Consider the following 69,767-nt stretch of genomic DNA (forward strand, 5'->3'; position numbering starts at 1 on the left):
GGGCCACATGTTTTCAATGGTTGGAATACATTGACAAAGCAAGATTATCTCTCCATGCATCCCACGCCGGAGAAGATTCGACACTGTCAATGAAATCATCATCCATATCTACTGAATTTTCAAGTTCAGATTCATCATCTCCTTCTAGAGGGTCTTCAGACATTTTTGATCGTACAAAGTTATGTAGCAGAATGCACGCCATTATGATATGATTTTGGACTTTCAATGGGTAGAATGAGGGACTTCGAAGGATGGCCCAACGTCTCTTTAACAAACCAAAAGTCCTTTCAATTACATTACGTGCTTTGCAATGTTTGGAGTTGAAATACTCCTTGTAATTTTGCGGTCCCCTAGAACCATTAATCCAATCATGTATATGGTATCGTGTCCTCCTATATGGTGTTATGAATCCCTCAACATTTCCATAACCATTGTCGCACAAGTAATAACACCCTGCCATGTTAACATGTTTATGTCAATAATGAGATAGATAAAGTAATGTGTGAATAATTACCAAGGTATAGTGTATCTTTGTCTAGTCCTTACCTCTTGGAATCTTTAACCCATTTGGACGACCAATTGCATCTCGTAACACTCTAGCATCTGCTGCGGATCCTTCCCAACCAGCCAATGCATAAATGAACTTCATATTCCGATCACATACCCCCAATACGTTCACTGCTGTCGTCCCTTTTCTTGTTCGGTATTTAGGTTTTTCCTTGTTAGGTACATGAACATTAATATATGTACCATCCAATGCACTAAGACAACCCTGTGTACTTCATTTTATTAGAAATTCTATACTGAAGAATTTATATCTGTGGCATTATCTTGATAATGAAAAATTTATCGCAAGGAAATAGGTAGATAATATTACCTTAAACCACTTCCAAGTACCGTTTGAAGATTCCTCCTCCACAGGAATAGGTTTGACAAGAAGTATGGAGTGAAGCTTCAATACCGATCTTAGTACATCATGAAAATGTGTGCTGATAGTGTGGCCGCTACGTATGTAGTCATGGCCAATAATTCTGCTTTTTTTATGATGTGCTAAAACCGACAAAAACATTGCAACTTTCTCCTCAATTCGGACATATCTAGATTCTACAAGACCACCAACATGCGTTACCAAGTAACATAGGCGTGTAAACGAATTTCGGTCCATCCTCAAATTAACAATACATTGCACATCTTCTACTTCAATAATCCTATGTAAATAATTGATTTGAGCATGTATTCTTCCTGTAACACTGTAGCGATGTCCACGATTTCGTTGTGCTCCATACTTGGAATAAACATGTCTTACTATTATTAAAAACATGACTGAGATGATTGTCACTTTGTGCATCAATGTCATATTTTGGAGGCCTCTACCTTCTGTCCCCATGGAATAATATTTTCGGCCCAATGAAAAACTAGAATAATAACGAAACAAATGCATGCAAAAAAATGGTTCAATATTAATATTCAAACAACATTAGCAGAAGCTAAAGAATAATTCATTTAGCCTCTGTTTTTTGAATAAAATTACAATAACTAGTGCAAATAATTGACTATTTATGATCACTCTGAATTTCAAAGTCAATACCACAAGGATCAAAGATTTTAAACTTGTTAAATAAAAATCTCCAACCAAATTTAAAAGCTAGCAAGTACAAATTTCAAGGAGCAGTAAAGTTCATAAGCTGAACAAAAATTATATATAAAAAAATAACAGGAAATAGAGTAAAAAAACGAAGGGAGAGAATTCTAGGTGCACTAACACTAACTGCGTGAAGCAAAAACAACAAAACGCTAAAAAATAGGCTTCGAAATCAAATCGATTAAAGATATTTAAACTGCATTGACCACAATTAATACATCATTGATGTTCTGAAATTTTTAAAAAAATATCGAAACTCAGGTGCGATACACCAGATCTTTCAGAAATATCACAAAAATGATTAATGTAACTACGAAGCTTTTTACCTCGTAATTCTCGCAATATGTTCTTCTTCGTTTCACTTCCTCGAACAAACTGCAAATTGATATAAGAAATTGAATAAATCTCTGTAACATTAACATATTTGAAGAAAATCCATAGTTCTTATAACGATTCACTTCAATCTAGGAAAATTTGTTTTAAAAATTGTCAGATCTAAAAAAAAATGAAGAGATATATCTATCTTTCAGATGGAGAAATCAAAAACTACACTTCACCTCGCACTTCGATTACTTCAGAATTGAAGAGAATTTCATTCTTCCATCTCCGCGGCAAATATCAGGGCAACAATGTAATTTTTTATTGGATTGCAGGGGTTTTAAAATTATCACGCTGAGAAGGAGGGATGTTTTGTACATAGATTATAAGAATTATAACGGGCTTATAGTATGGGCCTGATTTTGTTGTAAATGAACCAAGCATGGGATATTGTTGGTTTATTAATTCATATTGGTTAATTCAAATGTATATATCAGAAAAAATATTACTAAAAATTTCTAGATTGGAAATTAGTTGGTGGATTTTGTATTTATTATTATTATTATTATTATTATTATTATTATTATTATTATTATTATTATTATTATTATTATCATGAAATCTTGCAGAAGTCTTCTTTTATGTCTGCCCAAAACGAAAAAAAGAAAGAAATCGTGATCACTGAGCTGAATTGAGCTGATAATTATTGAATCAGAAGCCTCGAAGCGGCCACTCCCAGATTGCCAACATGTATCCCGCAGCAAAGCCGCTGCTTTGGACACGTCGTTTCGTGTGCTCCATCATCGTAGTGATGATGGCGGTTTTTCTAAACGGTGCCGCTTATTCTTTGGCGAAATCACCATCTTCACCGCCCACGCCTGGTTCTGCTGTCCGTGTGGTATTTCCTACTTGTTTATATATTGGTCGATCAATGTATTATGCTTCGTGTAGCTCTTGATTTGTGTAATTTTCAGGATACCCATTTGGATTTTAGAATTTGGTTATAATGTGTTGTAGTCTTTTTAGACGAGCTAGGTGATTTGAGCTTGTGTTCTAGGAGAAGTACTCGTGATGTTGTTTGAAGAAGAGAAAAGGCTTGATCTTGGGCAGTATTTTGAAATTTGACTGTCGGTGCTCATCTGAATCTGTTTTTATATCTACCATCTTTTTGTGATATGCGTGAAGGGAATTTAAGAGAAGGAAAGTATAATAAGCTGTGAGTCGAGAGTTGAAAGAGGCATTGGTTTTCATCATGTATAATGAATCAATTATGTGTGTGTGTGTATATATTCAAGTATAGTACACTAGTACATTAAATGCTAAAACCCAATACCAGTTAACTAAGCAATTAAAAAGTTTCTAATAATATGAACGAACTGCGCTACGGCAGAAAGGAAAAACATAATCCAAAGAAATCAGTAAAAACCTGAAACTTTAACAAGAATAGGTATAATAATTAAGGAACAGGAGCAGTTGTTGTCAACTCCTTCCAACTGTTGACTTTGATTGCCAAGATTTCCTGAAATAGACGGGGAAATAGCATTTTGCAGAGACTCGAATTGTGGAGACTTGGATTGGGTTTACATGGTGATAGTTCAGTTCCTTATTGATTAACTTCTCATCAGTTCTTGAATTGAAATTGTCATTGTCGTGTCATGACCTTTGATAACATAAGTGATGGGCTTGAACTCCTCATCTAGACCATATAAGATTATTTCTCAATGAGATCTTTGTGATCCGCAGTTTTCCCAAAGCTGCAAGTTCTTCGGCTCGAGTTTTAAAAAACTGTGTACAGTCGGAAATTGTTGGGTGCCTTTTGTTGCTTGTTTTCTTAGTTGCTTTATCTGCTTGATTTACCACGTTTATGGATAGCGCAAGTGTTAGTCAGAAGATGCTAAGAAAGCCACATCATCGGTGTTAACTTCATGAGCAATGGGAAAACTGAAGCCAAAGTGAAAAACCAATAAACTACTTCCTGTGCGTAATTACTGGAAAGCATAATGTGAGTTCAACTCTATTGGAGTGCCATGGATTTGATATCTGAGAACATGCATTGGTTTTATAAGCATTTGTCAGTTTTTTTAACTGCTTTACTGCTGATAGAAAGGAGATCCATCATTGCTCCTGGTGTTTTTTTGAAACTGAAATCCCGGTTATTATGGATGTAACACAGGTTAATATGTATAAAATTTATTGGAAATTGATGTTTGAGAGAATCTGGTGTCATTCCGAAATTGTCTCAAGGTGATTGATGAATGTCTGAATTATAGAATGGATTGTTTTTCACCATTTCCATTCCTTGTTCACCGTCATTGCATTTTTCTTGTATATGATCAGGACAGAGGGAAAATGAATTCCAAGAACTGTAGTGCTTGCTTGGGAAAGCTTGACCGCAACTCACTAGCTGCTGGGTTCAGATTATTGGATGCAGACTTTTTCAGTGATGCTAAGGTACCTTGGCGAATTAAAGACTCGCCACTATTTATTTTGAGGAGCTATTAACTGAGATAGTCGCCATTGATATATGTACTCCCTGCAGATGCTAGAGATCGAAAAGGGTGCCAGAGACTTTAATATTCCAATTATTAGATCGAATCGAAAATTAGTTGCTTCAGCTAATGGGGGATTGGAAAATCCATCTTATTTGGTTTTCAGTTCAGGATGGCATCACAATCAGGCACTACTTACCTCTGAACGATTCGATTATCCTTCTCTATCTGGTGTGAAGCGACCAAAGAATGATGATGATATTGCTTTTATGAGTGTAAGTTTAATCAGTTGAGGGTATCAGCATAAAAAGATTGTAGTTTTTTCCTCTTCTGGCTATTTCAAATGTGATATTTGTTGGGTCAGATTCTTGAATTGGGGCAACTCATCAAGTCTAAACAGATCACATCCGAAGAACTAGCTGCAATCTTTTTGGGTAGATTGAAGAGGTATTGCCGATTCTAGAGCAGTGTGTGCCTGGGCTATGATATTTAGTTCGATTATCTGTTTGAGTTAACCATCTGTATTGCCGCAGGTATGGTCCTGTGCTTGAGGCTGTAGTGACTATTACTGAAGAATTAGCACTCAAGCAAGCAAAACAAGCTGATAAATTGCTTGCACAAGGCATATATTTAGGTTAACCCTTGTTTAGTTTTTTTTTTTAAAGTTTTTGTTTCTTTTTCTCTAGTTCGTTCACACCAAATTCAAAATGCAATTGCATGTCTTTAAACTTTTGTTAAACCCTTGTTGCACCCCTGAATTGTAAACAGGGGAAAAAAGGGAGCATAAAGAAGAAAATTAAGCTTTCACGTTTCTCTCTTCCCAAAAGACAATAAATTAATTTTATATTGTGGATTGATAGGCAATTATTGATGATTCGTTCATGTTTTGGACTAAAATCTCAACCTTCATGATATCAATGTTTATGACTGTGTTTCTTAATGGTTGAAGGTGCCTTAATATGTGTAATATTCAAATATATTTTTCTAGAGTTGTTGTGGCAAACTGTGGCTGTGACTTGTATATAGGTCCACTCCATGGGATTCCATACGGGTTGAAGGATATAATTGCAGTACCCCATTACAAGACGACATGGGGTTCTAAATCTTTTAAAAATCAAGTTCTTGACATTGAAGCTTGGGTTTATAAAAGGTATGTGAGTATAGCCGACGATATATAAGGTAAGGCAGTCATTCTGACGTATGTGGGTGATGAGTGCAGGCTAAAATCTGCTGGCGCTGTTCTTCTTGCAAAGCTTGTGACTGGATCACTAGCATATGATGATATCTGGTTTGGGGGTAGAACAAGAAACCCTTGGAATATAGAGGAGTATACCACTGGTTCATCTGCTGGACCTGCTGCCTGCACCTCAGCTGGTATGTCTTGGCTGGAAATCTGTGTTTTGTGTGCTTTTTTGGCCATGGTAGAATTATTCATGCATGCTTGTGTGTGTGTGTGTCGACACAAATAAATGTACATGTAAAGTTATCCATTTGAGAGCGTGAAAGAAAGAAACACTACTGTTTTGCGCAGGTTTGGTTCCCTTTGCCATTGGTTCAGAAACTGCTGGATCCATTTCTTACCCTGCTGCTCGTTGTGGTGTGACAGCATTGCGCCCAACTTTCGGAACTGTTGGTCGAACTGGTGTTATGAGCATATCCGAAAGTTTGGTAGCAGCGTCCTCATTTATTCTTTTCCATTTTCTATGTTTAGTTTTACTGGTAATGCATATTAAAACTCATCATTTTGCAGGATAAACTTGGACCATTCTGTAGAGATGCTGCAGATTGTGTAATTGTCCTGGATACTATTCGTGGCAAGGATCCGGATGATCTTTCATCCAGAGACATCCCTCTTGCCGATCCATTTTTGGTTGATATAACCAAGCTAACTGTTGGATACCTCGATGACGCAGAGATGGATGTGAGTGTACCTAAGAGGGTCGTGTATCTTGCTTTCATACATTTTTGTCCACTAACACCTTGAACTAATAAGAAAACTATAGGTTGTTCAAAAGCTCCAGTCTAAAGGTGTGAAAATGGTTCCGTTCAAACTGAATTACACTGTTGACTCTGCTCAAGGGATCTTAAATTTCACTATGGATGTTGATATGCTGTCCCACTTCGACGAGTGGCAACGCTCTGGCGAGGATGATGACTATGAAGCTCAAGATCAATGGCCTCTTGAACTTCGCAGGGCCAGAGTCGTGCCTGCGGTAGATTATGTCCAAGTATGCCAACTAAACACTTGAAACTATTTGTCTTTCATTCTTACCCAAGTCCTGGATTTTGAAAAACAATGAGTTTCTGTCCTCAGGCTCAAAGAGCAAGAGGAAAGCTAATCCGTGAAGTCAGAGACAGTTTCAAAGTCGATGCATTTATTGGAAACGCGACCGACTGGGAGCGTGTTTGTGTGGGAAACCTCGTAGGCATGCCGGTGATCGTTGTGCCTACAGGATTCAAGGAAATACCCAACGCCCCTTCGAATAAAACCAGAAGGCGAACTACGATAACCACGGGTATTTTTGCTCCGCCAGAGCATGATCACATTGTAAGCTTTCTCCATGTCTCAATTTTATTTAGACGAGTATATCTTTTGTGATCTTTGCACAAGTTATTACCAAAGATATTTGAAACCCAGAGGTGTTTCAAAATATTGAACAATTTTACTGTCAAAATTTGTTCAATTTATATATATATATATATATATATTGAACAATTTTGATTGATTCAATATACCCTAATTTATGCATATACATTCAGGCATTAGCACTGGCCATGGCTTATCAGTCTATAACGGACCATCATAGGCAACGGCCGCCAATCGACGACCTAGGACCGGACGATTCGATCCCAAATCCGCCTACTGTCCCTGTTCCCCCAAGACATCTAGGCCTTAAGGATTCACCATAGACAACGGCCGCCAATCGACAGCCTTCGACCCAGACGATCCGACCGCCTATTGTCCTGGCTCCCCCAAGACATCTAGGCCTTCAAGGATTGTTGTTCATATTTTGTAAAGATGGTGAATACTAATTTGCACTTTATTTTGTGCCTTTCACTATTATATCAATTTGTTATTAATGGGAATTTTCTAATTACATAATGTAACAGAAATGTTTATTACCGCATAAATATTGAGAAACTTCGGAGAATATATTTATTCCTCAGTTTTTTGAAGTAATGTCTACATATTTTTAGCAATTGATGGTTACACTAATGATTTGATTTTACTTTATAATACTACAAGACTGGAAGCAAAGGGAAAGTGTGTTTTCCGATTTAGGCTAAAATCTAATATCCTTTTTCCACATTCACTTGTCTGCTTTTTGCTAAAATCACTACGTTTCCATTAACTCACATTTCCACCTGCCACCCGAAAGAACCAAATAGTGGAAACATTTTATTCCACTTTGAATAATACATTTTTTTAATTATTATATTTAAATAAAAACATTACAAATTACCCCTAGGAGTGACTAATTTTTTACATATCCGTAGAACTTTTTCTGTAATTCCAAAAATATCCTTAAATCACTCAATTCCATATTCACATGTTTCTTTTCGTAATTTTTTTCTCCGTATCATTTCAATTTCAAAAATTAATAACATCAACAAATCACAAATGTCATATACTGCTTCGAAAAAGAAAAATTAATTCCCTCATTGTGGTTGTTTTAAATCTCAGGGCACCGTTCTGTTCACCATATTACTAATATATGTATAACTCATTTCATCTCATCTCACGTTTTACTCATCATATTATTTATCCATATATTAACTACTTATTTTATATCAATCAATTCATTAATTATTTATAATACATCAATCAAATTATTGAATTTAAATTAATATATTACCCCTTATAAATAATATAATTTTTATTTTATTTATTGTTAAAAGGACAAAATAGTCATTTAATATTTTTATATAAAATTTAATCAATCAAATCAAATAAACTATAATCTATCAATCAAATCCAATATTATTTTAACTATCATTTCTTATTTATTTTTTATTACATTATATTACTTATCTATCTCTTACTTATATCATCACTCAAACCAAACAGTGCCTAAAAAAACTTGCACATGTGTCACAATACACAAGTAAATATTTATGTTATATATACGTTGAATATCATCTCGAGTTATTGTTCGTTCATTTGATCAAAGCACGATTTTTTAAACATTCTTAAAAAACTTGCATGACCTGTTTCACGATCTATACGTAAATAATTATAATTATTAGTACAGAATGTACACGCTTTGTATGTGTAAAATAAATAATTTTTTATATAATTTTTTTAAAATAAAAAAAATAGATTGAGAGATGTTTGTTGAGATAATGGATAAGATTAGGGGTGATAAAAATTCCCGAAATCCCGACCCTTCCCGAATCTCATTTCATTCACGTCCCGAAAAAATCCCAACCAGAAATTATCCCGACCCGAACTTTCGGGATTTTTTCCATCCCGATTAATATCGGGAGCGGGATCGGAAATAAAATCTTATCCCGACGGGATTTCCGACCCGTCCCGAAATAATATAATAATATATTTTATTAATATAATAAGCTAAATATTATTAGGTTTCAACTCATATAACACTTAATTGTGGATTTAATTCGCATAATTTTTATTATTGGGATGATCAAATTGTAAAATCACGAAATGCCATTTTATTTTTGTGTATTTTTTAAAAAAATTAAATTAATAATTTAATTAATTCATATTTATAATTATATAATTAGAACAAATATGTAGAACAAGACTCAAAAGATTAATTTGACAATTTATTTAACAAATTTTATTTTGTAATTGTATCTGAATATTTTATTAATAATTATCCGATATATTTTTTTTCTTAACAAAACTTTGAAACATTATCCGGAATATTTTAATATTATATGTTTTAAGTTGAATATTTATTTTTATTTATAAATATAAGTTTCTAAATAGTATATTTAATAAAATTATCACATTTTTTTAAATTTTTTGAACGAAATCTTGAACATGAAAAAAAATTCTGGATTTTCTCTCCCTATCCGACGGGATCCCGAACATTCGGGATCCCGAATAGTTGGGTCCCGAAATGTTTCGGGTACGGGATCGGGAGGAAAGAAAGTTTTCCGATCCTTTTCGGGACAAAAATTGGATAGGGGGTTTGCGGGACGGATCCCGACCCTATTCCTTCCCTGGATAAGATGAAATAATTATGAAATAAAAAATTTTAATATCCTCAAAGTTAATTATTATAATAAACTCAAATTTTATATAATATAATATAGATAATAGTATAGATATATATGTGTAAATATTATATTGAGTTATCCACTTAAAAAAATTTTATATTTCAATCTTATATTATGGTAGAAATACCATACCCGCACAAAGCAAACACGCTGCTGACATGGCGAAACAACACCAATGCAACGTGTCGGACCCTCATTGGCCAGTGTACTGACCTGGCGATTCAAAGTCATCCCCACCGCACCCCGCCACCTATAATGAAATCTTCTCTCTCTCTCATACAAAGTACAGTCGAGGTTTCAAAAAAAATTTATATATAAAAAAAATTTTAATTAATTATTAATGACATAATTGAATTTATCAAAATTCATTGGAAATTTTCGAAAAAAATAAAAGATTTTAATAATAAGATTACGGGACAGCAGAACAAAATCCAATATACACCGATATGTGGCAATAAAGTAAATTTATACTAAAAAGAGGTTATTTTCAGTTCTGTGTAGTTCTCCTCGATTTCAGCTATAAATTTCCTTCACATTGATTTCTCTGTATTTTCCGATCCGCCGTCCACAATCGGAGCCTTTCTCTCACGGACAAGACATCTCAATTTTCGTTACTCTCCTGATAACTTATCGAGAAAAGAGATCTTTTTTTTCGGGATTTGATTGGATTCTGATGCATTCGCTGTAGCCGAACAGCATTTGAATCGGTTCGATCTTTCTGTCTATCTGCCAATCTCCTTGAGCTTCGGCCGCATCGAATTTTCAGGTTTTTTGGGTAAAATTTTCAGATCTCTGTTTATTTGACATGTTCGATGATATGCATGTAATTGGATCAAGTGAATTGAGCGAGATGAGTGTTTTTTTTTGTTTGGTGTGTGGTTTGTTGATCGTTGATGTTTGAGTGTCAGATCTCTCGCTTTCGATGTGAATTTGTATGGATATACGGCTGCATGTGCTTTTTAGATTCGTGTTTGTGATTTTGCTTTGTTTGTGTTTTTTTTGGTTGAATTGAGTATTTGTGTGTTTTTTGGTTGAATTCAGTATTTGTGTGTTTGAAAACGATGGCCTTTGAGTCTTTGTAAACTGATAACTTTATGATTACTTTTGGTCTTTTCGGAAACTAGATCAGGTTTGAGTGATTGAGTCAGCCTGAGAATGTGGTGATTTTTATGTGTGTGTGTGAAGAACGGCTGACTTTTTCTGTGTTTTTTCTTATGCAGATGGATATCTTGTTCTAAAAAAGAAACCCATTAATTTATACTATTTTTTATGATTAAATTTGATCAAAATTCTTCTTTTAGCCGTTGCTATAACGGCCAAAGATACGATTTTTATCCGTTATCATTGGTTTTAATGGCCAAAAATACGATTTTTACGAAACTATTACATTCGGTACTTGCGATAACGGCCAAAGATACGAGTTTTACCCGTTATCATCGGTTTTAATGGCCAAAGATACTATATTTACGAAACTATTACATTTGGTTTGTTTAATTAATAAATGAAGGTTTGATCTATTTCACACCTTTTTTTCCTTTTCAGCGGAACCGTTATTTTGTGGATCTTAGATTGTTTGCTTGGAGTTGGCAGCGACTAATTTAGACAGTATTAGCAATTAAAGACCCTATTGTTCAAATTTTGTGTGCTTAAATTTCTGAGATGCGGAAAAGATACATTTTTTAATTGTGCTGATAGCACGGTGAATGTGTCTTTCTTATTCACGCCTCTTTCCAGATGCATTTGATTTTGGTTTTTTGTATGCTATATGATGATTTCGGTGCTCACCTTTGGTTAATGGTTTTGTTATTACAGACTTTGTTGCTGAAATGACGTCGTCAGCTGTATGGTTGAGGGGAAGAGTTAAAGCTGTTCCGTCTGGAGACACCTTGGTAATAATGGGAAACTCCAAGGCTGAGATTCCCCCAGAGAAGAGCATCACTTTGTCATCGCTAATGGCTCCAAAGTTGGTACGTTCAGATTATAGGAAACGTTCATATTTATTCTTGGTTGGAGTTTGGACAAAGTCATTTTTCCTGCTATCCTGGCCAACAGATTTTTATGCTTGTGATAAAGGTTTTATATCCTCACCATTTAACCTTTCAGGGGATGTGGAAAGAAAGTCTGTCGGTTCGTTTGACATCCATGCATGAACATTTGCTTATAAATAATAAATTTGTGTGCCTTGTAGCCTCAACTTAGTGGATCCTTAAATTAGCGATGAATTGCATTCGCTATTTTATGAACGGTGCAACTTTGTTATATTAGAGAGCCTCTAAATTTAGACAATAAGAGCGCCTCATGGTTGTATTGACTCTCTATTGCAATTATTAGTAAGAGGTTTCATATTTGTAGCTATGTTCGGATTTTGGTTTTGTGACTTGTTTCCTTGGTTTTGTACATTTGAATGAGCGTTTGTTTCACACTTTTATCGGACCATCAGTTCTATTTTCTATTTATAGGGCGCACCACACAGAGGTAGTATCGATGAGCCTTTTGCATGGGACAGCAGAGAATTCCTAAGGAAGCTTTGTATTGGAAAGGTACGATATTCTTTAATTTTTGTTTGTTTTTAAGAAGTACTAATCATTTGGACTAATGTTTTAAGTCTCTTGGAAAGAGATGACCCACATTTATTTGGCCTTTATACCTGACAGGAAGTCACTTTCAAAGTGGATTACACTGTTGCATCCATAAACCGGGAGTTCGGCTCTGTTTTCCTTGGAGACAACATCAATGTGGCTTTAGCCGTTGTCGCTGCAGGCTGGGCGAAGGTTTTTCTTTTTCTTCTTCCTCAAGTTTCTAGATTCTCTTTGGTTTTATGCCTTGTGTTATGCTATTTCTTTCCTTTCAGGTTAAAGATGTAGGTCAACAGAAAGGAGAAGCCAGTCCTTATTTAGCAGAGTTGCTTCGGCTTGAAGAACAAGCCAAACAGCAAGGTGTGGGTCGCTGGAGCAGGGTATGTCTTAATTATCTGTTTGAAGAATAGTTCATGGAATGCTAACATTGAATCACCTTTTCTATGTGGATGAATTTTGATGCCTGCTTCTCCTGGTTTCTGGTTTCTGATTATGTTATAAAATATGTTGGCATCATTGCCGCATTCAGGTACCAGGTGCTTCTGAGGCTTCTGTTAGGAACTTGCCTCCATCAGCCATGAGCGATCCTGGCAGTTTTGATGCTGTGGCTCTCTTGGCTGCAAATAGAGGTAGTCCTTTGGAGGCTATTGTGGACCACGTTCGTGATGGAACCACGCTTCGTGTACATTTGCTTCCAGATTTTCAGTATGTCCAAGTGTTTGTTGCTGGGATTCAGGTATTGAACCTGACTGGACAATCATTTGCGGTCAAGGTTTTAGTACATCGTTTTCCATTCTTAGTTTCCCGATGTTAATTCTCCCAACTGCGATTTTTCTATTAGTCACCATCTGCGGGTAGGAGGGCTGCATCGGAAACTGCCGTTGTAGCTGACACAGCCTCGACCGAACAAAATGGAGATTCAGCGGCGGAATCTCGTGCCCCATTAACATCGGCAAAGAGATTTGCTGCCTCTTCAGCATCCATGGTTGAAGTTCCTCCAGATCCCTTTGGTAGAGAAGCAAAACATTTCACTGAGTCTCGTGTGTTGCACAGAGATGTGAGTATCGTTGAAATTTTTCAGTTTAATCTCTTAAAAATTGTAACTAAGATGTATTTGTCCTATTGTTGTAACAGGTCCGGGTTGTATTAGAGGGTGTTGACAAATTTAGCAATTTAACTGGTTCGGTATTTTATCCTGATGGGGAATCAGCAAAGGACTTGGCATTGGAGCTTGTTGAAAATGTAAGATTAAAAACTTGTTACTCTTTTTTCCAAAAAACGGCGCTTTGGATTAGATTATGGACCTAATTGAGCTCCAACTCTCTTGACATTTAATGTAGTGCACGAAGGAGAATTTGATGCCTGATACAGGCTTCTGAACCAGTGGATCAATATAATATTCGAGCTTACTCTTTCATTTATTTTTAATTTATAATTTACTATTTGAAAGATATTCCGAAGTGATCCCTACTTGAGACAGTAACTGGAAACAAAACTATAAAAAAAGTTGATTATGATACATGGATTGCAATTGTTCTTGTGACAACAATTTGGTGTCGGATTGTTTTTCTCATCATAAAGGTGGTGAATCAGAATGGAGTGTGTCACCTAACACAGTTTTGCACATGCATCAATGCTTGTCAAAGCATGAGTTTTTATTTACTTCCTGAACACTCATTATTGTTATTTTTTGTATTTTATTGATGAATTAGTTTGATGCTGTAAAAGCCAACTTCCTATTGATGAATTAGTATGGAGATGATTCAGTGGGCAGCATGACTGTTATAAACCAAAAACAATAACAAAATTCATTTAAATTTCTTGTTTAAATTTTGTTTTCTGCAGGTTTTGGCAAATATAAATTATTTCTATTTAAATTTCCACTTGCATTATGAGCATTCACTGATATTGATTCCTCTCCAGTTAATATCTTGATCTATTTTGCTCTGAAGATTTATTCCTTAGAGAATTTCCTGTTATGGTTTTACAGGGTTTAGCTAAATATGTGGAATGGAGCGCAAGCTTGTTGGAAGATGATGCTAGAAGGAAGTTGAAGAATGCTGAGCTTCAAGCAAAGAAGGCCCGGTTAAGGATGTGGACTAACTATGTTCCCCCTGCATCGAACTCGAAGGCCATTCATGACCAAAACTTTACAGGAAAAGTAAGTCACTCCTGGTGTTGACAGTACACCTCCTTTTTCCTGCCCTTTTCACAGAAACTTAGATTTGAACATATGTAGGTCATTGAAGTTGTGAGTGGGGATTGTATCATTGTTGCTGATGACTCAATGCCATTTGGAGATCCATCTGCAGAGCGACGAGTCAATCTCTCAAGCATAAGGGGTCCTAAAATGGGTAATCCTCGTAAAGATCAAAAACCTGATCCCTATGCTCGTGATGCAAAGGAATTTCTGAGAACACGCTTAATTGGCCGTCAAGTATGGTTCTTGACTTTTAATACACTATTTCCAGTACCGCATTTGTATTATACTATCAGCTCCTGTACCGCATTTGTATTATAATATCAGCTCTCTTCAGGTGCATGTTGCGATGGAGTATTCTAGGAAGGTTAGTTTGGCTGATGGGCCTGCTGCTTCATCCGGATCAACTGAAACGAGAGTGATGGATTTTGGATCTGTCTTCCTTCCAACCAAAGATGGGATTGAGCCTGCATCTGGAACAGGCAGTCAACAGACTGGGGCAAATATTGCTGAGCTATTAGTAGCTCGTGGTTTTGCCACTGTTGTCAGACATCGTGATTTTGAGGAGAGATCAAATCATTATGATGGCCTTCTTTCTGCCGAATCTCGTGCAATTTCTGGGAAGAAGGGCATGCATTCCGCCAAAGAGCCTCCAGTGAGGCATGTAACTGATCTGCTAACGGTTAGTATTTTGTGATATTTAATTGCTTATACTACTTTTTGTTAAATAAATTTTGTTGTGTTTATTTTCATTAAATTAAATTAAATTACTGAAACAAGTGCTTTTTTGTCCTTGTATTTGAAATTGTCTCAGGCTTCTGCCAAGAAAGCGAAAGACTTCTTGCCCTCTTTGCAACGCAGTGGGAGGATGACTGCTGTTGTTGAATATGTGCTCAGTGGCCATCGATTTAAAATTGATATTCCCAAAGCAACCTGCAGCCTTGCTTTCTCATTATCTGGGGTTAGATGTCCTGGTCGTGGAGAGCCTTATTCTGAAGAAGCTATTTCGTTTATGAGAAGGAGAATAATGCAGAGGGATGTTGAGGTATTGTTGTCCTTGTCCTTGTCCTTGTCCTTGTCCTTGTCCTTGTCCTTGTCCTTGTCCTTGTCTTATTAGATTCCAGGATTCTGCTTTCATACCTTACTGTGTTTTATAATCTCTTGCTCTAGATTGAAGTAGAAACTGTTGATAAAACCGGAACTTTCTTGGGAACCCTATGGGAGTCCAGAACCAATATGTCAATACCTCTTCTGGAAGCTGGCCTGGCAAAGCTTCAATCTTTTGGCATTGATAGGATCCAGGATGCTCACCTTCTGGCTCAAGCAGAGCAGTCAGCAAAACAAAAGAAGTTGAAGGTGAGCACTCTAGTGTTTAACTTACAATCCTTGTTCCGGACCTTTTATTCCTAATATTTTCAATTGCAGATATGGGAGAATCATGTAGAGGGAGAAGAAGTTCCTAATGGTTCAGCTATTGAAAGAAGGCAGAAAGAAGAGATCAAGGTATGTGGGCCTTAAAAATGCTCACACTTTGATGTTGTCTTTTGTTTTTAATGGAAATATGTTAAACCGCGTGATCTTTCATAGGTGGTGGTTACCGAAGTCCTGGGAGGTGGTAAATTCTATGTTCAGTCTGTTTCTGATCAGAAGGTGGCTGCTATACAGAAGCAGCTTGCTTCTCTAAACCTTCATGATGCTCCTTTAATTGGGGCCTTCAATCCTAAAAGGGGGGATATTGTTTTGTCTCAATTTAGTGCCGATAATTCTTGGAACCGAGCAATGGTAAGATGCTATGCATGTAGATGCTCTTTAGATTTGTTGAAGATAATTAATGAATCTGATGATAATTCGATATTATTCATCCCGTTTCTTGTTTTAAGTTTCATAGTACTACTTGAATCAAAGCTTTTGAAATTGAAATGTATTGAAGTGGATACTGATTCTACATTGACTTGGAAATATGTTAATGGTATAATAAGATGAATATATATTCCTTGAAATTATTTTTGCTTGCTAGTTTTGCTTGCTGTTTGGATGTCATTTGTGATTATTATTGCTTACTGGAAAAGTCCTGAGAAATTTTTTCAAGTGCTAAACATGTCATTGGTGTAAAATAGAAAGAAAACTTGGCAGCTTATAATAACCACATGTTGACATGAAAACTTATATTTTTTTAGTTGGGTTTGGTCCATGATACATACTTTATTTAAGTAGATTGAAGCTATACATATACCCTTTGTTCACCATGGAAATTATTAACTTTTCACTGTTTCTTTTCTGTTTTTCTAACATCTTAATTTAAATTTTGAAGATTGTGAACACTCCTCGAGGTGCTGTTGAATCTGCAAATGACCAGTTTGAGGTGTTCTACATTGACTATGGAAATCAAGAAACCGTCCCTTTCAGTCATTTGCGTCCTGTCGATCCGTCGGTATCCTCTGCCCCAGGCCTTGCTCAGCTTTGCGGCCTGGCATTTGTCAAAGTTCCTAACTTGGAGGATGATTATGGCCAAGAAGCGGCGGTTCGTTTGAGCAAACACTTACTAAGTGCTTCAAAAGAATTTAGGGCCCTGATAGAAGAAAGGGACACATCCGGCGGAAAAGTGAAAGGACAAGGAACTGGGACTATATTTATGGTTACATTGATTGACCCAGAAGCTGATATCAGCATAAATGCGATCATGCTGCAGGTACAACTGACTCATCTTTCTTGAAGCATTTTCTTAAGTTCTTCCTATTTTTATGCTCTAATATTGTGTGAATGATCAATCATATATCAATCAACAATTAGTTCCGATTTCCTTCCTCAATGACAAGGAATTGGTTTAAACTCAATTTAATGGAAAACCATGAAGACTAGTTGTCAACTTTCAAGTTCGCGCTGCAGATTTTCTTTGTTTTCATGTGCTTATCATATGATTTAGAACAGGAAGAGTTTCATTAGTAGGGTTGTACTCCGATCATGACCAAATTCGTAAACTTGTCAGGAGGGACTTGCTAGGTTGGAGAAAAGGCGTAGATGGGAACCCAAGGACAGACAAGAGGTGTTGGATGCATTGGAAAAATACCAGAAAGAAGCTCGTGAGAAGAGACTCGCGATGTGGGAGTACGGAGATATTGCATCCGACGATGAGGATATGGCACCACCTGCCCGCAAAGCTACTGGAAAGCGGTGAACGCTTGCTTTTCTCAGCCTGTACCGATATTTACGTGGCTCCGGTATGAGTCCTAAAAATCTTGACGCAGGCGTCTATGATAAGTTATGTAGAGGAGAAGTTTAAAATTCTATAAATCCGCCAGTATGACATATTGGTCGGTAGTCGAGAAGAATTTTGCTTGATTTTTGTTTTTCTTGATTCGTATTTTTTAAGATTAGACTCGTAATAAGGTTTGACCTCCCCAACTTGTCTTGGATTTTTGTTTTGCGTCACATCTAAAAAGATTTTTTGTTGCTTTATTTCCTCTCTTGCTTATCTATCTATTGATCCTGCACTTGTCATCTGACATCAATAGTGTTCATCATCTATTATGATACATTATAGTATTTTTATAAAACAAAATACACAATGGTCTCTTGGCTATAATCTCCTTTTCTTTCTCTCTCTCTCTTTTTCTTCGTTTTTCTAGTTTATAATGTTGAGTTTCAAGATCTCCAACATTTTATCCGAAGAAACATTGGAGAATAAAACTGACTTTTTCAGATTTTGATACTGATGAACTTGGTGAAATCTCGAGGCCATGCCCTCTCATTTTCCATACGAGTTTTTTTCCCATCTACATCTCCCATCTATGTATATCTTATCTATACTATTAAGTAAAATTAAATTTTAATCAAGTATTAATCAAAACCTTTGGTATGTTAGTGAAGTTTTTTATAATACGATTTTTTAACCTCTCAATTTCATCGTATAAATTTTTTTTCATCTTTATTGTATCTCTTATCATTTTGATTTTAAAAATGATGATTTTGATTTAATTTTTAAAAAAAACAAAAACAAAAACATTTTTTTTTCCATTTATGTTTCTTTACAGGTTATAACTTATAACTAGTGTTTAATTAATCTTCTATTAGGGCACGATTGATACGTTGAAAAGGAACAAGGTATGAATGAAATCGATTTTGGAATGGAATGAGATTGGGAATGAAATGCTTGTTTTATTCCATTGCAACATTCAAAAAAACGAGTAATGCAACATGTACAAAAAAATTTGTATATCATTTGTATATACAAAAATTTCATTTATTAAAATCCCATGATATATCAAATTCAACGAAAACGAGGATGTCACAGTCTCCCGAGTGTTGCAAACAGCACTCATGCCCGGTCGTCGGATTCAGATCGAGTAGCTTAGCTCGACTTAAATGCAAGTAAACACTCTACCAAGATACATCACGCAGTGGCCATCAGTAGCAGAGGTGTACTCTACAGTCCCCAGGCGTATGCTTGTGTTATTTTTATTTTAATGAAGGTAAGGGGTTTCATTTCATTTACATCGTAAAAGGCCATTTCAGACGGATTTTGCCAAGATCTGTTACAAAAAATTGGACTCGAATCCACCCCAAAACCCGTGGTCTAATCCAAGTTTTATCCGCTATCCATCGTACATGTTTCAATTACCTTAGCCCGCCGGAACTGCTTTTTAAAGAAGCAGCTCCAGACTCCCTCCGCATAATGTGAGGTCCGATTCATCGTCATCCTTAATTAAGAAAAACAGATGCTGTAAAGTAAAATTCAAGCATGCCCCAGTTAGAAGAAACATTAAAGCAAAATTATGGTCTTCAAAATTTCCTCGACGTCAAATCCAATCCAAGTATGAAAAAACCACATCTTAATAAATGTACTCTTATACACTGTCATACAAAACCTAACAAAGGAAAAAACAAGTGATCTAGCAATGGATGGCAGTGCATGTTCTCTCTTCGAGTTCCCTAATTTAGGGGGGACAACTGAAATCGTCAATGCCATCTGACTTCCTAATTGTCACGCCTTGTGTTCCTTCGCCGAGGAGCTGCGGCTGCAGAGGCATCGTCATCGTTCTGCTCATCCTTCTCCTCTGAGGTCCCTTGGTCATTTGAAGTTTCAGCAGCATCAGTTTTCTCAGCTTCTGTACTTGCTTTAGCCTAAATTCAACGATCAATCCATACACGAGAGGAACATTATCAGTAATTGGTAAATAATAAAAACAGATGAGAAGCTAAATATATTATTAGTTGCATCGACCCACCGGCTTCTTTCCACCAAAGATGAGTTTCAACAGAACTGTGAAGATGATGACAATAACGGAGACGAGGATTCCAATCGTGAGGTTTGGTTGTTTCTCAGCCTTCTCAAGCAGGTCCTGCATGGTTAAGAGCCGGACTTAGAAATCTGATATCTGCAAGAGGGTTAGAGGGGGAACTAAAACCCGGAAAATTGGATAACTTACCAATACTTTGACTTTGTGCTCACCCAAGAAGGGAAGGTCTGCAGCTTTGTAAAGGTAATCAAATACAATTTTCTGAAACAATTTACCAGTAGAATGCTCAGTTTAACACCAGTTATAGGAGAAAGAAAATAGTTAAAAGGTAGGAAAAGTCGGTGAAAATTCATGTTTACCTGCACTCCCTTAAGCCCATCTGAACTAGGTTCCTCAGCCTTTTGTTTCTCTTTCTCTACATCAAATTTGGGTTTCCATGCTTTTTCTCGGTACACTTGTGCAACTTTTTCATCAGAGGCTATGAGAATATTGTCGAACAATATACCATCTTGCATTGTCCAGATCTCAATCCCAATTGCTGCAATTGGATCGAAGTTTGGTTTCTCCACTTCAAAGTACTCCGGGTTTCCAATTAGCTGAGCCTTCCAAATACCCTTGTAGTTAGGGTTCTCAATTAGTGGAGGCTGCCATTTTCCTTTGTACGCAGGATTCGTCTTCATCGGCTTCTTCCACTCCCCACATCCAGGAGCCTCTGAACACTTGGGGTTGTCAATTTTTGGTGCCTCCCATTCACCATCCTCTTCATCATCCCAATCTTCTGGTTTTGTAGCTTCAGGATCATCAACCTCCTCGGGTTCATCATCCAACCAACCTTCAGGCTTCTCAGCTTCTTCATCTTCAATTTCCATTGGAGCATCCTCATCCCAGTCCTCGGGCTTAGTGGCTTCTGGATCTGGGATTTTCGCCCTCTCATCCCAATCCTCGGGTTTCCTGTCATCGGGATCTGGGATAGTCTTTGGTGGGATAAGTGCTGGTTCAAAGTCTTCTTCAGAAAGGAAGTTAGCTTTCTTCTTTTCTTCGCCATCAATCAAGATTCTCAGCTCATTATCTGGTTTCAAGATGGCAGTGTAAACATGGGTCAATTTGTCTGATGGAACTGATGGCGGATACTTGAGATGATGTTCAACGTATTTTCCAGTCTTGGGGTTTTCATGCTTCAAAATGAAGTGAACCTTGTTAGTGGCTCCACATTTGTCAGGACCAAACATTATTGTGTACGGTGATTCATTGTCAAAATTCTTGGGAATCCATGCAGCATCCTGAGGGCGCAGGTATTTGATATAAGCACCTCCACATTCGAGGCCTTCCTGGAGGCGGACCTCAAACTGAAGTACAACTGTTTCATCCTTGAGTTCAACAGATTCTTCAAGAACTTTAACTATGGCATGTTTCTTTGCCTTCTCGCTCACAAGAAGCCCATAATCATCGTGTCCCTCGCTCTTAGAATGTTTCCACACACCTGAGAACATATCAAACACGTGCAAAAAGGAACATGATAAAAATCCCTATGTTTACCTCTAAAATAAATTTGAGCAAATGACATTATTAATAACTGGAAATCCATCCATTTTCAAAAAAATAACCGTTTAGACAATCAAAACACAAAGCTTGGTAGGCCAAAAATAAGGGTATAAAGAAAAACCCTGAAGATGACTTCAACACCACAATTTAAACTCAAAAACAAAATGTGCCACCCGTAGAAGTGAACAGTGATTAGGCTTAACAATTAGCCAGATAAGTTCGCCTAGAGTAGGCAGAACAACAAAAAGCATAATTTGTATTGAAAACAGGATATTTGAACAGAGGTATCAAATTACCAAAACCCAGTGAATGTGATTTTAGAGTTCCAACTGTTCAAGTTTCATATTTTACTGTGATTCTATTTTAATAATATAAATATAAATTTAAAAACAACTCTTTTTATTCAGGTCATTAATTTTTTAAGTTTCTGTGTCCATCCATTGTCAGCTGTGGAAACACAAACATATGTTCAACCAACATTGCAAAACTAGCTTTCATTTCCCCAGCCCTCTACGAAAATTCTGAATAGTTTACAACTTTAAACAGCTAATATAAACAGCCCTTAACAATCTTTTTCCTAAAGCTAGCACTTTCGCAAGGAGACAACAAATCAACCCCTATCGTTAATTTTACCAACTGCAGACTAATAAACCAACGACAATCCATGTCTAAATCAGACAAGGCAAACTACCAAACATACACAAAGACAGGCAAATTTCCATAGCGCAAAAGCGACTGAATATATAATATGCGCGTCAATCTCCGTACGCAAACACAAATTTGAACCAAATAAAGCAAAACAAAACCAATCATCGAACTAATCTAACAATAGCAGATCCGATGAACTCTTACCATTGTATTCCTCCTTCTCAGAAACCACCCATCTCCCCTCGAATTTCTGATCGAAGGACTCGTAGAATTTCTGCAAAACCCATCGAACTCATGAGTTGAAACAGATCCAACAAAACAGAAACCTATACAAAACAACAGCAGAAACAAAAACATAACAAGCATTTAAAATTTACGCCAAAACCCACCACATCATCAGAAGCGCGGAGCTGGGAGACGAAGCACCCGATCGACAACAGCAACAAACATTGCATTATACAAATCTTCCGCTTCCGATCCTCCATTGCACGAGCAAAGATCTGACACCGATCAGAAGGATTGGAAATCTGCTAAACAAAGATAAAATTTTCCTCGGTGGATCTAGTGGCGAAGCGAGCTGAAAAATCTTCGAAAGAGTGAAAAATGGTAACGAAATGGAGTGAATTTATGTGTGATTATATAGATCTGGTCACCAAATGGAGTCGCGTAATTTCGACCAATGATATTTTCTTGCCACGCGAAGTGGACCAATAAAAACCGGCCACGTCTCACGTTTTACGTGGAATAAAATTTGGTTGCTCCAGTCGCCGGATCTCGGGTACACCCGTTGATATTTATTATTATTGATTAATATGAATAATATGATATATTATAGTAATTTTTTTTAATTATAATGTTATCTTTCCTTACCTGTTGGTTAAAGCATGCATAATCAAGTGAATTGTAATAGGTAATATTGGTTAAAGCAGTAAATTGTAATAGGAAACACATATTCTTCTTATAGGATGTTAAGATGATCGATCTCATGATCACTAATTAAAAATATTCATTTGATAGGACATTACGTGATAATTTTTATTGTGATTATTTGTAGATGTTATGATTACTTCTATATTACATAAAATTACGATGATGAAATGAAACAATCTTATACGTCAAGTAAATCATAATAAGTTATATTATATTTATTGTTGATTTTCTTGTTTAAAAACGCATGCAAGGTAAATTTGAAAGAAAAAAACATTATATCCTATTCGTCCGATAATATGTTGATATTTTAAGTAAAAATTCGTTAGTTAAATATTCACTACTCATTGCATCAACTGAGACATCTTTTGATTGAGAAATATTATACATTTATACTATAATATAAAATATTAAACTATTTATATTAATGATTTTGGTGTGTTGTGTAACATTATCAATTTTTCTAATTTTTTAAAGATTTTTTAAATCCATAGATCCGGTATTCTTGTTAAAAACAGTTAAGAAATTACAGTTGCAAAATTTTTAAAAATTTATACTAATAAGTTATTTTGAAAATTGTTATTAAAATTAGGGGTGGCAAATTTTACATAAATCCCGACCCATCCCGAATCTCGATCCGTTCTCGTCCCGAATTTTTTCCGTCCCAAACTTTTTTCGACCCGAGTGGTCGGGATTTTTTTCGATCCGATCAATTTTGGGATCGGGATAGGCAACTATTTCCGACGAGATTTCCGACCCGATTCGAATATAAAAATAATATTTTTTAATTAAAAAAATAATTTTTTTAAATTTTATGTTTTAATATTAATGTTTTATAATTATATATCATATAATTTTTTTATATTTATCTTTTTTAATAATAACATTGAGTTATAAATTTTTATTTTGTTTTTTTTATTATTATGAATAATTATAAGTTTTTTTTATTAATCAAGTAGTTGTTTTAGTTTATTTGTAATGCACTAAAAAATGTTTTAGTTTTTTAATGGTTATATATAAAGAAATTTTAATTTATTTGTATTGTATTAAGAAATTGTTTGATTTTTTCATAATTTTTTTTAAAAAAAATATTTACATATATTTTTTTTAAAAAATATATAATTCGGGATTACCCTCTCCCGATCCAACGGGATCCCGACCAAACTGAAAGGAATATTTTATTCCTTAAAATCATCCTAATTGAAAAAGATTTTATTTAATATCTTTTGTCTTTCTTGGACATGAAGTAATTTTATATAAATTATTTATTTTCTTGAATAACTTGATTTGAGATATGATTAAGTTTATCATAATATTTATTATCTTAACTCTAATGATTTAATTTCATAATTACGTAGATTTGACTTGATCAAAAAGGAACAAGATCTAGAGAATCCTATGTCTACAAGGAAACATCTACAAGGAAGGATTCAAGTCTATATATTGAAGAGAGACAAATCAATTGAAAAGACGGATACATAGAGAGATCGTGAGATTTTTACAGAGAGCTTCATATACGTACGAGAGAACTGAAGATCTTCTGAAGACTCATCTCGGTTGTGATTGCTTGAAGCCGTGAAGAGCACTCGAAGATTGTTGATTAAAGAGTGTCTTCGTCTCACGTGTTTTGGCTTCAAGTTTTTCTTCAAGTTTTTCTCCTTACTTCGTTTTTATTATTTTATTTCACATAGAATTTTTAGGAGAACTTTTACTCTTTATTTTCTCACTTGTTTTGAGAAATTGAATTTTACAATAATCACTAGTGTTAGGGTTTGTAAAACTCTTTAAAATTTTTCTAGTGAAGTTTTGCCCTGAGGCATTGCAAGAGTATTTTATACTTTTGCTTAAATCATTTGAGACTATTTATTTGGTGGTTTGTTTATTTTATTTACGCTTTAATTATATTCCGCTGCAAATTACTCAAGGTGTTATAGTAGGTATTGTCAACACCTCAAACTGTTTATGTGCAACCTCAATTCCCTTACACAAACATTCGGGTCCCGACACTTCTCGGGTGCGGAATCGAAAAAAAAATATCTCAATTTCTATCAGGACGAAAATCGGATAATGAGGTTACAGGACGGATCCCGACCCGATTCCACCCCTAATTAAAATGGAGATTGGGGGTAAGCTCTAATATTATGTTTCGAGATGATTCTCTTGAATAAATAATTTTTTAGTATTTAATATTTTTATCCACCAACTTTTTGTATAACTTTATTGGATCTCACCTATCTTATTTTAAAAACTTTTCTCTCTAACCTTTTCTCAACTAACTAATCTTATAGAAATTTCTCTCTTTTAACCTCTATTTTCTCAACTAACTTCTCCAAATCTTTAGCTAAAATAGGGTAAATTTAATCTTATTTCGCATAACTTATAACTACTACAAAAAACATGTACTATTACATCGTAATATATACTTTTAAGATATTAAAATCTATAATGTTTTAAGTACAAACTTAATTTAATGATATTAAAATAACCAACTAAAAAAATCGATTTCAAATTGAGTATATATTTTATTCCACATATGTCACATCTACATGTACAATATTTGTCAAGAAGCCCATTGAAATGCTTAAAAAAAAACAAAAGGCAGCCCCAGTGAAGTTAACAGCCCAGTGTATAGCGGAAGACCAAATGGATCAACACTTCAACAGGGCCTATAATCTATTCCAACACCTTCCAATTACTCCCCACGCATGGGCCTGCAACATTTATAAAAAACACAAGCTTTTCAGGCCCAAACAATCAACCTCGTACAAAAATAAAAACAAAATTAAAGCAATTTCAGATTGAAAATTTCAATATATTCAATAGTCATTGCGGATTTGAAGAAGTGTCAAATGTGTTAGATAGTCGGGGTTAAGCCACCACATCATACTAAATGCTCCATCCTCTCTATTAGATAGTCCTATTTTTTTTTTCGATTATATAGTTTTATTTTTTTCTACACAAATTAAGCAAAATTATTAGAAAAACAAATTACAAACTTTCTATTTTATAGTTATTTAAAGTATTCAGAAATTGCACAATTTTCAAAATATAATTAATAAAAATATATTATTAAAGATTATATAGTCTTATTTTTTTTCTACACAAATTAAGCAAAATTATTAGAAAAACAAATTACAAACTTTCTATTTTATAGTTATTTAAAGTATTCAAATTATTAAATATAATATATAATATATGTGAAAAAAAACGTAAAGACGAATAATGAAAAATAATGAAATAAGTGAGATGGTTGGCCACCACATCCCACATCCCACCTCCTAATTATAAGTAGTGACGGGCTATGGGCCAACCCAACAAAACAAGCTGATTTACATGTAATTATCTAAGTTCGCTCGTTCCGTCAACTAAAATAGATGGATGGATGGTATTTTCTCAACCTACCTTTTAGGCATGTCTCTGTCTGTCTGCCCCGTCTACAATGGATTGCGATGAATTACGTACAAACCCGTCCTCCTAAAGTGTTAACACACCTAGGGGTGGTTCGGTACGATATACCGCATACCATACCGAATACTACATATCGTACCGAAAATTTCGATATCGAAATTTACGATACCGATATCGTACCGAAATTTCGGTATACCGACACATTTTGGTATGACATAAATCCATACCGATACCGTACTGAATATCGAAATTCGATACGATATCGATATGATACCGTGTATACCGATTTTTTATACTGTTTTTTTTTTTTAAAAAAAATATCGGTATACATGGTATCATACCGATACCGTGTATATCGATTTTTTTTCAATATACCGAAATACCAAAAATTCGAAAATCTTATACCGTTACCGATACCGAAAATTTTGATATTTTCGGTTTTTTTTCGGTACGATAAAAACAGTACGACGGTATTTCGATATTTTTTGCCGGCCCTAAACACATCTATGTGGATTTCAATTGCAAGTTCAGCTCCTTTCCTCTTAACTCCCAAATTTTAAATTCGGAATCCCGAACGGCTCATACTTCTTTAATTCACTTCAAGATCCAAATTTCAGACAAAGTATTCGAATTCAGCTCCTAGTTTACAATTCACATCTTCATACGAAGTCAAAATCTCAAATTTCAAATAAGATCCCAATCTCAAGACCGCGAGACGATGGTTTAACATTCTCATCGACTTTGTCTCATATTCAATATTATATATTTCCAAATGTTTTAATAACAATTCTTTGTCTAAACTGTAAATGATTTAGAAACATTCTCTCTCGTCCCAAAAAAAAAATCAATTCCATCCCTTATTAGCTTATTTGCATTTATATATAATAATAAAATCAATTCCGTCCCTTAATTGAATTATCCAACTTCCTCCGTCCCAAATATATTGGTCCTGTCTCCAACACCGACATAAAACTTACAACAATGTTTAGATCGATAGGTGCTAATTAGCACGTACCTGGCCAAAACATCGCCTCCGATGGGATTCGATATGGTCTCCGGGCGACCGGAGCCCTGGATATGGGCCACCTTCCTGAAAAACGACTGCTTCACGAACTTCTCGGCAGCCTCCGCCACGTTCTCCGGATCCGTCACCTCCGGCACCGTCTCCCGCCTCGACTTCCTCACGGACACGTTGGGAGCACGCCCCAGCTGATGCAGCGCCGTGTACGCCGCGAAACTCGCGGACAAAGTTATCATCCCCAGAGCCACGCACACCGGGAAAAAATCACCCTTTGGCAACCTTCTCATGCATACATATAATACCGTATATTAAAAAAAAAAAAAATACTTTCAAGAATTCACTGATAGATGTATATGTGTGTGTGTATATATTATATTTGATGATCGTACGTACTTGGATTTGATGAATCCCGGAGAAGGCTGTGCCAAATGGGGAGAATCAATAGAAAATGCTTTCAGTTTCGGGGAAGTGGAAGTGGCGAAACTCGACCTCCCTCGTAGCTCATTCGACATCAATTTCCAGTATGCCTGTAAGAAATTAAAAGGAAGTGAACTTGTATATACATCATTATATTCTTCCAAAGTTGAATGAAAGAAAAATGAAATTAAAGTGCAAGAAACTAAGGTATTGTTTTGAAGAGCTTGTTAGAAGCACGTTTCAATTTTTTTGTTAATAAAAATTGAAAATTTTAAAAATTTTGTTAACGAACTGGTACTTACAGCAGTTCGATATGCCATGATCGATCTTTCCAATATTTGGGGAAGATTGGAGGGCGATTTTATATAGTTGAAACTTTAGCTTGCAGGAGAGGGGTGTAATAATGGAGGATTGGAGATCATGCTGAGAAAAGGATAGGTGTCAAAAAGCTATGAGGACAGCGTTATTATGGAACACTCTTGAAGCCACACATACGTTCTCACATATTCTAACCTCCTTTAACCTTCTCTTTAATTTTTTTATTTTTATTTTTACTTTTTCTTGAAAACATAAAAAAATTCTTATAATCATGTAGAAGTTGTGTATGTGTAGTTTTTATACATTATTATATTATTATATTTTATTTATGAAGTGAAAATTCGTAATCGTTATTTTTGGTGTGTATTAGGTAAATTTTCGTACTAATGTAATAGTTTGTAAATTACGTTAGCTAGGTAAACCACACTAGGCAAGCCCCGTGTGACAGGCTATATAGTCCAAGAAGGTGTTGGTAGGGAAAATCGAACTCCCGACCTTTGGTCAATAGTTCACCTACTCCATCAACTTAAACACCCCTTTAAAACCTTTTTTTCTATACTCTTATAAGAATTTAGGGATGTTTTATAAGATGACATGGTTTTTTTCTATGGTCAAGTCGATATATTTTTATGTTGGTATCATATGAATTAAATAAGACAGTATCAATGTTAAATAAGTAACATTCAATAAATTCGGTGATTTTTGGATAAAAAAATATTTTTTTTTCAAAAAACAAACCATTACTAAAGTCTAAATGAAAACTTCTTTCAAAAAAAAAAAAAGTCTAAATGAAATCTAAGTTTTACAAGTGACAAAACTAAAACAGACTAAAATCGTAATTTTTTTATTTAAAAAAAAAGGCCGAAATCAGTATATTAATTTTTTCTTGTATGTATAAAAATAAAAACACACTAAATAGGTTAATAAATTATCTTTAGTGCCATGACTTCTCCTCTTGGAGGCATTTGAATCGAACTAATTTTAAGAATGTCGAGAACAGTTAATCTTGAACATACTACAAAATCTCCTGTTTTTTTCTTTGAGCTTTACCCATACAAACTTGATGCATTGTTCAACTATTTTGTTCCATATTTCTAATACACACATACCATCACAGGAAAATTCAACAGTATATTATTAATATAGCAAAAATTTGACAATTCCGTGGGTTTGGTATTCGTTGTGCACATATATACCTGTGGCAAAAGTTTACAACAATCACCTAGTATCACTCAACATAGAGGCACATTGTGAAACATCCTTAAGTCTCTCGACTAGTTAGCAAGTCAATCCCTTGTAGATAACTCCCAAGTATGGGTAGTTATCTCAAGCAAGAATCAAAATCTAGAGTATAATCCCAAGAATGACTGATCGCCAGTTTTACAAAATAAATTTTATTTTATCGTCATCATCGACTCCGTTTTCGCCGCTGTCTAGCCACCTAATCAAGATCCAGGCTCTTCTTCATGGCTTCGTAAACCAGATATGTGATGCTGGCTGATGGTATGACCTTGAGAAGATTCGGAAAAAGACCTTTGTAGAAGCCCCAGAAACCTTCAACCCGATATGTTTTCAAGAATACGCCAGACATGGTATTGTCGGCCGCGCCTTTGCTGGCACGATAAGCTTGCATTCTGGAAAATAATTTATCAAACAAGGTATGTTTTTTTATGCATTTCTCGCCTATGGACAAATGGGGTGATGGTTTGTGTGCATTACCTTGTTCTTACAACCTGTAGTGGGTAAACGCAGGTTGCTCCAAGGGCTCCTGAAATTGTCCCACAACTGAGTTGCACAAGAGGGCCAGGTTCTGCATGATATTTAAATTTTTAACCATTTCAGTAATCGTGATGCATCTGAGGAAACAAAGATTTAACGCGGTATAATCAACTAGAAAAGAAGTGGCTAGCAACATACCACCATCCTGAAGAATATATTTTCTGGACATGTCTTTCAAGGTCTCATAGGCAGCTAAGTCGATTCCTGCATAAGGAATAATTCCAAGAAGAGACGGGATCAATCCTCTATACAAGGCTCGAGGTCCCTCCTGAATCCAAATATCTTTTGATAATTTCGCAATATTTGGAACAGTCCCACTTTCACAAACAAAAGTTTGTAACCGTGTTTTGACGAGATCCATTGGGTAGATGGACGTTTGTGCCACAGCTCCAGCCAACCCACCAGCAACAAGTCGACCTGCAGTTCCTACGTCCCCGTTTGCATCTCCAATGAAGGTCTTCAACTTTTCGTATGTGTAAAACTTGATGGCACTTTCAGGTGCAACCTTCAAAACATTTAACCCATTACCCCGGAAAAAACCTAAAAGGCCACCTTCCTTCCATATGTTTTGAACTGCAGGAACGATTGAAGCACGTGTAGTTTGAACTTGTAAAACAACCTTAAGGCGATCAAGTGGTGCCGTTGCGGTACGAGAAGTGGCTCCAGCTACCCCTCCCGCAATTAAATACTTGGTGGCATCAACATGCTTGCTGATGCCTTCAGGAATTACAGCATGTTCACCAATATCTACAAGATACACCCTTTCAAAGTATCGATATATGTTTTCTATGGTAGCTTCGTGTGGATAAAGCAGAAGAAAATCTCTCCATTCTTCGAAAGTTATAATTCCATTATTGTCCTTGTCAACGTGCTCAACAAAACTTGCAAGTTCATCATCATCAAGTTCTATCCCTGCAAAAACAAGCTGCCATGGCTTATAAGATGAAAACAATCCAAAAATATTCAAGAAATCAGAACTACAAAAGAATTCATCAAAGAGCTGAAACAAGACATCTCACAAGCATTAAGAAAATTCTCAACTTCAAATGCTAATCAAGCAAGAAATCAATAACAACAAAATTACTGAGTAAAAACAGCATTAACCAATAAACAGCCATCCATGAGATATGGACTAACTTTATCATTCAAAGACTAGTACAGGGAATATAATAATTAGTTTAAAAAGGTCAAAGTATAAACATATGAAGGAGATATTAATCACTTGTTATAACTGCATTACAAGGTTCCCTACTTAACAATGGGAAAAAATTAAGAACCATTCTATGTGATATATAGATGAGCATAATTATTAAAAGCCCATAATGCAGGCACCTAGGCTCAAAGCTCAGCCCTTGCACCTCCATACAATCCAATGACAGACCTCAACCATAAAGCTGAAGCCATGGCGCTCTTTTAAGACTCAAGAGCGCCTTATTTGTAAGCTTAGCAAATCCGAAATGGAATGCAAGATAAAGTCTATTCATATACGCTAATAGACTAAAGATTTAATTTTAATGGTGTTTTGCTAAAGTTTACTTGATAAAATTCTTACAAATAATAGATTCTATAAAATTATTCCTTTTAGCACTCCGCTTCAATATGCGGCACGTCTTGCCTTGAACTTTGCACCTAAACTCTGCGATATCTATGATCCTTAATGCGACTCACGCTTCCAATACATGTGTAAAAAAGACAACAAGAGCACAGACAGCATGTGAATTCTGCCAGAAAGCAAGAAAAAAAAATGGAAAGGAACAAGGCATCCGATGACATGTACTCCCATCAAACGCAGGGGAAAGAAAAAGGTATTGAAATGTAGTGTCTTACCTGGATTTGAGAGAAAAGAAAGAAATATAATATGCGCAAATGCAGACTATTAATCCTATCTAATAGTTCGTGATAGAGGCTTGTTTCATTATTGACGCCACAAGTCCACCATAAGAAAAGTGTTTCAACAAATCTATGGTGCCAAGCTCCCAAACCAGGACGAGGAGGATTCTGGTCAGCACAACATAAATTAGACCATTGGGAAAAGAAAAAAAAAAAAAAGAAGCCAAATCTGCATCAGCGCACTAACAATATGTCTAAATTAGTGAACAAGACAAAAAGCTAGCATATTATAAATTTATAACCCAAGATCATCTTGAGTTAGCAATGTCTATGATGTTGAAGTGGCATTGTGCAAGCAGTAGAACTTCATAATTGCTATAATAGAACACATGCCTCTGCTTCTATGACTGACATTTTTACACAAAGATCGCATTAAGGATCAATGCGTATATTCAACAAAGAGAATAGCTGAATATGGATACGCCAATCACTCAGGAAAACCACTCAGATCACTTCTAACGAAGAGACCTTTCAAGAAGTAATGTCAGCAAGTTCATACTTTTACATGCCGTTATAAAATAATTTCACTCTTTACTGTTCTATATCTAAATCACAAACCAGGAGATACAAATTTTCAAATGCAATCAATCATATTCAGTACATAAAAAAAGGTGCAAAAAACCACAATAGAGACAATATATTTACCAGCCTTGACTAGAGCGTCCCACAACTCCTCAGGTAGAATACATCCATTGTGCTCCACATCAATCGCCTGAAAAATCCTGTACAATTCCAGCTCCTTATCATCCATATACTTTCTAAACTCCTGATAATCGACCCTCCCATCCTGATTCGCGTCGCAGACCTCGATCAGCTCCTTGGCGAACTTGTAATCCGCCGGGATTTGCATTGCCGAGAGCCCCTTCTCGATTTGGGCATAATCCAAATACCCCACATTATTGGTGTCGAAGAAACCGAACAAAGTCCGGATTCTCGAGTCCCGCTCCTCCTTGGTCTCCCTCAAGGCGGACAGCACATGATCCAGCGACACGGGCCCGGGTTTCGCGACCGGGTTGCAGGGTCCGCGGCGGTTTTTCTGGTCCTTCTGCCCCGTATCCATAGTTGCTGCAGCTGATTCCTGTGAATTCGCATTCCTCGACACTACCCCAGACATAAATGATCTCTACAAAAAGGAACTGGCACAGAGGTAACAAAATCAAGGGATTTTTCCTCACTGCATGCTTCAAGAAAATTTGGTGTTCTTCAGATCTGTGGAGCGAGCTGTGTTGCCTGCGTGATGTGTGTGTTAAAGTGAAGATTGGGTTTGATAATGGAGAAGGAAAGGAGAATATTTGGAGAGGATCTTCTTGAAGGAAGACCCGAGAAAGTGACCCGGATTGCTATTTGGAGCTCCGTTTTTATGGAGAGGCGAATGGTATCAGAAGTCATAACAAGCGTGGCTATTACGTGGACACTTTGAATTCTCAAATATATATTTTTATATTATATTACGTGAAATCAAACATAATAATAACTTTCGGTGACACGTTCATTTTTCGTAACATATTATTATTTTCCGATATTACGTTAATATTTCGACAAAAAAAATATTAAAAGAGAAAATAGATAGAGCTTAGTGGATCGTGGCTGTAAATTGTCGATAATATAATCAAAACTAAAAATAGGCAATAGCATATATAAGCTAAAAATATAATTTTCCATATTACTCTATATTATATTCTTATTTCACCCTTTTCCGAGTATATAAGATTTGATCTTATATTATATAATTAGCATAATTTTAATAAATTGGGTTTAAAAATAATTTTCTATAAGCTTCTAGTGGTAAAAGTCTTGGCCTCCAAAATAAAGCTTTTGGGGGTTCAAACACGTTTGAAAAAATGGGTATCGAACCTGATCAGTCTTGCTTTTTCTTTTCAGCTTTTTTTTCCCCTTTTTTTTTTACAATTTTTTTTTTCCATGACGTTAATGTGTTTAGTATCGTATACAAATCTTGTGCCTAATATTACTATTATGTGGGGATATTAGATACATGAGTCATGAAATGACATTTCAGTTCCTTTTCTATTTATACACACATATATAATTATATATATATATATGCATATATATCACAATAATGATTAATGAGTAATAAAATGGTAAGAAAAAGACATGTAAAGAAAAGTATTTCCCCCAAACATTTATATATATATATACAAATACATGTTATTATTTGCTAAATCATGCAAATTTTTAAAAAGAGTGTTTCATGCTACTTTTCTGGTAGTACCCAAAAAAGTAGATTTAATTGCCATTTTTCACTTAAAATATTCATACGAACATTTCGTTGGGAAAAAACAATCTCATCTGAAGAGCTCAAATGATCTCATACTTTTACGCTATAATAATAATAATAATAATAATAATAATAATAATAATAATAATAATATTGACAACAAATCTTTTATGACATATTTAGCATTTTCTTACAGAAATTCTTTTTAAAAATAAAATATTACGCTTTCCACTATCGAGCATCTATTTTAAATTTCATACATTGCACGTCATCAACTTAGTAAACATCAAACATAAAAAATAAAAATAAAAAATTTGGATCCAATAATTAATATGCGTGTGTGTCATTTGCTCTTTCACAATTGAGGAGGTGGTGGCAATTGAACAACACGTGTACTTTTATTAAATTATTATCAGGCATTCCCTTAGAGACCTCACACTAGTCGATGTGACAAGCCTTTCCAATAATTATTATAAGAACTTCTCAAACAAAGAAAATTATTTCTTTATAATTAATTAGTTGAAAAAAAATTAAAACCCATTTAAATACTGGTTGATATTTAACCATCTTTTATAATGTCACGTCTTGATTCGAGGATTTGGGAAAGAGAGCAATAATCTTTTGGGATGAGTTCATGCTTTCCTTCGGGTAACCTATTCGTTAGGCAATTGGACGGTGCAGATTAATTGATTTGATATATAAATTGATCTGCTACCATTGATGTTGGCAGATGGGCAATATCCATTTATCAGCATCGACTCATCCAATCTTTTGAGTACATTGTTTTATTCACACATTTGTTTTTTTGGGATAAGTTCATATTGTCCTTCGGATAGCCTACCAAAAAGATTGAACGGTGAAAATCAATTGATTTAATCTGCAAATTGATCTGATGTTGACAGATGAACAGTATCTATCTGCCATCGACTCATCTAATCTTTTGAGTATATTGTTTTATTCAAAATTTCAAACTTTTGTTTCTTTAATGCATGCGGAAAGAGTCAAGGATGGAACAAAGGTCAATGGTTAATTATTTGCCTCAAAAAAAAATTGGAGCACATTTTACTCGCAAAATGGTCTCACTGTGTTAAAAATGAAAATGTGTACTTGATCTTAAATTAGTATGACTTATATCCTACAATAGTTGAAATACCGATATTTATGATTTATCATATTGTGTGCTAATATTAAATTAAAAATTAATAAAGATGTTTATTGCACATGCCGAGCGGGATATGACTTATGAGTAAATTATATTAATTATCAATGGTTTTGTAATCTTTACTATATAATAATAACAGATAACACGTAGAAAAATCATTTTTGGTAATTTTAATGAGTTTTCAAATATATTATTGATTATCTCTTTATAAAATAGTTAATTAGTCATTACTTTTGTTACTATCTCTTTCAGTTTTTTTTCTTTAAAAAAACCTACATCAATTAACTACTCCAATAGGCGTTAACTCCAATTATCCTCATTGCTTTTCATCATATTTTTTATTTGAATTCTATTTTTTATTTTTGATATGATATTTTTTCAAATAACATGTTGATCATAAGTAAAAAAAATTCAGAAAGATAAAAAATAAGAAAATGATAAAATATTTTGTTATACACGCAACTCATGTGTCACATTTATTAGTTCAAATAAAAACAAGGATTCATAGTTGCTGTAGTCGAGGTTACACTAATTTTGGTTCATATGAATATAAATTGTGAATATTTGATAAACAATGTAATTTAATATTGACTATCACCATAAATTTAAATCAATCGATCTGAAATATCTTAAAAAACCGTACCAACTAGTTTGAAGAAATAATAGAGCATGTTTTTTTTAGATTTCTTTTTAAAAAAAAAAAAAATTTGTTCCATATTTTATAGTTTTATTATATTATTATTTTTGACGGCCTTTCAGTCTTTATTATTTATTCTTGTATGATTAGATATCTACATCATTTTTAAACTCGATTCATATATAATATAGTAATCAATTTGTTATATATATATGTGTGTGTTCATCCATTATTTAAACTAAACTACATACAAATATTGACAACAAATGAATAAAAACGGACAACAAATGAGTGGAAAATTTTTCTCTACACAAATATATTTAAAAACGCAATGTCAGTTTCAAAAATTGATTCTCCAAAAACTAAATTTTAACTAATAAGCCTATCATAACACAATCGTGTGTATCTCTATTACTTGTCTATAATAATAATAATAATATATAATTATTTATAAAAACAAATATTTATCTGAAAACTAAATCTAGTATAGTTATGATAAGCTTGGTAGCGAGGACAAATTCAATATAAAAATTTCTATAAGATGTTTCACGAATCAATTTTAATTTTGATGAGACAGATCTTTAACCATATCCATAAAATAATACTACTAATTGAAATCATTTATTGTATGAGATAAATTACATTAATTAATTATGCATTTTCGCTTGCCCAAATTATAAAAGGATTAATGTCATTCATAATTATCTTATCCAAGTATATCAAATTATCATCCTTATATTATGTATGTTTTTTCGTCCAATACATAAACTAAACAGTATCTTGATGTCAAAAATATTATTTTTCACTGTAAATATATATCTAATCAATCCATCTTACGAACATAAATATGTAAAACCATATAAAAAAAGCATTCTCTAAAATGGAAAGTTGCTCCCATCAAATTTCCACTTCAATTGCCGTCCACGTGCCTAGGGGTGGTTCGGTACGGTATACCGCATACCGTACCAAATATCGCATATCGTATCGATAATTTCGGTACCGAAATTTCCGATACCGATATCGTATCGATTTTTTTAAACTGTTTTTATTTCTTAAAAAAATATCGATATACACGGTATTATACCGTATCATACAAAAATTTTCGATATCTACAATTTTTTTTGAATACGATAAAAACGGTATGTTGACGGTATTTTCACCAACCCTACACATGCCCACTTAAAGTCTTAAACTTTTAAAACGGTGCTCCAGACACCATTTGAACCATTTTAAATTAAAACCAAAAGTCAAAACAAATTGCTATTCACACGCTAAGTATATCCAAAAGCATTGTACCACCACAACAATAATAATTAAAAAAAAGAAGGTATCATCCCTAATTTTTATTATAAAAAAATATTTCGATACCTTGTATTTCAAGTATTAAAGGTTGAACTATTGATTAAAAAAAAATAGCAAAATTACCAAAACCCCATTTTCCACATATATTTATAAGTATAAATTTACTACATTTTATAATAAAATATAAATTTATCCATAAAGAAAATAGAGCAACTGTGGTATATTATTTTTTTGGTTCATTGATATAACGTTATTATAATTTTGCATATAGCATACCGAAGGTCCAAAATGACATTTATGGCTCATCTTTGGCTTAATCCTAAGCATATATATATATATATATATATATATAATGTGCAATTATTATTTAATTCATTTTTGTTAAAAAAATATATGATGTTATCAATAAAATTTTAAAAAATAATAAAGGACACCAATTGATTTAATTGAGCATTTATGTTCTGTCCATTGTTTGTTGGAATATTAATGGCGAAGTATCGGTACTGTGAGCCACTAAATCGGAATGGAAATGATGGGGATAGAATCCAAGTAAAATCAAGACCCATACTTGATAAAATAAACAATGGCATGGCATACTGCTTAAATAATTATATATAGGAGGACAAATTAAGGATCACAAGTTCAAATTACAACGACTGAGTTGGAGGAACCCACATGATATATAAAAATCAGATGATTGTTAGCTCCAAAATTATATAAATTAGAACGAAACATAGAAAAAAATCGTCGCTCTCCAGTAAAACTATGACACTCTAACTAATAATCGAAGATTGTAAGTTTTCTTGCGTTGGACATTCGATCTATCTCTTTTGTTATTGTTAAAAAATTAGTGAATCATGTTGCTCATACATGCTTTAGCTAAAAGAGCTGTTTCTTTGTCTAGTCTAGGCAAACGGATCACACCTTCACATTCTTTGATTTATGATGTAACTGTACTTGACTTTGTTTGAAAATAATTTTATACTTTGTTTTTTTTAAAAAAAAAAATGAATCATGAAACACCCTTTTTGCTAAGGACCATATATGCATGTAATATTAATTAAAAAAAATAAAAAAATGTATAGCCCAAGGCAAATGTGTAGCTTAATTATGGACTCTTGTAGACTCATTGTCTATTCCTCCTTTGGGCCATAGAGAGCCCAATTTGACTTTGCCATTGACGTAAGAACAGGTAGCCGGACCCCACTTTATTAGATATTTTCGTGATTGATAGATGGCACGAGAGTAAAGTGTAAAAACAATTTTATTATTATATAATAAGTAAAAAAAAAAACTAAAATCATGAGCTTGGACAAAAAAATTTGTAAAATGTTTTTGATTTTTTTTTTTTAAAAAGATGTTTTTTAAATATAGTTTTTAAAGAACAATTAAGATGTTTTTTTAGGTGTTTTTAGAATAGAAAGTAATGGAACTCAAAACACATTATTTTAAATGTTAAAATATTTTTATAAATTAGTTGTTCAAACACATATTTAATCTTTAAACAAATTTTAGATCATTTTTATAAAAAAATTGTAATTTTTTTTTTTGAAAAACGTTTTATGAGTACTTGTCCATACGGCCTTAACTTCATTAATCGGTTTTAAAATATTTAAGATTATCTAGTTATTTTTAGAATTTATTAAAACAAATTCTTCCAATAATATTTATTGAAGATTTTATTGCACCAAATCTCATGTGAAATATTGAAAATGCACACTTCTCTCATGTGAAATTTTAATAGTCATCATACCCCTTAAACTTTTGTAATAGTTGCATGTTTAATCCTTGCCACTGCGAGTTATTGAGCAAGTGTTTTTACGGCGCCTAATCAATTATTTTTTTAATACTGTTAGGTTTATGATACAATATTACGTCTATAGTACGAAAATGTATTTTTTATTGTATTATTTTTCATATTTACTCAAATACATCACATGTATTTTTGAAGAAAAAAATATGTATTTTGATGTGGGTGAAGTATTTGATTTGATATAAAAAATATTACAATAATAGAATTTATTTTCGTATCATAATCCTAATATTATAAAAAATGGTTATTTGGACGCAAAAATAACGCGTGTTTAACAAAATCTTTGTGGCAAGGGTTAAACGTGTAACTATTACAAATGTTTAAGGGCATGAATGACTTTTAAAATTTCACAGGAGAGAAATGTGAATTTTTAATATTTTATTGAGAAGTTTGGTGCAATAAACTCGTTTATTGAACGAAAGTTAGATTGATATATTATCACATAGTATATATTTCAAGTATATGGAAGTCTTGGATTCCACTCGACAACCGTTTTTTTTTTTGAAGACACTCAAAGTTGATATAGACGCAGTGATACTATGGACGAATAACTAATTTAGTGTGTGATTAGTTGGACGTGACAATCATGGACACATCTTGTTTGCTGAAGGAACATGCTTATTGGGACGCTTCTCATCTAGTAAAAATATTTGTAGTTAGAGAATATGTCTCAAAAATACTACAGTCGAGATGAAATGAATGGCTAGACGAAGTGGATGCGCTTATGATAATTCAAGCATCGAAGAATCCATCACCTTTCTCTTTGGATGCTCCCATTTCAAAAATCGTGTGCATACTTGCATACTTATTATTTTTTTTTATGTGGGAACCCGTAGTCGTTATCTTTTGGTGCGCTTTGGGTAAATCATCGAACTAACGTAATAGCCTGCAAACTAACACTAGACAAGTCCTGTGTGACAGGCTAGTCCAAGAAGATGTTGGCAGTAAAAATCGAACTCCTGACCTATGGCCAAGAATTCACCTATTACACCAACTTGGGCACCCCGCTACTTGCATACTTATTTATTTACTCATTGAGATGTTATTCAATTCAGGCTATGAAACATTAACTAACTAGATGGCTCATAATATCACTCGAACAATGTTTATAATTGAGAAATAATTTCTTGTGGATGAATGTCATTCTATGTTTTGGAAGTCGGTTGTAACTAATAACAATATGTTATAAAAATGTTTCTCCTTTCAATAATACTAATATTAATAAAAAATTTTCCTTTTCAGAAAAAAACATTTTATATAATAATAATATTAATATATTATTATTAATATTATACCAATCCACTCTCAAGAGGAAACCACTTCACAGCTGAAGAATCAATTTTTGCCAATAATGGGTAAACAGGAGAAAAAGGAGAGGGCTAACGCGAGAAGGGAGACACGCCGCCAAGAGATCTCTCTACTACGAACGATTCCGTATTCGGATCACCAAAGGTAAACAAAACAACGATAATCAATTGGCTTAGATTGGAGAACTCATGTTACTTTATTTTATTTTTTTTGAATTTTCGGATGAAATTTCTTTCAGGTGTTTATTGCTAACTTTGAGTTGATTTTGAGGCCTTTCTACTCTAAAATGTTAGAATATTGTTCCTCATCGGTAGTATATAGTTTCTGGGAACCCTTCATATAGATCTTGAGCTAGATTTCTGGGAACCCTTCATATAGATCTTGAGCTAGATTTTGATGTGCGTTAGGTTCAAGTCAATTTCTAACATGGTATCAAAGTCCAGACCCTTCGTGTGTATTGGACCGCCCATAATTGGGCTGCCTATAGTTAGGACACCCGGACAACCCTCACCTGTTGACCCACCTTTTGAGGTTAGTTAGGTCCAAGTCAATTTCTAGAATAAAAATGGTTCAGTGTCTCATGTTATTGTGTGAGTTCGAATCCACCTCTTCGTGTTGTTAAAAACAAGGCAAATTATGCCATGCTGATCCATTTATGCCGCAGTCCTGAAAATGCGAAAAATGCAAAAGGGTAGCTCCAAATGTAATTCTAAAGAAACTTATTTAATGTTTATCAATTGATTTTGTTTGCACCTGCCTGCACACCAGGGTAAATACTTGAGTAATCGAAGTATTCTGAGTAAGTCGTTTAGCTAAGATTATAAGCTTCTTTAACACGCTGTTATAAGTAATTTGTGAGCTTTTAAGATGTATTAGAATGCTTGCTGATCTTTTTCTGGGACACGAGATTTTTATATGTGAAGTTCAATAACTGAGAGTTAGTTAGATCATCTTACATCTTATTTTTAGAGCTTAATTTATCCACTTCAATTAAGAGCTCATTTTAATAAGGCGTATCACTTGGTCTCCAAAACTGTCTTCTGATGTTTACGAGATTATTAGATATTTGAGAGAAACTTGGCCAAGCACCATCTACGTATTGCCCTTTGACACTGTTTTGATGCCAATAGAATAATAGCATGACACGAGGCTGTTCACGGTGCTTTTGTGGTATCATACCCTCAGTTTTCTCTAAATTATAACAGCCGACAATCTGTCGTGTGTCTTATATTGTGGTATCAGAATGTGTATGACAAAGTTGTATTAAGGCACATGATTTGTTGAACAAAAAATTCAGCTTCTCTGTTTCTTACATGAATTCTCAACTGTGCAACGATGAGTAAATTGTATGCCTTTCATAGAATGGATTTTAGACAGAGAGATATTGTTGCTTCAGGTGGTGGACCTCTGACACAATTGCAGTGGTGACCGGTGCAAATAGGGGAATAGGATTTGAGATTGCACGTCAACTTGCGTTACATGGATTGACAGTTATTCTCACATCAAGGGATGTAGGTGTTGGGGAAGAAGTAGCAAAGGTTTTACAAGAAGTAGGTTTGAATGTGGTGTTCCATCAACTGGATGTAGTGGATATTTCATCAATAGAAGCATTTGCTGATTGGATAAAAGAAAAGTACGGTGGTATTGATATACTGGTAGAGTAGCATTTCCCTTTCACTGATACTTGTGATTTTCTCAGTTGGAATTAACAATTTAGTTTCTTTTGCGATGTACATTTTGTTACTAACCTTACACACAAAATGGTAAAAAAAATCACCATAATTTAGTTTCTTTTGCGATGTACATTTTGTTACTAAATTGGGGAGAAAAGCTCTGTTGTGTTGTTTGATTTTCAAATTCAAATACGCTAATGGTGATTTTTTTTTTTTTACCATTTTGTGTGTAAGGTATATAATTTTTCATTGATTGAACACACATTCTAGGTGAACAATGCAGGAATAAATTCGAACCCGGACAGTTTTGCAGAGTTCGCCAAAAAAGTTATTGATACCAACTACTTTGGGACCAAAAACATGATCAAGGCAACAATCCCTCTGATGAGACCTTCAGATTCAGGGGCTCGCATTGTTAATGTGAGTTCCCGATTAGGAAGATTGAATGGGAGGCGCAATGTAAGTAGAGCTTCATTGTTGTTTTTCTATCCGTGAGTCCCATATTTATTCTTGTCTTCTATGTCTTTTTCACCGGGTTAGAAGCATTGTTTGTTTGGATGATTCAAATAAAGAGTTGTCCTTGTTTCATCAGTTACTTTCATGTCCTTCAAGGATTTGATGTTGAAGATTCAAATATTCACGAACACCTCACCCACGGAGTTTTATCGCGTGAGATTTAACCAAAATGATTAGAGTTTGTTGGGCTGTGCAGAGAATCGGAAATCTTGATTTGAGAGAACAGCTACAAGGCGATGACTCTCTATCCGAGGAGTTGATCGACCAGACAACCATGAAGTTCTTAGAACAAGTAAAAGATGATAGTTGGAGAGATGGTGGATGGCCTCAAGTTCTGACAGACTATTCTCTGTCAAAGCTAGCAATCAATGCTTATACAAGACTGATGGCGAGGGTGTTCTCAGACCGGCCCGAAGGCCAGAAAATATACATCAACAGCTGCTGTCCGGGTTGGGTGAGGACCGCGATGACCGGCTGGGAAGGTAATGTTAGCCCTGAGGAAGGGGCTGATACTGCTGTGTGGCTAGCCTTGCTTCCAGACCAATTCGTAACTGGCAAATTTTTTGCCGAAAGGCGTCAAATAAATTTCTAGATGCAATGGCCGGACTGCCGGAGACTCACCGAGTCGAGCTGCGTTCTTGGCTTCTTGCATGATAAACAATAAATGGACAAGAGATGAATCAATGCTGCTGGCTTAGTTTATCTTGAGAACTAAGATTGAATATTAGGAAAGCCATTTGGACAACCAATGTAATATAGAAAATTTAAGCAATTTATATTTATATTATTTTTGAAATTTAAACCTCGACTTCTTGATCATTGTTTTTTTTATTTAGATATTCGAAAATTAAATTTAGAAAAAATGAGATGCTGATATACTTTTAATTATTTTTTTATTTGATGATTATCTTAATCAGATGTCCGAAGATTAATTTGTAAAGGAAAAAGGAAATATTATTATCATAATTTAACCAAAGTTATGAATTAAAACATTTCAAAATCTAAAAATACAAACTTTTAAATTTACCAACCTTTTCAATTTTTTTATTGTTTTTTAATTTTTATTTTTACTAATTAGTTAAAATTAATTTGGAACATATAAATAAAAAGGAAAATTGGTTTTTTTTTTTTTTTTTTGTCTTACTTGTTGGTCTTTTAATTTTAATGATTTTGTTTATTTATATTATCAAATTTTAATTTTAATCTATCATTTTTGTTTTTTAAAAAAATTTAGTCATATATCTAACTTGACGCCGACACAAAACCCATATAACGTTGATGTAACATTAATCTTTATTATATTATAATATATGAACCCATTATCATCATTTCAACATTTAATAATTAAGAGAAAAAAAAATAAATTATCATTCAAAAACTTTCCACTTCCACTTCTCACTATCCCATTATCCTAAATTTTAATTACTACTACCTCATTACCCTAATGGAAGAAAAAATTATAAATAAATTCAAATTTATAAAATTATATTTTATGCACATGCAACGCATGTGTTCGATGTATTAGTATATATAATGTCACATAAACACTTTCAACGAAAAAAAATTAAAATTATTAAAAAAAATAGAACTAACACTGAAATTTGATAACACAGTGTATCAAAATTGGAAAGCGACAAAATTATTGAACCAAAAAATAAAAATTTATCAAATAAAAATGTCGTTAAGTTTTTTTGAAAAATTGTTTTACAAAGTTCTTTAGGCATATAATCCACACAAATTAGTGTCAAGCTTTGTTTCGTAGAATACCAAAATATGTTCTTAAAAAAAACCCAAAATATCACTATTTATTATTATTTAGCTTGAAAAATTAAATTTGTATAAAAGATTTTTTTTTTGAAAAAAACTTATTAATTAAAATTGAAAAAGGAAAAACTTGTCGAAAAATGTATTTAACCGTACCTAACATTTAACAGAGTTGAGCTTCCCTTTCCATTTCCTCTCCACAAATGGCGAATTTCAGAAGAGCTCTCCTCTCCACAATCCCTCGTATGCTCAGCTCCAATCCAGCCTCCCGCCCTGCATCCCACGCGATTCACAGGTTAATTTTCATCTCTGTTTCCTCCAAAATTTTCTCCAATTCCGGTTATATTTGTTCTCACAATATCTTCGCCGTTTTTGTAGACCTGTATTGTGTTCCTTTTCGAGTTTATACTCTTCGAATAGCGCCGCCAAATCTATCGATATTGATCTCTCCAGTGAAGAAAGCAAAAGGCGCTTGTTCAACAGGTTCGGGATCAGTAAATTGGAGGCGACAATTTTGTTGAATTTTTCCTTTTTCTTGAAAAATCTGTCCTTTTTACTTTTTTGCTTGTAACTCTGATGTGGGTTTTATTTTCCATGGGAAAAATTGTAGCTTGTTGTATAGGAGTAAACAAAGGGGGTTTCTGGAGCTTGATCTGGTTTTGGGAAAATGGGTGGAGGATCACATCTACTCCATGGATGAGAGTGGAATAAAGCACCTTGTTCATGTCCTTGACCTGGTAAATTTGATTTTTGCAGGACTGTTGAATATGTTTGCACGGTAAATTCTTACTAGCGGGATTAAAAGAACAATTATAATCATGTGACAATTATAGAATGTTGAATGAGCTGTCTTATCTTCTTGTTTCGATGCAATTTTTTGGTCATAGAACTGTGCCAGTAAAGTGAGCTTTGATTGAAGTTTGATATGCCCACTGCAAAAAATTTGCTTCCAAGGATGATGAATCCAGTGGTAATGGAAGGCCAAAGAGATTTGAGCGTGTGAGTTTGATAAATGATACGTGCGCACTAGGACACAGGACATAACTTCTATCACCTGATTGTGCATGTTCTAACAATATTTGAATTGTTTCTTGGGTTCTTGTTCTCTGAATCCATGCTTCGTGTCTCTTATCATTACAGACTTCTTATCATTACGACGGATTCATGCTCTTAGTCTTAAACTTTGAATATACACCCCATGTTACCGAGTAAATAGGAATTGGAATGCGCCGTGACCTTAAATTGTCTTATGTTCAGGAATATTAGGTTACTTTTCTGTTTACATTGGTTAGGATCTCGTGTTTAAATGACCTATTGTCCCTGGAACTGCAGGAAAATCCAGATCTTTGGAAATGGTTGACAGATCAGGAGAAACCCCCGGAGACCGTAAACTTAAATCCTGTGAGACATCAAACATAGACTTTACATTTTCTTATTATGCTGTTCCTTTCTAATTATGTTCTTTCTTTAGGTTTTCGTGGCATTGAGGGAGAAGGTAATAAACAATCTCAACAACCATGCTGCTCCAGAAACTAGGGCGGCACCCGGACAGCCATGGACTAGAGGTTGGGACGACTTCAACAAAGGTTGTGACGCTCCCATTTCTGGAAATCAATAACCGTGCTTAAGCTCAAGGTCCCCATTTTTCACTTGAAAAGATTATCAATTTCGAGACCTTTGTGTATATTAGGCTAGTACCAAAATAAGGCACATACGATGATGAGCCAGTGGTGCTTTTGGGTGGCCGTCCTTCGTGATCGGAACTTGAACAGTGAAAGTGTTATGTATTATATGCTTTATACATAATCTGTGTTCTTTTATGGGTGTGCTAGACATTTTGGTTCTGTATCGATTTGCATAATGTTCAGAAGTCCTTTTGGTGCATAATCCAAAGATGTTGAATTCAAAACAAGAACCAACATGTGAAAGTGAGACAAGATATTTGTACCGAGGGTAACCACAATTCTTCATGTTTCAGAGCTTCAGAAGCATTCACAAACATGACATTCCCATTCCATATCAGCCACTTTTTTATGCTATATGGGTGCTTACAGAATATCCATTTCTTAAGCATAAGACGTCAGGAACTCACTTATTATGTCACCGCACCCCTGGAGTCGAGAGAACATCCAGGCAAGAGCAACATATCCCGTCCAGAAAGCAAGAGCAACATATCCCGTCCAAAAAAACATTAACATTGAATTAAATCACTAGATTTCTCAAAATGCACGATTCTTCAGAAAAAAAAAACCTGGAACATTCATGTATTCAAAATCCTAACAAAAATACAAATAAATGGAAGTCGTAAAAGCTTTTTTCTTAGTATGAATATCTGTTCTGAGATAATTTATCGTGTTCAAAAGGTTCAGAACACACAGAAACGAGAGAAATTTAGCAGATGGTGGACAAACTTGCTTCCAACAAACAATGCACAGGACCCAATTACATGTGATGTGAGACACGAGACAATCTTAAATTCAGCAACTGGAGGCCAAGAGCCTAAGACGAATGAGTCGGGTATTTCCATAGTACATCGGCCCACGTGCTCACACCATCAGTCACTTCCTTAATCACAAATGCTACCTCATCCACATTCACACGAATCTGCTGTTTGCTATCCCTTTCTCGAACTGTTACTGAGGATGTCGAGTCCACTGTAACTGCAAAGGGAACTCCAAGTTCATCGGTTCTGGCGTATCTCTTTCCAATGGAGGTACCTGCATATGTTTGCATGCATTAACCCTAACTCGCATGATAACCCCGTAAGGTAAATTAAATAGAGACTGTTGTTCAAGATCGCCAACCCTGAGGTCCTCTAACAAACGCAAATTATAGAAGAAACTGGCATGCACACATACATACATAAATGTATTATTAATCCTGGTTCAATTCAAAATAAACTATTCCATCCAAGCTGAGAATAAAATTAGCCAACTAGGCAATGCATTTTTTTCTGGACACCTGAAACATTGAAACAACTTGAAACCACAGGATAGAAATTGTGTTGAGATCAAGAAGTATTTGTTTATATCTCACTATATTCCCATTTACCTCATAGTGACAAGAGTGTTACATGACAAAGTATATTGGAAGTAAAATGTCTGACTGAAAAAGAATACATCCCATCATCCATTCATGAAACCGGCTACTTATCAGGTCCTTAAATCAGCTAGAGACTCCAGAAAACAATTTTTTCCTATCCTAAAACATAAACATCAGTTTTTAGCAGGTTATAGACTGTGGCAACCAGGCTCCTTGGTAATAACAGTATAGATGTGACACATGTTGAAAAATTAGATGGTAAAAAGATCCAAAGGCATTATGAATTTAACTAGGTTTAGTTCAAAATTATATTTAATGATGAAAATCCAGGACTAAGGCATAGAAGCCCTGCAAAATCTGACTAGATGTTAACCTGTTATTCTTGTAGTTAAAAGAAGCACTAAGAATTAAATTTGATTTCCTGCACATGGGCGACAGTCCGACACCAGCCACCCTTGGGGAGGACAATACAAGGACGAAGAGAAAAAGTACAAAATAATTGACATATCATTGGCGTGACAAGAAGGGCATTCGTTGGATTACAACAATTAGAATATATACAGTGAATATCTTAAAGGTGCAAACCTGTTATATCGATCTTATATGAGATACCGGCCGCAGTTAAGGACTTGGCAATTTGTTTGGCAACATCTTCGTATTGTTGATTCTGAACCAATGGAAAAACTGTGCATTTGATTGGAGCTATCAATGGAGGGAAACGGAAGACATTCATTTGTTCATCCCCGTCCCTGCTAGATCGTGTGTAGAATGAATGTTCGTAGAGACAATATATGATCCTTCCAATACCAAATGATGGTTCAATCACAGAGGGCGTGAACACCCTTTGATGTTCCTTTATAGTCTTTTTGGAAATTGATACCATAGAACTCTTAATTGTCACAACTTTATCAAGAGTACAAACACGAAATTCTGCTTCTCCCTTAGACTCCAAAGTTTGTTTCATCTCCATAGCTTCCTTCTCATCCATCGCCTGTTCACAGGTTGAAATTAACAAATTTCATAGACCTTAAAAAAGATATGGTTGGATTTTATGCCGAACTCCTTTCTAAATCAAAATTTGGTTCCTAGAGACTGTTGGGAATCTGGGATAAACAAGCAAACCTAAATTCTGGATTGGTTCTGACCAAGCTCAAGTAGGTCAACAGGTCGAGCTTTCATATTTTTTACTCAGACTCAATTAGTCTCCAATCTATTTGCACACGCTCTATTATTTGTGTTTCTCAATATCATTTAAATTGCTATTTTTAATTAAATTCTTTAAGAAGTAAAAACCATTTTACGATGTAATTCATAATGACCAATCAAATTTGAATATCTGTCATACCACGTCATCAAGCATTATTGCTACTACACGAATTGAGCTTGTCAAGATTGAATAACTTGAAATACAGTTAAGTTCAAAGCCCACAATTCACTATTCAATCAAGCTTGAACTTGAATAAGAGCAATTTTCAACTTCAGCTCAAGTCTCGACTAATTACATGCACACTCATAATTTTAGCTTGACACGAGCCAGGAAAGGATCTCTTCTGCAAATTTTAAACCTTTGTTCTATTCTCAAAGATCAAACCACACAATGATCATATCATAGATTACTGCATTTGACTCCAATGAAATTCGGAATTCAAATGCAAAACGCATTGCAGTTGAGTCTTAATAGGATGAAACCAACAATTCCATGTTTCCAAGAGGTAAAAATAAGAGAAAAAACAATCAATTATACAGATGGGTACCTCTAATGCTTCAACAACCATTTTTTGGCTACCCTTAAAGGCAAGACCAAGTTCTTTCTTTACCGGAGCTATTATGAGCTTCTGAAGATGTCAAAACAACAAAAACCAAATTTAACTCAGCAAATCATAGAAGCTGTCATAATTCATAAATTATTCCTTGAAGTTAAAGGAGGGAGGGATGAAGCAGATGAATAAAGGCATATGGATGGATGACTCCGAACATGAGTGGGCGTTTTCACATGAATGGTGCTGCCTATATCATTGTGACTTCAACAATCAGAAGTAGTACAAAAAACCAAGGGAGGGAAAGAACGAAGACCTCTACTTCTCTAGGTTCTGGAAATTTTTCATGTGCAACAAGATCCACACCACTTTTATCCTGCAAAAAAAATAAGACTACTTCACACACATTTCTCGTCGCGTCTCTACATTGAGGACCATCGACTTATTAGCACCAAAACACCACCATGTAAATAAACAATGACCAATCTATTACCGTGTGAGCATGCAAATCATACGCTGATCTATCAGCAATACCAACACACTCTATCCAGCCATAAGAACACTCAATTTCAGCATCCCAACAGTCTGCAGCATAGTGTGCCATCTCATTTGCAAGATGTTGCCGAAACCGCAGGCGATCTTTATCGATTCCCAGTAGAGTTAAAAACAAGTATACTCTTCCTATGAAATAACCTAATGTTTGATTATTGACGATCCCCTGCAAGACAGAAACATCAGAACATGTTTAAGAAACAAAATCTTGTACTAGTAGGCAGGAAGAACCTAAATAATCAACGACCTCTTAGAATTAGACAAACCTTGAAAACTGCCTCTCCAATAGGTATCCTCCTTGCTGACCTCCCAGACACCTGGTCTTCCCTAGGGAACATTAAAAATTCCAAATTTGCAACCTCAGAAAACTTGGGATGAGATTTGTCCTCCGGGTCCACAAAGTGTTCAATCTCTGCAAGGGTAAATTCTCGGACCCTTAAAAGACCTTGCCGTGGGGAAATCTGCAAAGTTCACCGTGCCATGAATTTTACAAATAATTCCCAGAAAAAAACATCCAATATGTGTACATGGAGGAGAATGACCACATGCACTCAAGGAGCTCATACATGTGCATAATTTTGTAGATATGCAACACACAATACAATTATATTATAATTATAATGATAAAATATAGGACCTCGTTTCTAAAAGCTTGACCAATCTGTGCGGCAGCAAAGGGGAGCTTGTTGCCATTGTAATAATACAAGTCCTTAAAGTTCACAAAAATCCCTTGAGCAGTCTCAGGGCGCATGTACCTGAAGAAAATAACACCTCAAAATCAATTGAAGAAAGAAGAAATCTACATTGAGGAAATAAATGTACCAATCATGGAAGTGGAAAACCATATTTTTTTAAGAAATACGATCACATGCTCACCCAGGGCTCACACCAGATGGCCCAATTGATGTCTGAAACATTAGATTGAAAGGATAGGGATCAGAGAGAGCATTTTTTGTATCCGGGGAAGTAATTCCATAACCCTTAATCTTAGCACCAAGCTCCACAGCAGAGAGGTCATCCAAGGTAGCAAGCACGTGATTCAGTTCCTCTCTCTTTTCCGCACTAAGGTTAGGTTCTTTCTCAAGCTTTTCTTTGCAATAATCCTTGAGCAAATGATCAGCTCGGTAACAGGTACCAGTTTTTTCATCTTTAACCATAAGGTCAGTGAATTTATCAACGTGGCCCGAGGCCTTTAGCACAACCTCAGGAGTAACACAAGGACAATCTACTTCCAACATGTTCTCTTCAAGGACAAAATGCTGCAACATGAGAATATTTTTCAACCAAAAAATTCTAGGACACAAATGTGACTGAGAATACAAAACACAGGAAAACACAAAAGAAAAAGAAGCAAAAGGCATTGAAGGAAAATGTAAAGGTAAAACAGCAACGCAACATTATTATCCCGACCAATTTCCAATTACAAAATGTCTAAAGTCTGCATATATCTTAGCAAAAGAATCTAAGCAATCATATACTTTTTTACAGAATCAAGTCACCAGACACATATGCCACTTAAAGCCAGACTGAACTTAGAGAATTGCATAATTTAAACGTCAGACAGTGAATCCACTTAAACTGCACATCCAAGTAAATGAGACAATCAGGCCGGAACACCAGTAGAAATTACTAGAAAATAACAGAACATGGACAAAAGAATCTGAACCAAGACGGAGAACATTGAAAACTCAGCTCAATTATCATTCTTGCAGATAAATGTCTACCACTCAGAAAGATTATTGATTTTAAGGTATTGTTTGGAGGTTTTAAGGTAGTGTTTGGAGAGAGGAGTTACTTCTCAGATTTTGTTCCCAAACACAACCTAAACCTTATCGCGGTATAGCCTGACTGCCAAAGTCTCAATTTATAAAATATAACAGAAAATATCTACCTTGAATCCTTAATCCATGTAACATAACAAACCAGCAATCAAAATGCAAAGCACAAATCATCTTCCTTTTTTTTTAAAAAAAAAAACTTGCAATAATCAGAATGGAAGATTTTCCAGCTTCATATTACTATTCCAAAATTCCATAAAAAAAAACCTTATAATAATCAACGGGGTACAAACTTACAACCCTATTCAGCAAGCAATCTAACACTACACAACACAAACGGTCATATCTTAGCACCCAATCAGCATCAATAGAGACAAAATCAAGGCTTTAGAGTAATAATTATGGGAAAAAAGTCACCTGACGCCAGAAGGCAAGGACGTTGGACTTGACGGCGCACCCCGGCGGCCCATAATCGTAAAGGCCAGCAACGCCGCGGTAGATCTTGAAAGATGGGATGTAAAATAGGCGGCGCTCTAGAGTATTCACGACGGCCTGCCGGAAAGCCTCCATGTTGCGGGCTTCATGCGCGGCGTCCATTTCTTAGCTACAGATATATATTCCCTAAACCCTTTTCAGTCGTGTGGTGTGAGTGTGTGTATATATCTATATCTATATATATATATATATATATATAATATTTTTTAATTTAATGTACATTTATGCATGACATTTTTAATGTCTACCTCTCTATCCAACAACTATCTAGGAAGACTTTGAGGCAAAAAAAATATCCTGAATTCGAATTTTTTTTGTCAATAATTTTTATAACACTGTTTAGTATATTTATTCGACTAACATGATTTGTAAAAAAATTAATTAAGTAAAAATCACAATAAATCATATAAAAATTTCGAGTAATTTTATGAAACAGATCATCGACTCAATCTGACTGATTTAAAAAAAAACATTATTTTAATGTCAAAACTCAAAAGTTCATTTTTTAAAGCTTAGATAAGAAATCCACAATCACATTATATAAAAAAAGTATCAATTTTTTACTACTGAATATCATTTTACACTTAACAAATACATGAGAGTGAGTGAGATTTTATCACAAGAGATGTTCAAAGAAAAATAAAAGGGAGACTCGGAAAATATCCAATGCAAATTCCGATATGCTGTGAAGTTGACTTGTGTGGTCTTTTCTTTTTTCGGTGGAATTTTTTCAGGATTTTTTTAATATTCATTTTTTGGTTAAAAAAATATGTAGTGAATAAAATGCATGAAATATAGTATAAGTTACTTGGTTTTATTAATACAAATATGGGTTATCTATATTATATGGAAAAAAATACTTCTCTTACGAGAAATTGTTATTATTTGATAAATATAGCAATGAAATATTGTTTTTATGCATTGTTAGCACTAATTATTCATAATTTTTGTGTGAAATCATAATATTAAAATAATTTTTTAAAAAAAAATCAAAACTTGAGAATTTTTTCTTAAACTATGGTCATTGGTCAACCACTAATCACCAATTCACCATGTATAAATGTGCATAATTGATAACCCGACGTCGTGTTTGTCCAGACACCACACGACACAAGTTTAGGCCAGTGATTGGGCTAAGCCTAGAACACGTGAGCCCATTATGAAAGTTCTAATTGTGACTTCTAGGCTTCCGGCCCAATTTTATTTGCCTTCACACATGAGCCCATTTTCTGCAAACTTCGAAGTCTCTGTTGATATTTTGATTTATATTATTATATAAACTTCAAACGCATTAGCTTTACTAGTTGTTGCTTGTGGCTTGATCCTCAAGCAAACTGTTTTATTTAGCTGAAACAAAATTCAACTCTAAAAACCAAAGAAGCATAATTCTCCTGCATTCAACAATTTTCTCGATCCTTTTGAACCTCAAAGCCGACTTCCGTAAGTTTTGTTTTTTTTTATAATTTAATTTTTCTACTATTTATCAAAATTTTCTACTTTTCTGCTTCAATTTTATGTTTATGTGACTCATAACATCGCTTGTTTTACGAATTACGAGAGATATAGAATTTTTTTCCTTTTTGTTGATATATTTATGTTTCTTATCGAGTAGGTTCTATGTATGGATTGCATTCGATACTGTTAATTTTACCAAGATAATTTGGGGCATTCTTAAACCTGCTTGTTTTCGGTGTTCTAAGCCTGATTTGTGGGAAAAATTTTGGCTTCACCTTATCCCAGCCATTGAATTAAGTTTTATGTTTTGCCTTGGCATGTTCATCTGATATTCTAGTTGAAAGGTGCCATTGTTCTCTCATTGCATTGGTTTGGGGCCTGGGGGTGCAGGTGTTCAGTAATAGGAGCTTAGGTTGAATTTTAGTTCTTGAAGTAGGCTTTTCTACCTTGATTCATGTTATAGTTTCAAGCTGATTGCATAAATTTTGTGGGAGTGGGAGTGGGAGCTTTCGTCGGAGCTCCCAACTCTGTCTTTTTTTATTCTTTATTAATGTAATTTAGATTTTAGGCGAAGATAATGTTGGATAAAAGTGAAGTTTTGTGTAGATTTATGGTTAATATACTTGATAGACTTGCAGTAGAACATTAGAAAATTGTGTTTTTATTAAGGGTGTGTGTATTTGGATGATGAGGAGATTTCAAATCCAAGTTTTTAAAATATTTGAATGTTAGTTCTATGAAATCCTTTACTTGGTTGTATATGGTTTTCAAAATGGATTTTAAATCTATTGATCGACATACATTGTTTGGCTAAAATGTCGGAGGTAAAAGGTAGTTATGTTCGATTGAAGTTTGCGAGCAGAAAATATGTTGTGAAATTTGATGACTGAGGTAGGCACACCATTGACTAAAATGATTCTTCAATTTATCCTTTATCCTAATTTTGCATTGGTTCAATACGATTATTTTTTACGAAATCCTACTGATTGATCCTTCATCTGTTGCAGCTTATCCCAACTTGGAGTCTCTTTATTTGCCTATCCTCAAGATTGGCGGTTCAATCTATCCTCTCCAACTATGGTATGCTCTTATTTTTTCCCCTGAAGAAAACCATATTGGAAAATTGATGCAAATCCCAGTAAAGCTTAATTCTGTAGTTTGAATTTAACTGCTTCTCAATTCAATTTTTCCATTAAATGATATCAAAAGATGTAGCTCTTGAGTGATTCTTTCTCTGTTTGCCACAATACCTTGGCATTTGATTGAAAACTACCCCAAATTTTGGGAACAATGAATATGGAAATTTTATGAAAGTAAGATATCATAATCGAGTTTTCTACCATAGGAAAGTTTCAGTTTAAACAGATCCTTTGCAGGAAATCCTCCAAAAGAAATCAACGCTTCCATTAAGTATGTCTCAGCTTCACATGGCAGTAAAAACAACTTAGGTTTAGAAGGAGGCTATGCTGTACTACATTAGCCCATAGTGTATGATTGTCATCCGATGTAGAATGTTTCTCAGGAGCGGAATATTTTTCCTGAACTCAGCTAAAAAGTCTGGCTTCTACATCCAGTCTTCCCCCATTGGAAAGCTACAGTATAAGCAGATCCTTTGCAGGAAATAAAAAACTCTTCCAGTAAGTATGTATCAGCATCACATGAAAATAAAAACAACCTAGGTTTAGAAGGAGACTATGCTGTACTACAGTAGCCCATAGTATATGATCGTCATTCAATCCTGGAGTTCTAATAAAAAGACTTCTATACTCTTCTTGCTTAATGTTTAACACACGGTAGTCGTGTTGGGGGCAATTTAAAATACCCTCAGTGGGTGTTTTTTTAAAGGAGGGACTCCCCCATGTTTTTAAAAAATACACCACATTGGTGCCCTTGTGCTTTGCCTTATCTTATGTGTGCCGCTAGTGCATCCATTTTTAGTGTCTGGATTTCTCCTTAAGTAAGTTCTTGAAAATCTGGGAAAATGTGAGAGTACCTAAAAAAAGGGAAGGGTGTCAATACTGAACAATTTCAAGCACTGAATCCTGAGTTATTGGAACATCCTCCCTCATGACATAAATTAAAATAAATTGAGGATCTCCAGTTCAACCCCAGACTTATGTTTCTCATCTTATTTGGTAGGCTGCAAGGCTTATCGCAAACTTGATCGTGATAGGCTCCGGAATATTGGCTAGATCGTTTTTTCAAGCATACCGTCAGGCACTCTCAAGTAAGTTTTCCTTTGATATCTTAATCTATTTTCAGCATTTTCAAATGTATGAATTGGCATGTGGTGAGGCTGAGCCTTGATCAAATTGTGTAGCAGTGGCTCTTGGCGAGCCCATAATCAGGAGTTGCTTTCAGGGGAAAAGTCTGATAAGTGGTGTAGTACAGATACGTCATTTCAGCCCCCTTTCGATATCAAACATGGAATGAATTTTCGAGCAAGTTTGGTCGAGAAGTCTATGTGTACCCATTTGATATGATATTCTGAATCCTGTTTTGAAATAATTTAATTGGAAACCATGCTCTGTGGGTTCTAAAAGCTACTTTCATGCCCCACCTGCTTGGAATGGAGGCTAATAGATCAATGATCAAACTAGTTGAAAGTTGTCTGATCAGATCAAGCCCTTACTCTCAGATTACTATTCTTTTGGTGATAAGCACATGCCTTTTCCTTCCATGTTGAAGACCGCCGAACTGATATATATATATATATATTTATGTTTGCCTTGTCCATATATTCATGCTTAACAAGTTCATGAATTGATTAAAGTTTATGTTTGCCTTGTCCGTATATCTAGTACACGATTATATCCTTACTTTCTACAGAAGCTTCAAAGAATGGAGTTGCTCAAGAAGCAGTACGGGGAAGTTATAGGAAAATGATGAGCGAGGCAGAGGCGAGGCGGATTCTTGGTGTCACGGAGCATTCATCATGGGAAGAGATTTTGAAGGTACAATTCTCCCTTTCTTTTAGATCTTACAACTTGGTAAAGAAAGTTCCAACACATCCTTTTTTTCTCTTCTTTGGGCGAAATAACTAACTTGAATTTCCACGTCGGTGTTCCAGAGATATGATAACTTGTTTGAGCGGAATGCCAAGAACGGTAGCTTTTATCTCCAATCACAGGTACATAGAGCGAAAGAACTTCTGGAAACGGTTCACCAAACGAAAGCATAGATCACATTCTGGTCTTTTGAGAATCTTCCCTATGAATCTGTGCTCTGCTGCTACCTGGTTATGGTATTTGATGAGGTCATGAATGGCTTCCACAGAAGTCAGAACTGGCATTTTTTTGTTTATTCTTATTATTAGTCGAAAAGAAATCATCATGTCATGTATTACATTATGTAAGATTAGATTATTACACGAATTAGATGGTTTAATGTTTTTTTCCCTTATAAACTTGTAATGTTTAGCAGGAAAGTGTCGATGCTACACATGGGATACATGTGTAATTGTGTGGCAAAAAATTGGCCAAACATGCAAAATCATGTGGGGTACTCCAAGTGTAGCAGTGTGACCAAAAATTGGCCAAACATGCATATGATTTTAGTTAATGAAGGCTAGTCACGCTGCACAGCCTGCACTGTGCAGCATCAACTTTTCCGTTGTTTAGTAGCATCATTTTTTCTCTCTTTTATAGTAAAATGTACAACATAATAAATGGCCCTTATCATTCGTTACACACAAATTAGATTCTAAGCTTGAGATGTTAAATTTGTCCGCTACCAAAAGTCAATCAAAATGGAATTATGCCAAGTCAACAAAATCCATTTATCGAAATAATTCCTCTTTCCTTACCCCGAAGCTACATCCGTGGTGTTTCTTTCTACTATTTTAATATTATTAAATCATGTGACTATTTTATATTTTCTTCTATATATAAAGATTCTATCCATTAGACATTATTTTTTTTGTATATTAAAATTGCTTTTATGTGATATAGATATTACACTTTTGTATTTTTTTTGTATTTTTTAAAATTTTAATTTCAAATCGCAGTTTAGTCCTTCGATAATTTTTTACGACTATGATATTACTTTTATTTAAATACAAATCAAATTAATTACAAAAATATTATACAAGCACGCAACGCATACATCAATATACTAGTTTTTATAAAAATTGATACATGTTTTGACGATCTAAATACTAACATTTGATCATATCATAAGAGAAAAAACGAATTCAAAGATAACATATAATAGAATATATTCACGTACGTGTAAACGAAAATGAGATGGGTTGACTTACCTTGAGTAATAATAAATACAAAATGGAGCGTATTGGTGGCCGGATTTTTTGACTTAAGAGTGTGAAGCGGCAACTTTTATGGGAGGAAGTCCGGTGAGTCGGCGGCGCCGATATTTGACTCATATTTAATGAATGAGAAGTTGGCACGTTTGATGTACATATTTTTTTTGCTTTCTTCCGGAAGAATCATAAATCAAAGAGGCAAATTTAACTTTAGAGTTTTAAGACTCAGTCAAACAGGAAAATAATTGATTTAAAATAAAATTAAAATATCACATCCCTTGATAGACTTGATAACTTTATCTATCACGTTATATGGAGCGTATTTTTTTTTCTTTCTGATCATATTATATGATCAAATTTTGCTTGTAATTAGCATTTCAATGAGGTGGTAAGTAAATTTGGATCGTGAAATCAATCCTATTTCATGTTTAGTTCTAAAATAAAACTGTGTATTTCAAATTTTCAATCAATCTTATGATAAGTGAACCTATTCAATGTATTCTTGGAATTTCCAAAAGTTAAACAAACACCATGAACGTATAAATGAAGCCAAACACGTTGCCTCAAATCAACATTAAAGATATATAGAAAATTATGATCACGAAAAATCACTCTCTAGTTTACTTTATGAAGCATTTTGATTAAATATCGTATGCGAAGTTTTGAAAACAAAGTTAACTAGCAATGGATTAATTGTGAAATCATGTTTCTTTATCATAAGTTATAGCTAATCTTAGTACGTAGTATAACTCAAAATTAAATCTTTTAATATGTACAACGACTCAAGCGCTATGCTTTGATTGACATTCTAACACAAGCAATTATTGCACCCAAATAATTTTCATCTCAATCATTACACTCCCTGCAATCCATGATGATCGAACACATGATTTTAACTCTGACACCAATTGGGAAAATTTGACGGAATGACCTCTATAAAATTTCATTTTTGAAAATAATCATATCTAAGTATATTTGAGTGTTTTTATAAGCTAATATATATATTTGAGTGTTCTCAAATACATATACGATCAAATTAATTTTTTTTAAAAAAATTTGACCAATGTTATTTGGCTAACTATCCCCGATAATTTTAAGTTTGAATGGCGTCATTTTTTTTTAAATATATGCTCGATCCCACAGGTATTAAATTAAGAATGTAGTATGTATGTATATAGGAAATATATTTTTAAGTTCTGATATGTATCTAGATATTTATACATTTGAAAAAATTATTTATTAAATTTCAACGTGTTTATTTAGTAAGTAAATTTCAAGATGTTTTAGAGTGTTCACATTTAGATAGCTAGGGTGCTAGAAGTCAATCGTCAAGTTGAAGTCCTTTACTTTACTTTTACATGCAAAATCAAACTTATGCACGTCGTTTTATTTATGAGGTACTCGCTAACGTGAATGTCACGATAAATATTATTTATATCGATCCAACTAAAATGACAATTTCTCTAGTAGTAAAATATCAATTTTGTTGAAAAATATATTATTATTATTATTATGTTGAATATTAAATATTGAATGTTGAATGTTGAATATTGAGTTGTAAAATGTGGAAAATTAGTGTGTTATGATATAGATGATGATGTTTTAATTTTTGGACTAATCTCAAATGTGGATCTATAAATAGGTCTTCATTTGTGATGAAAAATACAATTGAGTTGAGAGAAAAATATTATAAAGTGTAGAGTTTGATATATTTTGAGTTTTGGAGTATTTACTTTTTACCGTAAATTTTTACTTTTTCACAACACGTTATCAACATGATCGCTCGAAGGTTCTCTATAATTTCCGACGCTCCAAAATACAAGAAGAAGTCAAAAATATTCAACAAGTAAGAATTTTTATTTTACTGTTTATATATTTTTATTGTGTATATATTAATATATAATATCATGTTATTATCAGAAATGAAAAAAAATTTAGTTTTTTAAAAACTTGTTATAAATCTTGGGAGGATGTTAAGACGACATCCCACACTCCCGGTAAGGGATACGACAAGTATAAAAGCCTCTAAGGTTCTTAAACAATATAATCATATTGGTATAATTTCACAATATTATATAAAAGGCTGTCTACGACACTGACCTTATAATAATGTGATATGATATACATAATTATTTAATTATGATTATCATTATATGCATTGCATCATTATCACGAATTTTTATTCAACACATACTCGATTTTTTTTCTTACCCCAACGGTAACAAACGGTAGTTTTTTTCCTATAAATATGTTTACTCAAACTCATTTTCAATCACACCAAATTCACTCTTTCTCTCAAAATAATTTCTCCTCGATTTTTCGAAGATGAAGATGATGGCATTTTAAAGGATATTTTTCATAACGATTATGATCATCATGCTCACGAGTCTTGTACTCACCAGCGATTTTCCACTACATACTTTTTATCTATTTGTATACGCACTTGTAATTTTCATTTTTCCATTATTTTGTATTGTCATATTAATGGAAATTAACTAATAAAATGCATTGTTATTTTTCTAGTACCACCATGTCAAACTTGGCAAAGCTTGAATTCGTTGCACTCGATATCACTGGAAAAAATTATATGTCATGGACTCTTGATGTTGAGATGCATCTTGAGTCATTGGGTCTAAGTGATATCATCAAAGAAATTAATATATCAACCTCACAAGATAAAGCAAATGCAATGATTTTCTTACGCCGACATCTTGATGAAGGGTTGAAATGTGAGTATCTCACAGAAAAAGACACAATGATTTTATGGAAAGGGTTGAAAAAAAGATTTGAGCATATAAGGGAAGTGATACTCCCGACTGCCCGTGATGAATGGAATACGTTGAGATTCCAAGACTTTAAAAAAGTCAGTGATTATAATTCTACGATGTATCGAATAGTCTCGCAATTAAAATTCTGTGTACTTGAAGTCACAGAGATGGAAATGCTTGAGAAAATATTTTTCACTTTTCACGCATCAAATATAACTCTACAGCAACAGTATAGAGTGCGTGGTTTTATGAGATATTTTGAACTCATTGCATGTCTTCTTGTGGCGGAAAAGAACAACGAATTGTTAATAAGAAATCATCAATCCCGACCCACTGGATCAACGGCATTTCCTGAAGCAAATATCGTAATGAAAAATGAAAATCAAAATCAAAGGCATAGAACAGATTTTGGTCGTGGACGTGGACGTGGACGTGGACGTAAAAATGATCGCGATCGTGGTCGCGGCCGTGGATATGAAAATAATCGAGATAGTTACTTCAATAACTCATCTCAAAAGAATGTCACGAACCACCCACCAAAAAGGCAGCATAAAAATACGAGTGAAAATGAAAATCACTCAAAAAGAACTGAGAGTGTTTGTTATAGATGTGGCACTCCAGGACATTGGTCACATATGTCGAATCCCTAGAACACCTATGTAAGCTCTATAAAGAATCGACAAAAGAAAAAGGAAAAGAGACCAATTTTGTTGAAAATAGTGACCATTTAATTGGTTCAACTAGTTTCAATGCTGCAGATTTTTTGAATGATTTCGAAGACATTGATTAAAGATTGGTGGAACTAGATTGTAATAAATTTGTATTTTTCTTGCATTCTTGTATTATAAAGCATGTTATATTTTGCATTTGTATTGAACTTAATTTTTCTTTATTGCATTTTTGTGAAGTTTGATATGGAAAATGTTATGAGCAAACATGGAAATAATATCATGAAAATTTGCATACCGGATAGTGGTACAACGCACACTATTCTGCGAGATGAAAGATATTTCTTGAAAATAAAACCAACAAAAACAATGGTGAATATAATATCAGGTACTGTAGACTTGATTAAAGGTTGTGGTAAAGCACAATTTTTGTTACCAAATAGTACAAAATTTCTGATAAATGATGCTTTATATTCACCACAATCGAAAAGAAATTTGTTGAGTTTTAATGACATATATTCTCATGGATATGATACTGAGACGATAACTGATGGAAATCAAAAATATATGTGTCTTACCACATATAAATCAGGAAAGAAATATGTGGTTGAAAAATTATCAATGCTCCCTACTGGATTGCATTATACACATATAACTGTAGGGGTGATCACATTTTTTCAAAAACCGCCCGAACCGACCACCCCGCACCGCCTCGCACCGTCGTATCTCATTTTTTGAAATAACCGCGGTTTTAAAAAAAAATGGAAACCGCCCCGCTGCCATGGTTCGGTTATAATTTTTGGCACAAACCGCCCCGCACCGCACCGCCATGCATAGTGGTATTTATCTAGAGTTATATTTATAGCACATTGTATATACATTATACACAATAGATTTGATCCTATGCCGCCTCCACTCTCTTCTATCCCAACACTTCTTCAAAAAAATTTCCCCTCTTTATCTCTTCATAATCTATTTACTACTTTTTTATACAAATATTAATCTTAAACCTTGCCTAAACATATTATAGCTGATTAACTTTATTTTATCGTTTGATTTTTATTTTATTTAGTTTTATTTTGTTTATTATAGTTTTCATTCATTATTCTAATAATTTGAATAATTTTATTTTTTTCCATTTTACCTATCATTAAAAAAAATCGCGAATCGACCGCAACCGCTTAAAATCGCCGAAAACCGCAAAAATGATTTTACATATAAAACCGCAACAAAAAAAATAAAATATAACCGAACCACAATTGGCAATTCGGTTTGATTTTCTTATGAAAAACCGCCAAACCGCACCGTGATCACCCCTACATATAAGGCCAATCGAATCAAATATGGTGGTTAATAGTTCTTCAATATTAATCAATTGGCATGATCGATTGGAACATCCTGGTTCAATAATGATGCGAAGAATTATTGAAAGTACGCATGGTCATCCATTGAAAGACCAGAAGATCTTTCAGAATAATAAGTTTCAATGTAAATCATGTTCTCTTGGAAAACTTATTATAAGACCATCGCTAGCTAAAATCCAAACATAATCACCCATATTTCTTGAACGTATTCAGAGTGATATTTGTGGGCCAATTCATCCATCATGTGGACCATTTCGATATTTTATGGTATTGATCGATGCCTCCAGCAGATGGTCACATGTATGCTTATTGTCAACTCGGAATGTGGCATTTGCAAAACTAATGGCTCAAATAATAAAATTGCGGAATCAATTTCTCGATTATACAATCAAGAAAATAAGACTTGATAATGCTGGAGAATTTACTTCCCAAACTTTCAATGACTATTGTATGTCAATGGGAATTACTGTTGAACATCCTGTTGCTCATATTCATACATAGAATGGATTAGCTGAATCATTGATTAAACGTCTACAACTGATTGCTAGACCAATGATTATGAAAACAAAACTCCCTATTTCTATATGGGGACATGCAATTTTACATGCTGTGGCATTAATTCGCATCAGACCAAGTGCATATCATAAATTCTCCCCATTGCAGCTTGCATTTGGTAAAGAACCAAATATTTCTCATCTGAGAATTTTTGGATGTATGGTGTATGTGCCTATTGCACCACCTCAATGATAAAAAATGGGTCCTCAAAGAAAAATCGGTATTTATATCGGTTATGATAGCCCATCAATCATTCAATATCTTGAGCCTCAGACAGGCGATGTGTTTACAGCACATTTTGCTGATTGTCATTTTAATGAAGAAATCTTCCCAATGTTAGGGGGAGAAAAAAAACACATCGAAAAAGAAATCACATGGTATGTACCATCATTGTTACATTTGGATCCAAGGACCAAACAATGTGAGAAAGATGTACAACAAATTGTGCACTTGCAAAGAATTGCAAATCAAATGCCAGATGCATTTGCAGACACAAAAGGGGTAACAAAATCATATTTACATGTTGTAAATGCCCCTGCTCGAATTGAAATTCCAAAGAAATAAATTGAAGACACTCATGATGTCATAAAACGCTTGAAGCGTGGAAGGCCAGTCGGTTCCAAGGATAAAAATCCTCGGAAAAAAAAAGGCATAGAGAAACACGATGATCATAAAATAGAAAATGGTGTTCCAGAAGAAACACTTGATGATGAAAATGTTCTGTCAGAACCACAAACTGACGAGAATCGTGAAATCTCTATCAATTATATTAATATTGGAAAAATATGGAACCGAAAAGATATAGAAGATATTGATGAGATATTTTCTTATAATGTGGCATGTGACATCATAAATGAAAACAAGGATCATGAACCAAAAACCTTTGGTGAATGTAAAACTCGTCATGATTGGGCAAAATGGAAAGATGCCATCTAGGTTGAATTGGATTCGCTGAATAAACGTAATTTTTTTGGACATATAGTCCTCACACCTGAAGGTGTAAAACCTGTTGGATACAAATGGGTTTTATTCGAAAGCGAAATGAGAAAAATGAAATATTCAGATATAAAGCTAGACTTGTTGCACAAGGTTTTTCTCAAAGGCCTGGAATTGATTATGAAAAAACGTATTTTCCTGTTATGGATGCAATTATGTTTCGATATTTAATTAGTTTGGCAGTGTCTGAAAATTTGAAAATGTGTCTTATGGATGTTGTTACAGCTTACTTATACGGATCACTTGATAGTGATATATACATGAAAATCCCCGAAGGATTTAAGATGCCTGAAGCACAAAGTTCAAAACCCAGAGAATTTTATTCTGTAAAATTGCAAAGATCATTATATGGGTTAAAGCAATCCGGCCGAATGTGGTATAATCGGCTAAGTGAGCACTTGATGAAAAAGGGATATGTAAATGATCCAATATGTCCTTGTGTTTTCATCAAGAAAACAACATCCGGATGTGTAATTATTGTTGTATATGTTGATGATTTAAACATCATTGGAACGAATAAAGAAATTCAAGAAGTTATGATGTACTTGAAGGAAGAATTCGAAATGAAGGATCTTGGAAAAACTAAGTATTGTCTGGGTTTGCAAATCGAACAAAAACAATGTGGAATTTTTGTTCACCAGGCAAATTATACAGAAAAGATCCTTAAATGTTTTAATATGGATAAATCAAATCCATTAAGTACTCCAATGGTTGTAAGATCATTAAACATAGAAAATGATCCATTCCGTCAATGTGAAGATGATGAAGTTATTCTTGGTCCAGAAGTACCATATTTAAGTGTCATTGGTGCCCTTATCTATCTTGCAAATTGCACTAGACCTGATATATCTTTTGCTGTAAATTTATTGGTAAGATTTAGTTCATATCCAACAAAGAGGCACTGGAACGGAATTAAACATATATTCCGTTATCTACGAGGAACAACAGATTTGGGACTTTTGTACTCAAAAGACACCAATCAAAGTATCATTGGTTATGCTGATGCTGGATATTTATCTGATTCACATAAGGCACGTTCCCAAATCGGATATGTATTTACTCGTGGAGGCACCGTAATTTCTTGGCGTTCACAGAAACTGAAACGACCCTAACTCTATAATTAATAAATAAATATGCGGATTTTTTTTTTTTTATACTTACTGAATAAAATATGTACATATATGCCCATACATATATGCACAGAATAAAAAGATTTAAAAATAAATAAATAAATAACTCAAATAAAAATGCATTCTTTAATAAAATAAATATCTGAGTCAAATATTGAATTAAAATACTACATAAATAAAATGATTAAAGTTTGCATGCACTGAAAATATTTAAATAAAATATTTCAAACCACAACCACTGAAAATAATTAAAATGTATAACATGCTGAAGTATTCAAAACATGCAATGTGACTCAGACATCTATCACTGTCACGGGGATCACTGCCAGCCTGCTCATACGTCCTCGCCTCCGGTGGGTACTACATCCTCTACGTACTCACCTGCACCATACCAGTGTAGTGAGCCTAGAAGCCCAACATGATAACATAACAAGGATTTAAAATAATTTAAATCACTTTAATACTAATACATAACATATACATGAATGAGCATGCTTAAAATAACATTATGACATAACATAACTTAAATTAACTTAAATATCATAATCATACATAATACATAAACATTGTTGAGCAAATTATTTTCTAATATCGCATGGTTGTATCCATAGTGTAACCTTAAATCATACATCAAATACTGATCAGCGTGGAAACCAACGTACGTGGCGGTGACGAATCACCTCTTAAATTGGCAGTAAACTGCCCTTCAATAGTTCACATATGGGAACGAATCCCCCTCAAATTGTCACACTACTTCAACTTCCAACATAAAATATTTTCTTTTGCTCAACCTTAAACATTAAATCATGCATAAAATTATTTCATGAATGCATGTACTTAAATAAAATGTGTGTCCTTAATATATATTTAATTTAATTTCATACTAACATATAAATATTAAAAATAACTCCCATGCATAAAATAATTAAATATATATTCAGGACACATGCAAATTTCTCATGAATTGTACTGGACTGCTGGCCCTAAACCCAAGCCTATTTACTTAAATCTGACCCATTAACACTGAGACTGACCCATTAACATACTTAAGCCCAATAAAATTATTCTAAGCCCAATTAAATAATTCAAGCCCATTAACAACCAATTCTGGCCCAATGGGCCCAAAAGCCCAAAGACTGGCCCAATAACTTTCATGGGCCCTAAAGCCCATAAAATTTAGTGGGCTCACTTAATTAAATTAATTAAGCCCAAATAATTAAGTTCAACCCAAAATAATTAAATGGAGCCCAATTAAATTTTTGAGATTTAATTAGGCCCATTAAACCCTTAATTAAACTAAAAACTTAAAAAATAAAAATACCCGAGTCCAACTAACTTAACCCGGACCCGGACCCAACTAACTTAACCCATGACCCGCTGACTTGACCCGGACCACCAAACCCGACCGGACCCAACTGAAAACCCTAGCCCGAACCCAAACAGCCCCTCCCTCGTTCCTCTCGGCCGCCGCGAGCAGCAGCCCTTCTAGGGCTGCTGCCGCCCTGCTCCGGCCACCCCTGGCCGGAGCCCCGCCACCCAGACGTAGCCCATGTCTGGGCGGTTCGAACCTAGCCCCTGACCCCGGCCCATGCACCCCACAGACCATCAGCCGAGCCCCCTTCCCCGAAACCCTAGCTGCGCTTCCATGGAGACCGATCGGCTCTTGGTGGTTTCCTGGGCTCGTTTGGCTCGAACCACTCGAGCCATTTGAGTCTAGGCAACCCTCACACACCCTACTACCCTTAGACCAGCAGTGGTACGAGCCATGGCTAAGAAAAACGTGAGATTGATCAATAAAACACAAGAACAAATGCATAAAATCGAACCGATCCCGTTTTGTTTCTGAAATTTTCGAAGGAAAATCTGATTCTCACACACACACACACATAATAACTGATATGGTAAAAAAAAAGAGAAAGAATCATGCCTTGCACCGTAGTTTGAAGAGAAAGGAGTGCGTGGGACGATTCCGGGACGACGAACGACCAACTTGAAGCTTGAACAATCGAGGCTATGGGGTTTTTCTGTGGGATGCCGATGAAGATGATGAATAGTGGGGAGGGAGGCGGCTGAATTGTGTGAGTGATCGGGTGGGTTTGGGTAGATTAGGTTTTGGGTTTTTTTATTTTAATTAAAATATAGGTTAATTAAATATAGATAAAGGTTTTAAATATAAAAATATACAACTTAAACTTTCAAATAAAATTTAAAATCTGATAACTCAATTTAAAATCCCGAAATTACAATTTTAGGAAATTTTAAAAATAATTAAAAGTCATTAAAATGGCTAAATTTGGATAAAAAATGGACTCCTAAAATTATATAAAATTAAATATTAAGAATATTGAGGAAATAAAACTCAAAATAATATTTTTGGGCTCTAAAAAGACTCATAAAATAATTTGGATAGAAAGTTGTCATCTCGTTCGTCCACGGTCCCGTCTACGCGATCAAAAACAATTAAATACTAAAAATCATAAAAATCACTAATTATGGGTTAAATGCTTAAAAAAATAAATTAAATCATGCACACATAATTCACATAATTATTTAACCCATAAATCTAAAATTTAAATAATTAAATTCCCTAATTATGCATGCAGATTTACGTATTTAAAAATATCGGGTGTTACAAAAACAAACACTCGTAACAACTTCATCAAATCACGCCGAGATTATTGCATTACATGAAGCAAGTCGTGAATGCGTATGGTTAAAGTCAATGACCAAACATATCCAAATATCGTGTGGATTGACAGTAGACAAGAAGCCTGTGACACTATATGAAGATAATGCTGCATGTATTGCTCAAATGAAAGAAGGATACATCAAAAGTGATAGAACCAAACATATCCCCCCAAAATTCTTTGCCTACACTCAAGAGCTTGAGAAGAATAAATTTATTGATATCTGTTACATTCAATCAAGTGAGAACTCATCAGATCTCTTCACAAAGGCACTTTCCACGACGATATTCAGAAAGCATATATACAACATTGGGATGCGCAATCTACGGAATATGTGAAGAATCACTCATGTTAACATGAGTGAGAGTTTACGTGGCTGCACTCTTTTTTCCTTACTATGGTTTTTATCCCACTGGGTTTTTCCTAGTAAGGTTTTTAACGAGGCAGTATAAAACACGTAATGAAGACAATCATCATATCACGATCATCATCACAAGGGGAGTGTTGAAAAATATATTATTATTATTATTATTATTATTATTATTATTATTATGTTGAATATTGAATATTGAATATTGAATATTGAATATTGAGTTGTAAAATGTGGAAAATTAGTGTGTGATGATGTAGATGATGATGTTTTAATTTTTGGACTAATCTAAAATGTGGATCTATAAATAGGTCTTCATTTGTGATGAAAAATACAATTGAGTTGAGAGAAAAATATTATAAAGTATAGAGTTTGATATATTTTGAGTTTTGAAGTATTTACTTTTTACCGTAAATTTTTACTTTTTCACAACAAATTTGAGTATTTATTTATTTCGTAATTAATAGAATTTAATTAAAATATTTTCTGTCAACACAATATATATATATATAAGTATATATATAGTTTTGATACCATGCACCTTAATGTGCAGGGTTTTGGTCGCTCATGAAAATCCTGCACACCCTAGCGTGATATCAAAATTATATATATATATATATATATATATATATATATATATATATAGATTGCTTGAAAGTTGAGTTAATTTGTATACCGTTTCAAATTTTCAAATATATATATTTTTAATCTCTGATCATGAACCATGCAACTTTGCAAGCTAGCTAGTGTCTCAAGTGAACCGGGTTTTGGATACGATAAATGGTAGTTTGCTATCTTCAAACTAAGGAAAAAAAATTACATTTTGTATTACATGTTTTTCATTTTGATCATATTATCGGTCACTTCACATTTCAAGTCCACTCATATTCATTGTTACATCAGTATTGTTATGTATCAAGCTAGTTAGTACTTTGATAAAAAATGACTAAAATCTAAAATAAAAATAAAGTGAAATTAGTGAGCTAATTAAGATCTTAAATCGATCGACTGAAAATATAACATAAAATGTAAAACATGCAAGTTATATGTGTCACCAAAAATATACTTATCACAAGAAGAGGAAATTAAGCTTGTTAAACAGCTTCTTCTACCCTTTTAACGACCCTTTCTTCGAGTGAATGAGTGAATGACTTTTTTTTTCTTTTTTTCTTTTTGATGGTGAGTGAATGACTTTTTATTATCTATTTTATTTTATTAATGAAAGAATTTATGAGAAGCTGTATTTTATTCTTTTACAAATACACAATATATAAGTGCACGATTATGTGCAAAAGAAAGGAAACTAAAAATACAATGGAAAGTGAATTAATCTAGCCAAATTCTTTGATATGGTTTGATTCTAACAGATTTGTTCCTGTAATCTCGGGATCCAATATTGCTTGAGTTTATTTGTCTTCAATAATTTCCTTATCATGATCCTTCAAGTTGGAGTGGGAATGACAGTGAACTCCCAACTTGCTACGAAGATGAGTGAATGAAGCCTTAGATAAAGTAGTCAATCTCAATATGTTTTGTTCGAGCATGAAACATTGGGTTGACGGACATGTATAAGGCACTAACATTATCACAAAACAGCTTGGGAGGCCTTGGCAGAGAAATGCCGATATCTCGAAGCAAGAAAGTCACCCAAGTTAATTCAGTTGTAGTTGATGCCATGCAACGATATTCCGCCTCCGTACTAGAACGAGAAACAGTCGGCTGCTTTTTGGAACTCCATGAGATGCAGTTAGCTCCAAGAAACACACAAAATACTGATGTGCTCCGACGGGTGGAAGCGCAACCGACCCAGTCA

General features: G+C 34.3%; 10 protein-coding genes across 14 annotated transcripts; 6 read left to right on the plus strand and 4 right to left on the minus strand.

Moving 5' to 3' along the window:
- The first annotated feature begins 2,603 nt into the window (after positions 1-2,603).
- Positions 2,604-7,593, plus strand: LOC140863379 (uncharacterized). Of its 4 annotated transcripts, none has more exons than XM_073266766.1 (13): positions 2,604-2,858; positions 4,134-4,204; positions 4,298-4,411; positions 4,500-4,724; positions 4,814-4,896; positions 4,983-5,083; positions 5,476-5,599; positions 5,669-5,823; positions 5,981-6,117; positions 6,200-6,370; positions 6,453-6,677; positions 6,764-6,997; positions 7,210-7,593. In XM_073266766.1, the coding sequence occupies exons 3-13, from the start codon at positions 4,310-4,312 to the stop codon at positions 7,357-7,359; spliced, it is 1,707 nt and encodes a 568-aa protein (XP_073122867.1). In that variant the 5' UTR covers positions 2,604-2,858; positions 4,134-4,204; positions 4,298-4,309; the 3' UTR covers positions 7,360-7,593. The 4 variants fall into 4 exon arrangements, with proteins under 4 accessions (XP_073122867.1, XP_073122865.1, XP_073122866.1 ...); XM_073266764.1 differs by having other exon boundaries at positions 4,303-4,411; XM_073266765.1 differs by lacking the exon at positions 4,134-4,204.
- A 2,597-nt stretch (positions 7,594-10,190) lies between these two features.
- On the plus strand, positions 10,191-17,931 carry LOC140894580 (ribonuclease TUDOR 1). 2 transcript variants are annotated; one of them, XM_073303129.1, is made up of 17 exons: positions 10,191-10,465; positions 11,512-11,666; positions 12,159-12,239; positions 12,354-12,470; positions 12,551-12,655; positions 12,805-13,011; positions 13,117-13,332; positions 13,410-13,517; positions 14,266-14,436; positions 14,515-14,712; positions 14,813-15,157; positions 15,290-15,520; positions 15,646-15,831; positions 15,901-15,978; positions 16,063-16,257; positions 16,787-17,164; positions 17,462-17,931. In XM_073303129.1, exons 2-17 carry the CDS (start codon positions 11,526-11,528, stop codon positions 17,648-17,650), a joined length of 2,946 nt encoding a protein of 981 aa, XP_073159230.1. In that variant the 5' UTR covers positions 10,191-10,465; positions 11,512-11,525; the 3' UTR covers positions 17,651-17,931. The 2 variants fall into 2 exon arrangements, with proteins under 2 accessions (XP_073159230.1, XP_073159229.1); XM_073303128.1 differs by having other exon boundaries at positions 10,192-10,474.
- A 1,303-nt stretch (positions 17,932-19,234) lies between these two features.
- On the minus strand, positions 19,235-22,515 carry LOC140860341 (calnexin homolog). Its single transcript, XM_073263315.1, has 6 exons — positions 22,292-22,515; positions 22,107-22,176; positions 20,072-21,192; positions 19,902-19,973; positions 19,701-19,814; positions 19,235-19,596 (listed from the first exon to the last, which is right to left on the minus strand). The coding sequence occupies exons 1-6, from the start codon at positions 22,385-22,387 to the stop codon at positions 19,450-19,452; spliced, it is 1,620 nt and encodes a 539-aa protein (XP_073119416.1). The 5' UTR covers positions 22,388-22,515; the 3' UTR covers positions 19,235-19,449.
- Positions 22,516-25,300: 2,785 nt separating this feature from the next.
- LOC140867654 (uncharacterized) lies at positions 25,301-28,092 on the minus strand. Its single transcript, XM_073272706.1, has 4 exons — positions 27,978-28,092; positions 27,652-27,785; positions 27,253-27,537; positions 25,301-25,540 (listed from the first exon to the last, which is right to left on the minus strand). The coding sequence occupies exons 1-4, from the start codon at positions 27,993-27,995 to the stop codon at positions 25,522-25,524; spliced, it is 456 nt and encodes a 151-aa protein (XP_073128807.1). The 5' UTR covers positions 27,996-28,092; the 3' UTR covers positions 25,301-25,521.
- Positions 28,093-29,104: 1,012 nt separating this feature from the next.
- LOC140862939 (calcium-dependent mitochondrial ATP-magnesium/phosphate carrier protein 2-like) lies at positions 29,105-33,008 on the minus strand. Its single transcript, XM_073265969.1, has 4 exons — positions 32,308-33,008; positions 29,911-30,684; positions 29,713-29,803; positions 29,105-29,627 (listed from the first exon to the last, which is right to left on the minus strand). Exons 1-4 carry the CDS (start codon positions 32,774-32,776, stop codon positions 29,435-29,437), a joined length of 1,527 nt encoding a protein of 508 aa, XP_073122070.1. The 5' UTR covers positions 32,777-33,008; the 3' UTR covers positions 29,105-29,434.
- Positions 33,009-40,132: 7,124 nt separating this feature from the next.
- Positions 40,133-43,131, plus strand: LOC140863320 (uncharacterized). The gene is made up of 4 exons (XM_073266665.1): positions 40,133-40,267; positions 41,520-41,778; positions 42,067-42,255; positions 42,509-43,131. Exons 1-4 carry the CDS (start codon positions 40,167-40,169, stop codon positions 42,902-42,904), a joined length of 945 nt encoding a protein of 314 aa, XP_073122766.1. The 5' UTR covers positions 40,133-40,166; the 3' UTR covers positions 42,905-43,131.
- A 1,101-nt stretch (positions 43,132-44,232) lies between these two features.
- Positions 44,233-45,896, plus strand: LOC140865965 (succinate dehydrogenase assembly factor 2, mitochondrial). Its single transcript, XM_073270817.1, has 5 exons — positions 44,233-44,371; positions 44,455-44,559; positions 44,687-44,813; positions 45,409-45,477; positions 45,548-45,896. Exons 1-5 carry the CDS (start codon positions 44,280-44,282, stop codon positions 45,692-45,694), a joined length of 540 nt encoding a protein of 179 aa, XP_073126918.1. The 5' UTR covers positions 44,233-44,279; the 3' UTR covers positions 45,695-45,896.
- A 478-nt stretch (positions 45,897-46,374) lies between these two features.
- On the minus strand, positions 46,375-51,864 carry LOC140894768 (glycine--tRNA ligase, mitochondrial 1-like). Its single transcript, XM_073303381.1, has 9 exons — positions 51,623-51,864; positions 50,304-50,686; positions 50,065-50,182; positions 49,694-49,888; positions 49,369-49,593; positions 49,192-49,251; positions 48,873-48,953; positions 47,704-48,109; positions 46,375-46,793 (listed from the first exon to the last, which is right to left on the minus strand). Exons 1-9 carry the CDS (start codon positions 51,800-51,802, stop codon positions 46,576-46,578), a joined length of 1,866 nt encoding a protein of 621 aa, XP_073159482.1. The 5' UTR covers positions 51,803-51,864; the 3' UTR covers positions 46,375-46,575.
- Positions 51,865-53,010: 1,146 nt separating this feature from the next.
- On the plus strand, positions 53,011-56,706 carry LOC140894769 (mitochondrial import inner membrane translocase subunit PAM16 like 2-like). Its single transcript, XM_073303382.1, has 5 exons — positions 53,011-53,140; positions 54,163-54,235; positions 55,295-55,382; positions 55,985-56,109; positions 56,226-56,706. The coding sequence occupies exons 2-5, from the start codon at positions 54,233-54,235 to the stop codon at positions 56,334-56,336; spliced, it is 327 nt and encodes a 108-aa protein (XP_073159483.1). The 5' UTR covers positions 53,011-53,140; positions 54,163-54,232; the 3' UTR covers positions 56,337-56,706.
- A 2,402-nt stretch (positions 56,707-59,108) lies between these two features.
- On the plus strand, positions 59,109-60,974 carry LOC140867476 (uncharacterized). Its single transcript, XM_073272550.1, has 2 exons — positions 59,109-59,262; positions 59,940-60,974. Exons 1-2 carry the CDS (start codon positions 59,192-59,194, stop codon positions 60,832-60,834), a joined length of 966 nt encoding a protein of 321 aa, XP_073128651.1. The 5' UTR covers positions 59,109-59,191; the 3' UTR covers positions 60,835-60,974.
- Positions 60,975-69,767: the final 8,793 nt, after the last annotated feature.

This window comes from Henckelia pumila, chromosome 4, assembly GCF_033568475.1.
Source record: "Henckelia pumila isolate YLH828 chromosome 4, ASM3356847v2, whole genome shotgun sequence".
Classification (NCBI taxonomy): domain Eukaryota; kingdom Viridiplantae; phylum Streptophyta; class Magnoliopsida; order Lamiales; family Gesneriaceae; genus Henckelia; species Henckelia pumila.

Bases quoted from the DNA above. Each gene is read 5' to 3' on its own strand.
- LOC140894580 (XM_073303129.1), top strand. From the start codon at position 11,526: ATGACGTCGTCAGCTGTATGGTTGAGGGGAAGAGTTAAAGCTGTTCCG. The intron at 13,518-14,265 runs GTAAGATTAAAA...ATGGTTTTACAG, and splicing joins CATTGGAGCTTGTTGAAAAT to GGTTTAGCTAAATATGTGGA. The intron at 15,521-15,645 runs GTATTGTTGTCC...CTCTTGCTCTAG, and splicing joins TAATGCAGAGGGATGTTGAG to ATTGAAGTAGAAACTGTTGA.
- LOC140863320 (XM_073266665.1), top strand. From the start codon at position 40,167: ATGGGTAAACAGGAGAAAAAGGAGAGGGCTAACGCGAGAAGGGAGACA. The intron at 41,779-42,066 runs GTAGAGTAGCAT...CACACATTCTAG, and splicing joins ACGGTGGTATTGATATACTG to GTGAACAATGCAGGAATAAA. The intron at 42,256-42,508 runs GTAAGTAGAGCT...TGGGCTGTGCAG, and splicing joins GATTGAATGGGAGGCGCAAT to AGAATCGGAAATCTTGATTT.
- LOC140862939 (XM_073265969.1), bottom strand. From the start codon at position 32,776: ATGTCTGGGGTAGTGTCGAGGAATGCGAATTCACAGGAATCAGCTGCA. The intron at 30,685-32,307 runs GTAAATATATTG...TTGTTTTTGCAG, and splicing joins GGACGCTCTAGTCAAGGCTG to GGATAGAACTTGATGATGAT. The intron at 29,804-29,910 runs GTATGTTGCTAG...AATATCATGCAG, and splicing joins ATATATTCTTCAGGATGGTG to AACCTGGCCCTCTTGTGCAA.
- LOC140863379 (XM_073266764.1), top strand. From the start codon at position 2,709: ATGTATCCCGCAGCAAAGCCGCTGCTTTGGACACGTCGTTTCGTGTGC. The intron at 2,859-4,133 runs GTATTTCCTACT...GATGTAACACAG, and splicing joins CTGGTTCTGCTGTCCGTGTG to GTTAATATGTATAAAATTTA. The intron at 6,118-6,199 runs GTAGCAGCGTCC...ATCATTTTGCAG, and splicing joins TGAGCATATCCGAAAGTTTG to GATAAACTTGGACCATTCTG.
- LOC140865965 (XM_073270817.1), top strand. From the start codon at position 44,280: ATGGCGAATTTCAGAAGAGCTCTCCTCTCCACAATCCCTCGTATGCTC. The intron at 44,560-44,686 runs GTTCGGGATCAG...GAAAAATTGTAG, and splicing joins AAAAGGCGCTTGTTCAACAG to CTTGTTGTATAGGAGTAAAC. The intron at 44,814-45,408 runs GTAAATTTGATT...CTGGAACTGCAG, and splicing joins TTGTTCATGTCCTTGACCTG to GAAAATCCAGATCTTTGGAA.
- LOC140894769 (XM_073303382.1), top strand. The intron at 55,383-55,984 runs GTAAGTTTTCCT...TACTTTCTACAG, and splicing joins ATACCGTCAGGCACTCTCAA to AAGCTTCAAAGAATGGAGTT. The intron at 56,110-56,225 runs GTACAATTCTCC...TCGGTGTTCCAG, and splicing joins CATGGGAAGAGATTTTGAAG to AGATATGATAACTTGTTTGA.
- LOC140867654 (XM_073272706.1), bottom strand. The intron at 27,538-27,651 runs GTACGTACGATC...ATGCATGAGAAG, and splicing joins CCGGGATTCATCAAATCCAA to GTTGCCAAAGGGTGATTTTT.
- LOC140860341 (XM_073263315.1), bottom strand. From the start codon at position 22,387: ATGGAGGATCGGAAGCGGAAGATTTGTATAATGCAATGTTTGTTGCTG. The intron at 21,193-22,106 runs GTAAGAGTTCAT...ATATGTTCTCAG, and splicing joins TGAGAAGGAGGAATACAATG to GTGTGTGGAAACATTCTAAG. The intron at 19,815-19,901 runs GTAAGTTATCCA...TTAACCATGCAG, and splicing joins AGCACAAAGTCAAAGTATTG to GACCTGCTTGAGAAGGCTGA.
- LOC140867476 (XM_073272550.1), top strand. From the start codon at position 59,192: ATGATCGCTCGAAGGTTCTCTATAATTTCCGACGCTCCAAAATACAAG. The intron at 59,263-59,939 runs GTAAGAATTTTT...TTATTTTTCTAG, and splicing joins AAGTCAAAAATATTCAACAA to TACCACCATGTCAAACTTGG.
- LOC140894768 (XM_073303381.1), bottom strand. From the start codon at position 51,802: ATGGACGCCGCGCATGAAGCCCGCAACATGGAGGCTTTCCGGCAGGCC. The intron at 48,954-49,191 runs GTCTTCGTTCTT...TGACATCTTCAG, and splicing joins CAGAACCTAGAGAAGTAGAG to AAGCTCATAATAGCTCCGGT. The intron at 48,110-48,872 runs GTACCCATCTGT...ACCTGTGAACAG, and splicing joins TGGTTGTTGAAGCATTAGAG to GCGATGGATGAGAAGGAAGC.